General features: G+C 36.0%; 1 pseudogene; it reads right to left on the minus strand.

Annotated features, from left to right (window-relative positions):
• Positions 1 to 25734: 25734 nt before the first annotated feature.
• On the minus strand, positions 25735 to 60416 carry LOC106995042 (MICOS complex subunit MIC26 pseudogene; annotated as a pseudogene).
• Positions 60417 to 61490: the final 1074 nt, after the last annotated feature.

The raw sequence follows: 61490 nt of genomic DNA on the forward strand, positions 1-61490 counted from the left end.
CCATGAGGGGCTACAGAGAAAAGCTGGGGGCCCAATACCAGTCACCCAGAATTAAAGCACACAGCCCAGGGGTGCTGAGCTGAGCCCTGGACCCCCCAAAATCTACCAGAAATGAAGCTAGTCAACTGAATCCACCTTATACCACAATCAAATCCCTAAGAACATTAAAGAAAATAAAAGAAAAAAAATCATTCAAAACAAAAAACAGAATAAACAAGACCTTTGAGAAATATGAGGTTATGTAAAGAGATCAGATCTATGACTCACCGGCATCCCTGAAACACAGGGAGAAAAAGTAAGCAACTTAAAAAACATATTGCAGGATATCATCCATGAAAAATTTTCCAACCTCACTAGAGAGGTAAACATTCAAAATCAGGAAATGCAGAGAATCCCTGCAAAATACTACACAAGGAGACCATCCCCCAAACACATAGTTATCAGATTCTCCAAGGTTGAAATGAAAGAAAGAAACGTAAAAGGCAGCTAAAGAGAAGGGGCAGGACACCTACAAAGGGAACCCTATCAAGATAACGGGGACTTTCAGCAGAAACCCTACAGGCAGAAGAGATTGGAGGTCTATATTCAGCATTCTTAAAGAAAAGAATTTATAATCAAGAATCTCATATCCAGCCAAATTAAGCTTCACAAGTGAAGGAAAAATTAAACCCTTTCAAACAAACAAATGCTAAGAGATGTTGTTACCACCAGAACTGCCTTAAAATAGATCCTGATGGGAGTGCTAAACATGGTAAGAAAAGAACATTATCAGACCATTATCACTACAAAAACACACTGAACTACACAGAACAGTGACACTATAAAGGTACCACACAAACAAGTCTGCATCATAACCACCTAACAACATGATGACAGAACCAAACCTGCACATATCAATACTAACCTTGCAAGTAAACAGGTGAAATGACCCAACTAAAAGGCATAGAGTGACTAGTTGGATAAAGAAGTAGGGCCCAATAGTGTGCTGTCTTCAAGAGACCCATCTTACATGCAATGACACCATAGACTCAAAGTAAAGATATGGATAAAAATCTACCAAGCAAATGTAAAACAGAAAAAAAAAAAGCAGTTGTTGCTATTTAAGTTCAGACAAAACAGACTGTAAACCAACAAAATCGAAAAAGACAAAGAAAGGCATTACATAATGGTAAAGGATTGAATTCAACAAGAGACCTAACTATCCTAAATAATATATGCGGCCAACACAGAAGCACTCAGATTCATAAAGCAAGTTCCTAGAGACCTATGAAGAGACTTAGATAACCACACAATAATAATGGGAGACTTCAACACCCCACTGGTAGTGACAAAGATAATTGTGACCCAAACTCAACACATGGCTAAATTGATATAATAGCAATCTATAGAACATTTCACCCCAAAACAACAGAATATACATTATTCTTATCTGTACTTGGCACATACTCTAAAACTAACCCTATAATTGGCCATAAAACAAACCTCAGCAAGTTTGAAAAATCCAAAATCATACCAACCACACTCTTGGACCACAGTGCAATGAAAATATAAATCAATACTAAGAAAATCACTCAATACCACACAATTGCATGGAAATCAAACAACCTGCTTCTGAATGACTTTTAAATAAATAATGAAATTAAGGCAGAAATCAAGAAACTCTTCGAAACTAATAAGAACTAAGATACAACACACCAGAATCTATGAGACACAGCTAAAGCAGTGTTAAGAGGGAAGTTTATAGCACTATATGTCCAAATCAAAAAGTTGAAAAGATCTTAAGTTAACAACCTAAAATCACAATTAGAAGAACTTGACAAACAAAGCAAATCAATTCCAAAGCTTTCAGAAGAAAAGAAATAACCAAAATAAAAGCCAAACTGAAGGAAAACGAGGTGTGAAAAACATACAAAAATCAATGAATCTAGAGATTGGCTTTTTGAAAAAAAAGAAATAAGACTACTAGCTAGACAAATAAGTAAACAAGAGAATCCAAATAAACACAATCAGAAATGGTAAAGAGGAAAGTACCACCCCACAGAAATACAAAAAACTCTTAGAAATAGCTATGAACACCTCTATGCACACAAGGTAGAAAGTCTTGCAGAAGTGGTTAAATTCCTGGATACACAAAACCACCCAAGACTGAATCAGGAAGAAATTGAATCCCTGAACAGACCAATAATAAGCTCCAAAATGAAAGCAGTAATAAGAAACCTACCAACCAGAAAAAGTCCAGGAGTAGAGAAATTCAGAGCTGAATTTTACCTGATGTATAAAGAAGAGCTGGTACCATTTCTACTGAAACTCTTCCAAAAAATTGAGGAGGGAGGGCTCCTTTCTAATGCATTATATGAGGCCAGCATCATCCTGATACCAAAACCTGGCAAACACACACATGCAAAAAGAAAACTTCAGGCAAATATCCTTGATGAACATAGATGCAAAAATCCTCAACAAAATACTAGCAAATGAAAACCAGCAGCACATCAAAAAGCTAATCAACCATGATCAAGTAGGCTTTATCCCTGGGATGCAAGATTGGTTCAACATATACAAATTAATAAATGAAAATTATTATTTACTACATAAACAGAATGAAAAACAAAAATCATATGATTATCTCAATAGATGCAGAAAAGGCTTTTGATGAAACCCAACATCTCTTCATGTTAACAATCCTCAACAAACTAGGCATTGTAGGAATATACTTCAAAACAATAAAAGCCACTGTGACAAACTCACAGCCAACATCATACTGAATGGGCAAAAGCTGGAAGCATTCCTCTTGAAAACTGGAACAAGACAATGATGCTCTCTGTCATCCCTCCTATTCAACATAGTACTGAAAGTCTCGGCCAGAGCAAGCAGGCAAAAGAAAGAAATAAAAGGCATTCAAATAAGAAGAAAGAAAGTCAAACTATCCCTATTTGCAGATAATTTGATTCTATGTCTAGAAAACCCCATAGTTTCTGCTCAAAAGCTCCTTGCTCTGATACACAACTTCAGCAAAGATTCAGGATACAAAAATTAATGTACAAAAATCAGTAGCATTCTAATATATCAATAACATCTAAGCTGGGAGCCAAATCAATAACAGAATATCATTCACAACATGTATATGTTATATATATATTTTATTTGAATTTCAGGATACATGTTAAGGATGTGCACATTTGTTACATGTGTAAACATGTGCCATGATTATTTACCGCACCTATCAACCTATCACCTACGTATTAAGCCCAGCATGCATTAGCTATTTATCCTGATGCTCTTCCTCCCTTTGCTCCCCACTGACAGCTCCAGTGTGTATTGTTTCCCTCCTTGTGTCCATGTGCTCTCATTGTTCAGCTCCTACTTATAAGTGAGAACATGTGGTGTTTGGTTTTCTGTTCCTGTGTTAGTTTGCCGAGGATAATGGCTTCCAGTTCCATTCGTGTCTCTGCAAAGGACATGATCTCATTACTTTTTATGGCTGCATAGTATTCCATGGTATATATGTACAACTTTTTAAAATCTAGTCTATCACTGATACGCATTTAGATTGATTCCATGTCTTATGTTATATTTTTAAGGAATGAAATATTATTGGATAACAACTTAGATGGTTTAAGTGTTTGGGTTTCAGGTGACTGATTTCAACTTTAGTGTATTTATATAATAACATGTGATATGGTTTGGCTTCGTCCCCACCAAAGTCTCATCTTGAACGGTAATCCCCATGTGTGGAGGGAGGGAGGCGAATGGATCATGGGGACTGTTTCCCCATGCTGTTCTTGTGATAGTGAGTTCCCACAAGATCTGATGGTTTACTCTAAGGGGTTATTTGCTCGCACCCTCTCCTGCCATTTTGTGAAGAAGGTGCCTGCTTCCCCTTTGCCTTCTGCCATGGTTGTAAGTTTCCCACGTCTTCCCCAGCCATGCACAACTGTGAGTCAATTAAACCTCTTTCCTTCATAAATTACCCACTCTTGGGTATTTCTTTATAGCAGTGTGAAAATAGACTAATACACCATATATGGGTTGCAAAGCCCTTGTTGAACTTATTGTCTTGCTGTAGTTTCTTCTGCTGATCATGTATCAATAGGTCTTAATTCTAACCAGAAGCAACCACGAGCCAAATCATCATACATGTAAACACCACACTCTAGGCTCTAGGCGCTGGGACCATTACAAGAGTGAAATATAGAAAATACTATTAATCAAAACCTAAAATGTTTATGACCATTTCCATGTAACTCTTTACAGCTGTTACCCAAAAACTTGTCTTTGAAAGTCCCCTTTAGGAAGTGTCTTAAAGGTTTTCAATGGAAGCTTTGTTTGAAAATCATGGAAATTGGGGGGAGGAGAGAGAACCCAGAAAGTAATTTCAATTTTATACATAAATTCATGTATTGCCATGTACTTTCACTCAAGTATGTGTTAATTTGATAAGGGTAATCGTTGGGACACTTAAGATGTGAACTCATGTAAAGAGAGGAAAATTACAGGACTAAGATATCTGTCCAGTAGAATTTCCCGCACCCTACTCTGTATCTTTCTTTACCCACTAAAATCTATGCTTTTTTTTTTTTTTTTTTTTTTTGAGATGGAGTTTCTCTCTTTGTTTCCCATGCTGGAGTGCAGTGGAGCAATCTCTGCTCACTGCAACCTCCACCTCCTGGGTTCAAGCGGTTCTCCTGTCTCAGCCTCCTGAGTAGCTGGGATTACAGGTGCCCGCCACCACGTCAGGCTAATTTTTGTATTTTTAGTAGAGACGAGGTTTCACCATGTTGGCCAGGCTGGTCGTGACCTCAGGTGATCCTCCCTCCTTGGCCTCCCAAAGTGCTGGGATTACTGGCGTGACCCACCACGTCCGACCCCGTTTAATTTTCTTTATGTTTGGTTCTATGAATCTTTTTCTTGGCACTGAGATTGTTTGGTCCCTACTCATGTCAGTTAAAAAAAAATCATCTGGCTTTAATTGCATTAAGTAGTCAAATTCACCACCACGGTTCCATCTATTTTTCTCTGCACTTGCTATTGCTCATCCTTATGAACATCTCATCACCACTACCTTCCACTCAGCTCACTAGTATCTCTAGGATAACCTACTGCCTATCATTCTTGAGAAGTGCCAACTTGGCCTTAAAAATCTGGCATATTTTGGGAGGCTGAGGGGGGAGAATTTCTTGAAGCCAGAGGTTCAAGATAAGCCTGAGTAACAAAGTTAAACCCTGTCTCTACAAAACAAACAAACAAAAAAAAAATTAAAAAAAATTTGAAAAATTCTCTAGGCATGGTGGTGGGTGACTGCAGTCCCAGCTACTCAGGAGGATGAGGCAGGAGAATTACTTAATCCCCTGAGTTCAAGGCTGCAGTGAGCCATGACTGTTCCACCACATGCAAGCCTAGGTGGCAGGGAAAAAAACCTGTCTCTAAAAAATAAATAAATGAAAATAAATAAATAAAGTTTAAAAATAACCAGGCATATCAGGCAGTATCTACACCTGGGTTTAAAACCAGTCAACTAGGTCCTAAGAAACTTGTTTCTTTTGGCTCTCTACCTCTTATTCTGAAATTCTTCCTGGAGTGCCAATATGATAAACATGAGTCTTTCCTAAGATATGTGCATAAAGTACATTCTTCTTCTTCATAGACTCTCCCCACTCTTCCCCTTCCTCCCACCAAGTAGAGACACACAAGCAATCACATTTTAACAATATACCAATGTGAATTTTAAAAGTAGAGGACATGCAAAATTGTTACAGTTTTAGTATCATATACTTTAAAATCCAAGGAAAGTCTATGCATTCAGAAAATATTTGCAAAGTAATACTTGAAAAAGGCAAGACAAGTCAGCACAGGGAAGCTTTTAGATTTAGGGTTATATTTTACTTTGCAAATGGCAAAGACTCAGCTAGTGGTAGTTGTGCTCCTAAACAGTAATGTTGACTTTGACTAAGTCATTTACTTTCTTCCATAAATTTATCTGATTTTGTTGTCTCCTGTATACTCTGTGGCATGTTCGCATGTCCCATCACACCTTCATTATTACAGCAATGATAATGGAAATTAAGTATGCATCTTTGAACTAAAAAGTGCTAAATAAAAATTGTCATTAAAAAAATCTTGCAAATACCCTCAAGGTCTCAAGAGTAGTAATGAAAATCAAAGATGATGTTTGAATCTTTATACTCAAATGCAATAAAATTCATCAAGAATTACTAAGTTGCATCCTTTGCAGTTCTCTCCATCTTGTTTTTAGATCTCAAGACAAAATCCTTTGCTTAGCTTGTGTGCATATTAATTAGACTTTTTTTCAGATATTGTTCACTTTTGGCACATACAACTAATTAAGAACTAACCCCATTAACAGGCTAACATGAAGGTGATGTTTTTCTAATACATTGTTTTACTTCGGAACATGCATAGGGATATTTTTAGCGGTTTGGTTACACACTAAATAAAATATTCTGTGTCTTTCAAAGGATCCCTGCTAATGCATCTATACTCTTTCCTAGAAGCCCAGAATATAATTCTGATTTTATTTTTCAAAATAATCTTTTTCTCCCTTTATTGGAAAATGTCACTTCATCAATCATTTAGCAATAAACTCCTGCTGTGGCTTGACCTCCCTCTGTAACTTTTGTGACTTTACAATTCATCCTTTAAGTGGAGCTGTCATTTTGGTATGATCCTTGGTTTAATCCTGTTAAGCTCCTGCAAGCATCCCATTTTCTATATGTTGAACACTTCGTTGAAATGTAAGACACTTTTACAATCCATTTTTCATTTCCAACGCTGCTGCTGTAGAGTAAATTCACCATTCACTCTTTCTGAAACTGTGTACTTTCCAAGGAGATTGACATTCCTAAAATTGTATCATCATTTTCCTCATTCATTTTACCTGTCATTTCTTTATCTGTTCTCATTCTACATGGTCCTCGGTGTTTCCTGTAACTTACCTACATTTCTTAGAGATTAATAAAATTCACCCCAGCTTCTAATGGGTGCAAAAGAGAGCCCCCTTTACGTTGAAGATAAACAGGACATCCTATCTGTAAGTCATAGGCCTGGTTTTCATTCTGGCCCCATCATTTAACAGCAATAGGACTTGAGCAAATCACTTCAATTCCCTTTATTAGTTATTAGTACCATCTACTTCAAATAATCATGAATGATTCAATGAATCTGATAAGAAAAATACACGAATAGCCACCATTTGTTTTACTACTAAGTTTATTTGATAAAGGATTATAGAACTAAAATGTATTGAGCACCTAACATGTACCAAGGACTGCACTTGGAATTTTACAATTATTCACAAATGTTGTCATTAAGGTTGCTTCAAAAAAGGAATGTGAATTTGTCTTTGCTCATGTGTTATGTAGATCCATGCTATTATAACTATGATATAGTGCATTCGGTCTTTCAATCTCTATAAATTTCAGTCTCCTCATCTGAAAATGAAGATAATATTACTTAATTTTAGGATTCCTTTGAAGAGTAATGAAGTTATATAAAGATCTTAGTAAAATATATTGCAGATGCTTTAAAGAAAAGTTAGTTATCTGTATTTATTGTAGTCACAGTGGCCATGGTGGTAGAGGTAGCAGGCAGAAATGTTTCAGCTTATGAACAATTTGTGTACTCTAAATGTTTCTAAAATTTTTAATAGTGTATGCATATTGATGTGTATTTCATTTTAATATTTGTGAGGTGGTGTTGTAATTAGATGTTCAGGAAGACCCACGAAACCCATTTAATCTGTAGTAGAGCTGGACTGTTTTATTAATAGGACTATATATTTCTCTCATTCTAATGTGTCATCCCTGTACATTCACAGACCCATTTAAGATTTCAAATATTTTCGGCTGGGCACGGTGGCTCATGCCTGTAATCCCGGGACTTTAGGATGTTGAGGCGGGTGGATCATCTGATGTCAGGAGTTTGAGACCAGCCTGGCCAACATGGTGAAACCCCGTCTCTACTAAAAATACAAAAATTAGCTGGGCATGGTGGCGGGCGCCTGTAATCTCAGATTTTCAGGAGGCTAAGGCAGGAGAATCGCTTGAACCTGGGAGGAGGAGGTTGCAGTGAGCTGAGATCGTGCCACTGCACTCCAGCCTGGGCAACAGGGCGAGACTCTATCTCAAAAAAAAAAAAAAAAAAAAAAAAAAAAGAAGATTTCAAATATTTTCAAGGAAACCATATTGAACTGATTTTGACAGAGAGTCTTAAAGAATAAAAATATTCTGTAATGCTATACCCAAACTGATGACAACATAAAGCTATAACATTAAGCTATAGACCTTATAAATATGCAGTGTTTTTATTGTAATTTGTTGCCACGAGGAAGTAAATGTCAGATTCAACTGGAGATGGCACAGTCCTAGAAACAAAAACTCCACATCAATCCCTGAATTGGTCATCTCTGACTGAAATTGGAAATCAAAGGGAGATGCCCGTCTTGTTTACTCATTTTCAAATATCATTGAAAATATAGTTTTCTTACTTGTCAACTGCAATTACAGTGTCTATTTTAAATATTTTATCTTCTGTTTGGCTGTTTTTATGCTCTCATTACAGTCTTTATTTTAGGGTATTTATTTTTCAATTAAGGTTACCTTCAAGACAAGATGATTGATTTGTTTTTATTGAACCTTCTTAAATATCTTGTTAATTACTAATAACCTCTATAATTTTACATGAATTACCGAAGAGGAAGCTGACTTAAAATTTGTATTTTTGTTTAACTGAAAATTCCAACTGTTGTTCTAGGAAATCTTGGTATTTTGCATCTATAAATGTGATCACAGAAAAGAGAGAGATTTTATTATTTAACTCATTATTTCTCAAAGTGTTCAGCCCATACACTTATAAAATGTGAGATGATTTTAAGTAGTGCGTGAATTTTCCTTAAAATATATATTATCAAATCCAAATAGCATCTCAATCCCATTATGTCACAAATATTTTAGATAATTGCAAAAAATTATTAAAGTGGATTTAGAGAAAATATAACTATATATGTTTACATATATAAATATATACATAATTTTCCAATATAGTGTGGGCTTTGGAAAATTTGCTAAAACAATAAAATTTTGTGAACTATTGGAAAAGTCAAAGATTGTTGGGGAAAGTTGGCTTCAAACTTCCAGTTGAGGATGTGCTGGGCACATTTGTCATGCACCTCTCTGGGAAAATATGTGTGATTGAAAGTCCAGTTGGGCTTAAGGCTAGAAGGAAGTAAAAATATACAATCATTAGAATTTGTATTAGTAGATATCAACATGAGAGAAAAATAAAGAGTAATGTTATTAAGGGGATATTAATATGTAGCAAGCACACAAACTATAACAACAGTAAGTTTCATGGCTAATAAACTCAAGCAAGTTTCTTTGCAACAGGTTTTCTTAGCACCATTATGTTAATCGCAGTGCAAATCACCAAGAAGCAGATCAAATATAAGCTAATTCCTAAGTATGTTTGATCATGAGGCCCTTCCCTTCAAAAATTCCTATTAATATTTCAGAAAAGCGAGAGTGTGAGGCAATACTTGGTGACTGTTAAAGGAATAATGTTTGAGAAAAACACATGCAATTCATTTTTTTGAACTTCTTAATGGCAGAAATTAATTTTTATATGTCTGTATATTTTGTATGCATGAACATAGCAACTGTCAAAAAATAAGGTATGAATGAATTAGTCCAATACTTCATCAGATTTAAGATATTACAAAGGATAGGATGAGAAATCATTTTAATTGTGAATTAAATTGAGTTGTTCAAAAGAGAGACTTTTGATCTTATTTGTAATCTTCACTTTTATTAATTTTTTCTATATTTGCTCTGAATTCAGAAACAAGCGTCTCCGTATAGATGACCTATGAGGTCCTGAAAGTCAAGTCCATTCTCACTTTTTACACTCCCTTTTTCTACTCTTAGTACATTTAGGACACTATACTGTGTGTTTGTCAAACAAAGTTCTCAATGTATTATAGATGCAGGACAGGTGAGGCCCAAAATTGAAGCTTAGCCTGTGAGGGTTATTGGTTTAACTCAAAAAGGAATTAAAGGGTAAGCCAATCGTGCTGGACAGAAATATTTTATTGAATGGTACTGCTCCTTGGGGAGCGGGGCTAACTCATAGGCAGTGTGCCCAGACTGGGCAATGTTGGTGACTGTATTTATACTTACTTTTATCCACTTTCTATTTTATGCAAATTAATGGGAAGGTTAATGCAAATTGAGGGGTGGGTTTCTAGAACTTATTTAAAAAGGGGTGGCAACCTCTGAGTCTTTGCAATGGAAAGGGCTGGTAACTTCTAGGTGGTTGCCATGGCATTTGTAAACTGTCACAGCACTGGTGGGAGTGCCTTATGCCTATGAGCAATGAGGGCAGCTGGGATACCTTTTGTCACTATCTGCTGGTTTCAGCTGATTTCTTCATTTTATCCTGTCGGAACCAGATACTGTTTTAGTCAGTAGGGTTGTGACCAGAAAATAGGCCCTGCCAGTCTCCTGTCTCATTATTATATAATAGAATGAGTGACTGAATAGCCAACTTTAAAGTACCCTGTATAGTTCAGCTTAGACTTTTCTTTGTCCTGAAAAATCATCCCCTGATATTGACTTAAGGGGTATCCTTTATATGTATGTAATTCCATAGCATTCCTACTTACCCATTTATAGAATCAATGAAAAATTACAGCGATTATCAATGTAATTATCTCTTTCTATCGAAATTCTTTTTTTTATTTTTTATTTTTATTATTTTTTTTATTTTTTGAGACAGAGTCTCGCTCTGTCGCCCAGGCTGGAGTGCAGTGGCCGGATCTCAGCTCACTGCAAGCTCCGCCTCCCGGATCTACGCCATTCTCCTGCCTCAGCCTCCCGAGTAGCTGGGACTACAGACGCCCATCACCTTGCCCGGCTAGTTTTTTGTATTTTTTAGTGGAGACAGGGTTTCACCGTGTTAGCCAGGCTGGTCTCGATCTACTGACCTCGTGATCCGCCCGTCTCGGCCTCCCAAAGTGCTGGGATTACAGGCTTGAGCCACCGCACCCGGCCCTATCGAAATGCTTTAAGAGTATACTTGTGCTGAATTCATCCCAGGCACATTATCTGGCTCATAGGAGGTGTCCAGTAAATATCTGATGAATGAAGAATAATTAAAACTTTATTATTAAAAGAAAACCCATTTGACCTAAAGGCCATTGTACTGGGTATAAGACAAGTAAAATGTAATAGTTTAGGAATGTGATTTGGTCCACTTATGCAAACCATAGTATTATGGAAGTTACAAGCAGTGTGAAGTAATTATTGGTGCCTATTAAAAACAGGAACTTAATGGTATTTAGGCAAATATTTGCTGTTCACCAGCTGTGTATGACCTTTCTCTACACATTTCTTCTGTATCATATTATTTGACCTCTCTTTACATGCATTATACAAGCATTACCATTTATTTCTCATTAGAGCTGGAAATGGGTGGTAGAGGCGGCGTAGGAGCTCATTAAAAAAAATAGCCTGAGAGAACTCCCATTCACAATAGCATCAAAGAGAATAAAATACCTAGGAATCCAACTTACAAGGGATGTAAAGGACCTCTTCAAGGAGAACTACAAACCACTGCTTAGTGAAATAAAAGAGGACACAAACAAATGGAAGAATATACCATGCTCATGGATAGGAAGAATCAATATTGTGAAAATGGCCATACTGCCCAAGGTAATTTATAGATTCAATGCCATCCCCATTAAGCTACCAATGACATTCTTCACAGAATCGGAAAAAAAACTGCTTTAAAGTTCATATGGAACAAAAAAAGACCCTGCATTGCCAAGACAATCCTAAGCCAAAAGAACAAAGCTGGAGGCATCATGCTATCTGACTTCAAACTATAATACAAGGCTACAGTAACCAAAACAGCATGGTACTGGTACAGAGATATAGACCAATGGAACAGAACAGAGCCCTCAGAAATAATACCACACATCTAGCCATCTGATCTTTGACAAACCTGATAAAAACAAGAAACGGGGAAAGGATTCCCTATTTAATAAATGGTGCTGGGAAAATTGGCTAGCCATAAGTAGAAAGCTGAAACTGGATCCTTTCCTTACTCCTTATACAAAAATTAATTCAAGATGGATTGGAGACTTAAATGTTAGACCAAAAACCATAAAAATCCTAGAAGAAAACATAGGTAATACCATTCAGGACATAGGCATGGGCAAGGACTTCATGTCTAAAACACCAAAAGCAACGGCAACAAAAGCCAAAATTGACAAACGGGATCTAATTAAACTAAACAGCTTCTGCACAGCAAAAGAAACTACCATCAGAGTGAACAGGCAACCTACAGAATGGGAGAACATTTTTGCAATCTACTCATCTGACAAAGGGCTAATATCCAGAACCTATAAAGAACTCAATCAAATTTACAAGAAAAAAACAAATAACACCATCAAAAAGTGGGCAAAGGATATGAACAGACATTTCTCAAAAGAAGACATTCATACAGCCAACAGACACATGAAAAAATGCTCATCATCACTGGCCATCAGAGAAATGCAAATCAAAACCACAATGAGATACCATCTCACACCAGTTAGAATGGCAATCATTAAAAAATCAGGAAAAAATAGGTGCTGGAGAGGATGTGGAGAAATAGGAACACTTTTACACTGTTGGTGGGACTGTAAACTAGTTCAACCATTGTGGAAAACAGTGTGGCAATTCCTCAAGGATCTAGAACTAGAAATACCATTTGACCCAGCCATTCCATTACTGGGTATATACCCAAAGGATTATAAGTCATGCTGCTATAAAGACACATGCACACGTATGTTTATTGCGGCACTATTCACAATAGCAAAGACTTGGAATCAACCCAAATGTCCATCAGTGACAGACTGGATTAAGAACATGTGGCACATATACACCATGGAATACTATGCAGCCATAAAAAAGGATGAGTTTGTGTCCTTTATAGGGACATGGATGCAGCTGGAAACCATCATTCTCAGCAAACTATCGCAAGAACAGAAAACCAAATACTGCATGTTCTCACTCATAGGTGGGAATTGAACAATGAGATCACTTGGACACAGGAAGGGGAATATCACACACTGGGCCCTATTGTGGGGAGGGGGATGGGGAGGGATAGCATTAAGAGATATACCTAATGTAAATGACGAGTTAATGGGTGCAGCACACCAACATGGCACATGTATACACATGTAACAAACCTGCATGTTGTGCACATGTACCCTAGAACTTAAAGTATAATAATAATAATAAATAGCCTGAGAGAGCACAGGTGACTTTAGAGAGTTCAACAATGTCAATAGAACAAGTGACATAGCAGCATCATAGTAAAGAGAACATCATGTACATGGGATGCGCACCAAGAGCATGAAGCAATCTTCTGGATGAAGCCATCTTCAGCATCTGGATGGATGCTGGAAGCAGCAATATGGAAGGATTTCACATATTTCTACCAGGACCCATGTTTACAGGATAAACAATGTGAGGAAAGCATGAACTGGGGAAAGCTGAGTGAAAATGAACTGGCCTGGTACCCAAAGAAGATCAGGTTCTAGGTAGGATCAACTGGTGAAGTACAGTATTCAGCACATTTTTTTTTCCCCAAATTCCTCAGCAATTTGATGTATGCTAGATATTCTAGTTAGTGAGATGATCTTGCAGTGTTTTCCTCTCTGAGTGACTTCTGACTTTAGTAGTCCAGTTACTTCTTGGTTATGACTCACTCATTTAAACCACCACGTATTCTGATTATACCTATATTATGAAGTGATCTGCCTTTATATCTTTGCAGTAAACACAATGTAAGAACATAAATTCAGGGTGCAAATGTCCACAAATATTAAGTAGCATTATCTATATATACTTGGCTAGTCTAATTTAAAAGTATTTAATGCTTTCACGTACCCTGACATTTTACTGCATTCCTATCAGATATTTTCCTGTATAGGAAATGTAATATATGTTGTTGTATTTCTGTACACCTTCTTGGCAATCTGAAGGAAATGAATTTTCATATAAGTCAAACAATTCGTGGGCCCATTTGGAAAATGAGCAAGGTAAACTTGTGCTTGTGGTCTTATAATGTATGTGAGAAAGAATATTCCAAGACATACACACACACACACACACACACACACACACACATATACATAGAAAAGGACTAGAAAAGGAAACTGGGGAGAAGGGAGACAGAAGTCAGGAGTTAACCTTTGGAGACAGGAGTTAACTGTAAATGTATCACATAATCAAGAAGATGAAACAAACAAAGAAAAAACAAAGGAGACTCTCAGCAGTCATATTATTCTCCTACAACTAACTGAACACAGTTTACACTTCATTGAGAACCTCTAGGAAACTCATCTTCAATGGCTTAACACGTAAAAAAGAAATAGTGAATTTTTTAAGGCTTGAGGATTTTGACTAGTCTTTAGTTAGTTCTCCCGATTTCTCTACTTAATGATATAATAGATTTATTCCTAAACTTGTTCACTTTACCTTAACTTTATTTTCATAACAGCTTATGCTCCTGAAAATTGTTCTCAATGATGGAGAACTTGCAAATGTGAACTGAACTCTCAAGGCTGGGTGGAGAATTATATTTTAATTCATCTGCCATTTTCCCTCCAATAGTATAGCATATGATCAAATAAGATATAAGATTTACTTTAAGCTGAGAATGGCTTTTTTGTTTAGAATTAACTGATGGTAGATGTATGTCCCTTCTGGCGTCAACATGGTAAGTTTTCTCTATTGATCAAGTAGCATTCCAGAGGGAAAGCTGTTTCCAGAGGACAGACGCTACGTTACACAAACTGTCATTTTCTTGCTTTTCTGGAGCCAGGAGTAACTCAGCTGCTAATTAAACTGGGATGAATTAAGGTAAATTGAATCTTCCTGCACATCTGTTCCAGATCTTCAAATAGGACCATGAGGCACAGCAGACACAGCTCATTTGACAAGAGCCTTCTTCTACTTTCTACTACTTTCTTCTACTTTCAAACCAGTCCCAAAGAATCCCAATCCTCAGGTCATGGAATCCTGAGGTAAGAAAGAATGTGAATGAGAGAAAACTAACAACCACCTTGTGCATATCTTGACACTAAGAGTATGCAAAACAATAATTCCATATTCACAGAATGCCTGGAAGGCTTTCAAAGTTGGGTCATTTTAGAAAGTGGACTACATGGCCAGGCGCAGTGGCTCACACCTGTAATCCCAGCACTTTGGGAGACCGAGGCGGTGGATCATGAGGTCAGGAGTTCAAGAGCAACCTGGCCAAGATGGTGAAAATGCAAAAATACTAGAATACTAAAAATACAAACCTAGCCGGGCGCGGTGGCAGCTGCCTGTAATCCCAGCTACTCGGGAGGGTGAGGCAGGAGAATCACTTGAACCCCAGGGTGGAGGGTGCAGTGAACTGAGATCGCGCCACTGCACTCCAGCCTGGGTGACAGAGTGAGACTGTGTCTCCAAAAAGAAAAAAAAAAAAAAGACTACACACATTTATAACACAAAATCATTAGATTAAGATTAAATCAGTTATTCCCTGATGACTCCTTTACACATAGCTTGAAGGATAGTTCGATACTCTTATTTCTGTGGCTACCTAAAATATCCATATAATTTAATCCCATTTCTTTAATTAATCCCCTATTGTTGGAAAATGCTATGGTTTCCATTTTTGTTTCTTTTTCCTGTTGTTACAGGTAAAGCTGTAATTATTTCTCATACATATATAAACACACACACACATATATGTGTTTGTGTGTGTGCATTACACATATATTCACCCACACTTGCAGTTATTTACTTGAACTACATTTCTAGGACTAAAATTTGGGGGATCAAATTTTATTTCCAATTTTCCATTTGTGTATACATCACTAAATTACCAGGAGATATTTTACCTACTTTATCTATTTCCTGATATTTACAAATTCCTTTCTCTCCCTCCCTCAATCTCTCCCTTCCTCTCTTCTTTCCTTTCCTCCCTCCCTCCCACCCTTCTTCCTTCCTTCCTTCCTTCCTTCCTTCCTTCCTTCCTTCCTTCCTTCCTTCCTTCCTTCCTTCCTTCCCTCCCTTCTCTATTTGTCTCTTCATTACATAGTAGACTTTTTTTCAATGGGTTCACAGTAATGAAAACCAAAATATGAAAATGTAATACAATTACACTGACAATCTCTAACTACAAATAAATTAATCAAATCTTGCAGAAAAGTTTACATTGTATATTTTCAGAAAAAAAGTGCTAATTCTTATATTCACATGAAAAATGATTCTGTATGTAGGTTTTTCATCAAAATGAAAGATCTGGATTATGATGTTAAGAAAATTAAATACCTAAGTAATAAGTAATAAGAAATATGAGAAATAAGAATAATCTCTAGGTTGACTGTATCTGTAGCTGTATAAATTAGTTCAAGTATTTATTGATTTTAGTAATCAAGTGCTAATGGCTTTGCTAGGCTCTCGGATGAATACAAGAAAGATATAAAGTTAATCTTTGCATTAAAAAGGTTTGTTTACTTGTTAGTGTCTTCTCTGCACTGGAGGCATAGAGCATTGAAAAGCACCTTATATTCAAGAAACGGGGTTAGTTCTATGTGGTGGAAGCATGAAAACTGCTAGGAGGAGTGAGAAAAAGTATGGGATGTAAATTGTACTAAATAGTGAAAAATCTTGAAATCCAACTTAGAAATCCCCAAAGTAAGTTTCCCAGGACACTAGCAGCCATATTTGTCCCTCGAAAATGTGACCCATGGATATACACGATTAGAAGATTCTGACTTGATATCTTCCCCCTCGAGAAGTTAAAATGTACATTAGTGTCTAAGCAGATCTGAGAAGTCTTTCACTAAGAAATCAAATTACCTTGGTTTATTCCTGCGTTTCCTATACCTATTTAATCAATGGAACTGTTTAGATGTAAAACCTGATGCTATCTCACAGAAAGAGAAAAAACTCTTGTAGACAGTACACAGCCCCAAAAAGCTTTTGACAAAAATATAGTATTTTCCCAATCTCAACCATACAGGTACTGAACAGAGAAGAAAGAGACATATCTACATTTAAAGAGGAGTATAGAGGAAAATGCATCAGAAGTAAAATAAGCTCCTGGAAATATGGGAATTCCCAAAATATTTCAAGAGGCTGATGTAGTTAGTAAGAATCTCTGCCTGTAGAACCAGTAGGGCTGGTGTTGGTATACTTGACTGTCGCCAAGTACTTGGGCACCTCTGTCCATTACCTCAATTTGGGGTAATATTTGGGTCGGACATCTTTCTCCTTTTCAAGCCCATCCCACTCATCACCATCCATGTGTAGAATGCAGGACAGAAAGAAATGGCTAGGACTTTCCACTGCAAAGTGGGAAACAAAAAAGTCAAGGTTAAGGTTGACACTCACCCCTAAAAATTATGAAAATTTCCAAATGTCAAATAAGTTTCAAGAGTAATACTACTTTGAATAGAAATAAATTCCAAAGAATCGGACTTCAACTTGAGTTCAAAAGTTGGAAAAATGATATATAATGCAAAATGAGTTAAATGATCACTTCTTTTAAATATCCAAGATAAATATTTGCCGTTCCTCAAGCTTTAACAAAGCACCAAATAGAATTGATAGGGATGAGAATGATTTTATTTATTGTAGGAGGTCATACTTTCTGTCTGGCACATTCAATCATGAAGATGCCTTGGACATGTATGATGATGAGGATTGTTCTAGGTAGGAAACGAAGGTAAAGTGCATTTCTGTTCATTCTTGCCATTCATCATCACATTTCTTGATCAGTTCATGTGACATCACATAGAAGCATATGAGGAGTCTTTTAAAATGGTTTTATTATTTTCTAGTTTAAAAGTTGAGGATACTACCTTTACCACATCATTCCCCAAATTAGTACATTTAAGGTTCTCATTACATATTATCTTCTAAAATAATAGTAATACTGTTAGCTGGGGATTTTTCTGTTTTTCAGTCACTCTACTAAGCACTTTTTTAAAGGGTTACTTTATATTATTTGACTTGACCCACACAGGAAACTTACAAGTGAAATCAAATTTTATCTCTAAAAGAAGAGAAAACTAAGGCTCAGATGTTGAGTAACTTGTTAAAATCATGGAGCTAGGCAGTAGCAGAGACAGGACCCAAATCACAGTGCAATCTACTTTCATTTCACTTGGAGCTACTTTGACTTAGAAGACCATTTATGATCTGACAGCCTCTCACTGCCCATTCTTTCTCTAATTTAATCTCCTTCATTTCATTGCTAGATCACTCCTCTCCTGCCACCCAGGTCTCTTTACTCTTCACCAAATATGTCAAGTATATTCACTTGTGCCTTAGGGACTCTACATTTGTTGTTTTTCCTGAAATGTCTTCTCCCAAAAAGTCTGTGTGATGTGCTCTTTCTAACTTCCTTCTGCTTATTTGAGTATCTGATCAAATGTCACATTGTCCCCACCTCCCACGTGTCTGCCTCCAAAAGTCTCTCTCCTCTTTCATCTGCTTACTGTCTGCCAATGTACATGTAACCATCTAACATACTTGAGTTCTACTTACTTATTTTCTCACTAAACCTTCCCACCATGAGTCTGTAAATTTTCTGAAGGTAGGTACTTTGTCTATTTTATTGACTACTGTACTCTGAGCACTTACCACAGTATTTGGCAAATAGTACTAAAGAAGTATTTGTTGAGTTAATTAAGAATTATTTTCTCTTGTCTTTATTCTTACATATTTGTTTCATTTCCTATTTTTATATTTTTAAAATTTATTTTTCATCTCTAAAGCTTTATTACTGCAAGCAAATCAATCTCTAAGTATTTTACTAAACAATAATCAGATGCGACAAATTGTATGAGGTCTAAAAGAAAATATGCAAGGACGATAGAATATGGCCAATGCATTTCAATGGTGAGGAAATCACATTGGTCTCTACAAAACAAGGCAAGAAGAGATTGCTGTAGTTTTTTTTCCCCCCTCTTTTAGGCTTATAATTTCAAATATATTGGAATTAAGACAGGAAAATGCAAAAAAAATTATATTAACCAAGTCATTTGAAGACAATGATTTTAAGTATTAATACAATGGAATTGTACTGAAAGAATGTGAGTAGATGAGAAATAAAAATAAATTAATTTCCATGAGTTATGTCTAGAAACAAAAACAAAGGGACACAAAAGCCCAGTGCACATGCATCATATTGACTCAAGACAAGTCAAATAAAAGTAATCTCTAACGTACTTTATGCCTTACATCAGCAGTGACTGGATTTCTTTACACATATAAAAATAGAAAAACATGCTTCTTTGGTATTACAATGTACTGAATATCTAAAATTATTTTTCCTTATTACCATGCATTTCCTCTACTATGCCTTGTCAGGTGCTTCAGGCTGTTCTTTTTATCTTTGGTTGAGTCACTTCTATGTGCTCTAAAAAAATACATTGTACATTTCCATTTCTTCTATTCCTGTTATTACTGACTTTATTTGGGCGTTTGTCATCCATAATCTGGAAAACTGAAAGAAGCTATTCATTATTTTTTCTACCATCCTTTTCTTGACTTCCAGTCTAGCCTCTGGATATTATGAGAAAATATGCTTGTAAAGCTCAGTATCTTCAAGGGTCCCCTGTTACCTATGGAATAAACCCCAAATTTCTAAGCAGAAATTCGCAATGGCGTGGCCTTGACTTCTCACTGTCTTCCACAGATTAAATATTCTGATTATTCTGTTCCAAGCGTCATTTCCAAAACAGGCTTTGCAGCTCGTTCATATGATTTCCTTTTTTGGAACATTATTGTCTACTCTTGATTCTCTATAAATATTACTTATTTTTTTATTTTTAGACCTAACTTGAAAGAGACTTTCTTCTTTTTTTGATTTCTTTCAGAATCAGAAATAACAGCATATATGCCTTTTTTTCTTTGTAGATTTATATTCAGAGACTACAAGTATTTCAGCTTTGTTTTCTTCACAATATTTAGAATTGTGCTTTGCATTCTGTTGGATCTCAATTTGTTTATTTGTCTCCATTATTTTTGCTGTACAACAAACATGCCAAGATTCAGTAGCTTAAACCAGCTCATTTATTATGCTCACAGAATCTGAGGTCAGGAATCCAGGCAGAGCACAGGGTGAGCCCATCTGTGTTTCACAATGTTTGGGTCTTCATCCGGGAAGGCTAAAGGGCTGTGGGTTTCATTCAATCATATGTGGATTCTGGCTGGTGTGACTCAAAGACAAAGACTGCCAGCCAAAGCATCTCCATGTGACTTGACTTTTCCACAGCATGGTGGCTTCAGGGAAGTCAGACTTCTTATTGTAGTTCTGGTCTCCAAGGGGAAGTGTTCAGCAAACATAGAGAAAGTCCCAGTGTCCTTTATGGCCCTTCTCAGAAACCACTGAGCATCACTTCTGCTTCACTCTATGAGTAGAAGCAGTGACAACTCTCCTAGATTCCAGACCAGGGCACATAGCCCCTGCCTATTGTGGAAAATGGGAGGAATATCAAAGAATTTTGGAGCAATGTTTTGAAATTCTACACTTGTATTGTACATATGGCTACTTTTAATGTACAAAAAAACTTCGTGAAATGATCATGGACAAGCTCTTGTATTTCTGATAACAGAAATCAGATTTTTTTTTTCTTGTGTTGATGGCTGCTATTTCTGTAGCGCAGCAGAAATAGAACAGCTTGGACTTGGGAGTAAGACAAGCCTGGGTTCAAATCCTGGTTGTGTAGTTCATCAGTATGTGCCACTGTACAAATTATTCAACACATTTAAGCCTCTGATCATTCAATTATGCCCCAGAGATAACAATATCTCAAATAATTGAGATGAGGATGAAATACAATAATGCACACAAAATAAAATATGTGAAACATAGTTGGCCCTAAATAAACATTAATTTCCTCTGGCCTTTCTCCATCCAAATCAAGCCTGCAGTTATCTTCATATAAACATATCTAGAATATAAATATTCAAATAAGAAGATGGTATTTGAATTCCTTGTGTAGAATAGGTAAGTAATGTATAGGAATGCTAGGCAAAGGTAAGAAAGATGTGACAAAACTTGGTTAGGTGACCTTAGTTTCATGGTCTGGAGTTTAGTGGCTAGAGGAAGGGAGAAGAGATAAACCCAGGGAAGTAGCCATGGGGACAATTTAAATTACGATTTCTATTTTTCTATCATGTTTTTCTTTTGCTATCTTTATCCCAATAGATAGTAATTTCAATTCTGTACAATGGTAATTCTCTAGTCCTTTCTATAAGTAACATGGCAGGGAATCTTCTCAGTGACCATCATGCTGAACAGCTGAGTTTTCTCATTGTCCCCTATTAGATCCTTCACCTCACAACTCTGTGGGAAGAACAGCTGCAGGGTGCACTGAATATTAATCTGAAAGCAGCAGGCTGATCAGGGAAGGAATATACCATCTAGAGACACCCAGGAGGAAAATGACTCCAATTAATGTGACAGCTTATGATTATTTATGTTATTATTTTTGTTATTTATTTCTTTTAAAGGGATTGATTGCTTCATTTGAAACTGGAAGCAAATAAATTTAGCCAGTAAGGGGAGAATTGAATAATGGTTCTGGAAGATGTATTTCAAGTGGTGCTACGAAGATTTTTAATTATTCAGGGTTGGATCTATCATGGAGCACCCAGAGAGACCCTGTTTAACTCCCCACAGGAGGGAGATTGCCTTTTAACAGGATTAGTCAGCATCATCACCAAAGTCACACTGTGTACTCATTATGCTATGTGCATATGATAATTATGCTGCACCTGTATAGGATTCAGAAATATGTATAGACAAATTCTATCTATATATGCATACTGGTGATATATATAAAATATAAAATATATATATGGGTTGATAGAATATATGCTAAGATAATATAAGTGTTAATAGTGCTTAATCTGTGCCAGACTGTATTCATTCATTTTCACACTGCTATAAATAACTTCCCTGAGACTGGGTAATTTATAAAGGAAAGAGGCTTAATTAACCCACAGTTCTATATGGCTGGGGAGGCCTCAGGAAACTTACAATCATGGTGGAAGGCAAAGGGAAAGCAGACACCTTCACAAGGTGACAGGAGAGAGAAGCATGTGAAGGAGAAACTGTCAAACACAAAACCATCAGATCTCATGAGAACTCACTCTCATGAGAAAAGCATGGGGGAAACTGCCCCCATGATCCAATCACCTCCCTCCCTCTACATGTGGGGATTACAGTTCAAGATGAGATTTGGGTGGGGACACAGGGCCAAACCATATCACAGACTTTATATATATTAACACATTTAATTCTTACAGTAACGCTAAGAGTTATATTCTATTGTCATCCCTATTTTTCAAAAGGGAAACTGACACACAGAGATATTAAGTACCTTGCTTATGGTCACACAGATCACAAGTGGCAGAACTGGGATTCAAACACAAGCAGTTTGGTTTAAAGAAAAAGTGTGCATCTCTACATATTTTATATATGCACACACACTTACATACGTATGTGTAGTTGGGTTATTTTATGAATAAATATATAACAATGTAGATAAGAGACACAGATAAAGTTAGATCTAAAAATATAGATGTGGACACTAGGATACATCCCTTCTGCTTCTGTGACCTCAGTGTTCTGCAGTAACTTAAAATAGACACTTGAAATAGATCACTAGACCAGAAGATTTTTAATAATATTTTATTGGTCATAAGACATTTAATATGTCTCATGAGTCAGGAAGTGAACTAGTTCAAGCTTGAAGCTAGGACAAAATAAACAAAACACAGATTTTATAGTCTCTGAAATTGAAATAAATTTCCATCTTTTTACTCTAGTTTCTCCTCCTTTCAGCCTATCAACCATTTAAAAAATATAGAAGACCTTCAGGCGATTCTGTTTAATTTTTCAAGATTTATACCTCCACCAATAAGTTTAGTATTATAACTTGCAGAAAAAATTTTCTAATATGTATACACCCTTGGCATTAAGTCTTCTCATAGGGTTATAAAATGCCATGGTTAGTTATCCACCATGTCTACATAGTCTGCATGAAGGCAACAATGCTAGACAGTCATTAGATCTTAAAATACAAGTGTGGCTATTAGGATACATTCCCTCTGCTTCTATGACCTTAGGGTCATAGAGAGCTTGAGAAGAGAGAGTAAGCATGAAAATGTCCCATTTGATTTATTCAGCTGCTTTAGAGCTTATTTCTTTAAGATTATTAACATTGTACTACAACAAGCATTGTAATTTAAAAAGGATTCCTTAGAACTGTTCCACCTGAAGTGAGAAGAAGCTGAGTATTTGTCCTTCAACTCTTACCTATCACTGACAAGACAGCTATTTCTTGGGAATATCAAACCCTGCAATCCTTGTGTGTCTATCACCAGCCCAGAATGCCAGAGAAAGCCCTCCAGTGCTTGTTTTCGGAAGCCACAGGTAGTATGGGATTGGTAGGTCCTGAGGAGATGTGGGTGAGGTGTTAACAGCATCTGCTACAGATATTCTGCAGCAGACACTTTCCATTCCTGCACAATGCTCAGTCATCACAAAGAGTATTTGAAGTACATATTGGCCCTCCCTTTGGAGAAATGTCGTCTTATTAACATTAACATCTTACATGTGTTTTCCCATGAATTAGCTCATTTCTTAAGAGAATAGAGTTAATGACATGAAGTCTAAATACTTTAAGTGTGTTGCTCAAAAACAAATAACAAATGAAATATTAGAACTCAGATGATCCAAGCCGAGGGTGCCCACATGACGCTTCTCGAGAAACTGAGGAATTTTCTTTAGTTAAGATTGTACCAGGGTCCCATCTTGTTAACCAGCAAGGTAGGGTGGCCTCAATTCAACATCGGTTGAATTCAAGGCTGTTTTCAGAAATTAGTGTTACTTGGTGCAGAACATTCTCAAAAGCAACAACAAAAACTGTCTCAGGAAAGTTTCAAGAAAAGAAGAATGTAATTAACATCTGGTGGAAGTTAATTAAGGATCTCTGGTGTAAACACAATGAGGTGATATGGATATTACATTGGGTTGAGGAGGCAGAGACCTGGTCCTAATGTAGTGTCTGCCATCAACCAGCTGTGTGACATGGATTAAATCACTTGTCCTCAGGAAACCTCAGGTCCTAATTTATAAATAAAGCTCTTCATGCTTAAATTGTATTTTGAGACTCTGAGGAGGGAAGTAACATTACATTTAAGTAGTACATTGCCTTACAAGTTTGGATGGTTATATGCATTTTGAGAGAACCAGGCACTTCGGGGTATTAATACAGAACGCTTTGGGTAGTTAGACTTTTGTATGCTGGTTGAACCTCATAAAATGCCACATGCCTAATCTCTCTTCCTCTCTGTTCTCCCCTTTTTCTTTTTCCTCATCCTGCTCTCTCCTTGGCTTAATGTTCTTGTCTCCTGGTTCCATACCAGTGAAAGAGAACCACAATATTGCCTTCTCACCCACCTTTGGCCATCATAATGGCATTTCTTCATGTAAAATGATTACACATCCAATTAAAGTGAACACCTGGAGGAAATAATAGCTGGACTACTCAGTAATTTTACATTATGCTGAAAAAATAATTTTATTTGAGTCTTTTCTTCAGGTCAGTTTACTTGAAAAGAAATAATGTGTAATGGGTTCAAAGTCAGTCTGGCAATTTGCCTACAAACTATTGTCAGGCAGTAAATTACAGAAGCAGTTGATCATCACACATGCCCATCAGCTCACTAATAGAGAGAAGCCAATGACAATTTAGGGAGAAAATAACCAAAATATATATCACATTTATTCTATTCATAACAAATCATTTTTTAACACTTATTTTTTTCCCTAGTTAAGTTTCAATTTATCTGGGACTCTGTCAGGATGACAGAAACTCATTTAGAATCTATGAAGACAGCTGACAGAAAGTGCATTAAAAATTAGATTTTGAATTCAAAGAATGAAAGCTTTAAATCACTACAGTCAAGTCAGTGGGACAAGATTGATACCAGATGCTATTTTGTTCATATTATTAAGGAAGTATTCCAGCCTTGAAGAGACCTTGTCACTACACAGCTTCTGTCTATGTAAATAAGAATGAAGTGAGTATATCTGTTGTCAATGATAGAAACAGCCATTCAGTGCCTCAAAGCAACAGGCTAGTTCATTTGAGGAGAATGCTGAAAGTTACAAGAACCCTGAAAGGTCACATATGCCCAATTCCCTCATCATGTGTACGGGAGGACTGAAATCCCATAGGAGAAGGTTAGCATGTGTATTATACACACATGAACTCTTTAATTTAAATTGAGTGGTCTGAGTAAGGGCTAAGCCACTCTCTTGATAGGGGTTTTGGGCAAGTCACTGGACAACTCTGGGCATCATTGTAGAGAATATTCATTTACCCTATGTGTGTTTTTAGTCTGTTCAGCAGCTATTCCACCCTCCTTCAGCACCTCACTTTATTCTTTGAGAACTACAGAAATCCTGAATTGCCTGTGCTTTTTATTATTATTATTTTAATTTGGGTTTTAATTATGTACGTAAATAGCAACATGAACAACATGAGAACGAGGAGTTCTAAGGTCTGTACATGATCTCTAGGTGAGAGGATTTCAGATTAGTTTGCTTGTAGGATGGTACCACCCAAAATAACAGAGGTCTGGTCTAGTATTTCCTGAAGAAGAAAGCCAATTTAATACATTCAATACTGACTTCTCTGCCATTTTTCTGTAGAAATACTGATTTACTCTATGGAGTTTCCAATGTTTACCTACAACTGATTAAGATGGGCAAAGCATGGAGTTTTCTACTTAGTTCCAGGTGAATTCTTCACGTTTCCTGGCTTTTGAAAGTTCTCCTTCCACAAATCTTAAACCCCAGTCATATAATCTCTCCCCACTGACCTGGGCCAACACGATAGTTTGTTGTGGATAATACAGGGAGGCAGCTAATCCCACGAAACCAGGCGGATACGCTAGCTTCTTTATTTTTGAACCTCTAGCCAAAAGGAGTTCAATAAGGTCAGCAAAACCACTAACACCAAGTCTCGGAAAAAATCCAGGAGGTGCATTTTGGAGACAGTCATAGCTGTCTAACCCCCATTGAACTAAACTTTGCATCTTGGGCTTACTTTGGGAGTACGTGTCCTGACACCAGCTTGTGTATGGCTCGCAATAAATGTCGGAGCTGAGATGCTTTCTTCAAGCGGGTTCCTCGACTCCTCCACACACTGCGATTCACCCTCGGGAACTGAGTAGAGTGAAAGCTCGTCAATCTTCACGGAATTTTTGGGAGGTGAGTCTTTTTTCGGTGCTGCACAGACTTTGAAGGTGAACAAGCTCAGGCTGGCTGGCCTCACGGACCCCTCTGAATTACGTCTAACGTGTCGCTGGCAACTGTGGCTCCGGAAGGGTCGGTCACCCCAGCCTCGGCCACGCCCACAACAGAGAGGTGGCTACGGAGGCCCGGTAGGGCCTTGATTTCCCTAACAGCAAGCAAGCCGTGGTGCGGGTGACGGCAGTAGGGCAAACTCGGTGCCGCGAAGACTTAGTTCAGTCACTCCTGCCTGTGCTCTTGACGGGACTTTCTTTTTTTTTGTTTTGGTTTTTTTTTGAGACGGAGTCTCGGTCTGTCGCCCAGGCTGGAGTGCAGTGGTCTTGACGGGACTTTCAATTCAGGTATCCTGCCCTCCTCTGGCACACAACGTTAATTGTTTCCACAAGCTAAGTTCACCAGTCTCTCCGTACAGGGAAATGAAGTCCTGAGCGAAGTGACACAAGTATGGAAAAGGTTTAGAACTGATGTATTCTGGTAGTCATCCCCAAAGCGCTATCCATTTGTCCTGGTTACTACACCTCCAAAATTCCAATGTCCGAATTTTGCAATGTTTGTATTCTCTTTCCAGTATCTGATTGTTTACGTTCTCCTTCAGTTCTATGAGCTGCCTACGAACCTTCCACTAACACCCATTTTTAAGTTAATTGCCGTGGTCTCTGTTGCTTGCAATCAAAAACAAATCTGATATATTGTACATGTGAAACTGTAACTAATATATTGTACATGTAAAATGGGAATGATTATACTTCACTCATAAAGGTGGTATCAGGTTTTTTTTTTTTTTTTTTTTTTTTTTTTTTTTTTTTTTTTGAGATGGAGTTTTGCTCTTTTCGCCCAGGCTGGAGTGCAATGGCACCATCTCAACTCACCGCAACCTCCGCCTTCCGGGTTCAAGTGATTATCTTGCCTCAGCCTCCTGAGTAGCGGGGATTACAGGTAGGTGACACCACACCCGGCTAATTTTGTATTTTTACTAGAGATGAGGTTTCTCCATGTTGGTCAGGCTGGTCTCGAACTCCTGACCTTAGGTGATCTTCCCACCTTGGCCTCCCAAGGTGCTGGGATTACAGGCATGAGCCACCTCACCCGGCCCAGTTTTTTAAAATATATAAAATAATGTATATTAAAACTACTGACTTGAAGAATAAAACTTAGGAGGAACCCAGTAAGTATTGTTTGCTTGGTTTTTAAGATCCTTCCTATGTATTCTCATCTATATTCCTGGATTCTGCTGAGATGCTCAATGGATCCATGAGTCACATGCTTAATCTCCTCAAAGAACTCTCCGGGTGAGAGCATACACTCACCTTTTGGTCTTTTTGAGACACTGAGTAATAGTTGTTTAACCACACCCTTGACTTTCTCTTCAGAACACATTTTCCTAAGAATAAATCTAGTTTTAGCTTCTTTTGCAAAATGAATAAGCAGAGAATTTCCCAAATCATGAAATCCTGGTTTTTGTTTGATAGTCCTCCTCAATTTATCTCCCTCCTCTTGCATTTTATTATAAGCAGCAAGAAGAAATCTGACTGTACTTTCAACATGTTGCCTAAAATGTTCAGAAAAACGGCCAAGTTATTTGCTTACAAGTTGTGCTTCCACGTAATTGTAGGACAGAATTCAGCTAGGCTTTCTCTTTCTATATTATAAGGGTCTCTTCTCCTCCAGCTCCCCAGATCGAGTTCCTTATTTTTTTCTGAGCCCTCAACAGCAAAGCCTTTAATGTGCATATTTCTACCAACATTCTGTTGTTGGTAATATACATCTACTTTAAGATAATAGAGACTTTCTCTCCTATTCTCTTAACTTACTCCTGAGCCCTCATCAACAGGGCCTATAATACACGTTTTTCTACCAAGAGTCTGTTTAAAGCAGTATAGGCTTTTCCTTTCTAGTGCCTCAACATTTTTTGAGCCTCTACCTATTACTCAATTCCAAGGCCATGTTCACATTTTTAGGTATTTGTTACAAGATTTTTAAAGACAGTTTTTAGGTATTTAGTTAAATATAACATTTTAGATATTTGTTCCAGGTTTTAGATACGTAGTTTTTAGGTACCAAAATCTGTATGTTTCCCATGACTGTTATAACAAATTATCACAAATTTGGTGGCTTAAAACAATTGTTCTCTCCAAGTTCTAGAGATCTAATATCTGAAATCGATATCACTAAGCTGAAATCAGGGTATCAGTAGAGTTACACTCCCTCCGGAAGCTCTAAATGATAATCTGCTTCTTGCCTCTACCAGCTTCTGGTGGCTGCCAGCCTTTCTTGGCTTGTGGCCATGTACATCTAATCTCTGTCTCTGCAGCTACATTTCCTTCTCCTTCTGTGTCAAACCTCCTTCTCGTGAAGACACATGTGGATTACACTGAAGGCCCACTTGGATTATCCAAGATAATCCCCCCATTCTAAGATCTTTAATGTAATCAAATCCACAACATCCTTTTCTGCCATGTAGGGTGACATTCACAGGTTCCAGATGGTAGGATGTGGATACATTTTGGGGGTCATTATTTAGCTTACCACATGCTTCTTCTCTTTTTCTGGTTTTGCCTTTTCCAACTCTGTACAAAGTTGTCTGTGTAACAGGCCTCAGTGTGACATTCTGGAAACTTTAAAATTTAGCTGACTAAAATAATTTCATGTAGGAGAATATATGACATTGAAATTTAAATTTTGTTCAAGGGGCTTTATTTACTCTTGTTAATAGTAACTTTTTAAATATAGAACCAGATGGTGATTCAACACACACACATACAAATACACACACATCTGCCTGTTAGCATAATGTAAATCTTCCACTTACAATTATAATTTTACAAAAATCAGTTGAGGACATGCATTAATCTATAGTAAATCTGGCAGGAGTTCTTCAATACAAGATTTTATATGAAGATGTAAATGTTTATTTAGTTTGAAATGAACCAAACCAATCTGTACAGAAGAAACAACATAGAATTTTACTATTCCATACAATTGAGCATTATGTTCAAATACTATAAAGGATAAAGAAGTGAATTCCAATATTTTTCCATTTCTTTTCCTTCTAAATAGTTAATGTACATTCTTAACCTATTTTAGCTATTAAATTGTTTTTCTCTGTTATTCCAGGTTTCTCTTCATCTCTTTTGATCCTCAGTCTGTACATCCGAGTCTTTTGTCCCATAGTTTTTAACATGAAGTGTATACATTATTTTGCATTGCTGCTGTAAAAAATCATCACAAATGTAGTGGCTTTAAACAACCCAGATTTGTCACTCTTGCAGCTCTAGAGGTCAGAAATCTAAAATGGGTTAGCAGGGCTGTGCTATTTCTGTGGTCTCAAGAGAGAATTCATTCCCTTGCCTTCTCTACCTTCCATAAGCTTCCTGCATTTGTTAATTTATGGCCCCGACTTTCTTCCAGCAGCATAGTATCTTCCAATCTTTGTCTTTCTTTGCCCAACACATCACTTTTTTCTGACTCTAATCCTCCCCCTGCCCCCGATTACAATGGGCCCATGAGCATAACCCAGGTTAATCTCTCCATCCCAAGATCCTTAAATCAATCACATATGCAAAGTACCTTTTATCATGTGTGGTAAAATATTCATTGGTTCTGAGACTAGGATTAAAACATCTTTGGGGGTGGGATTAAAACATCTATTCGGGCTATCGCATGAAGCTTGCCAAAATTCAAATCCATGTCTTTGTTACTATTTGCAAAAAATCTTCAGTGTTTGCTATCACTAATGGTCAAAACTGCATTGTTTGGTTTGTGCAATGAATAACTTTCAAGTGGAATCTGAGACAAAAATTGGACCTTTCATTTGATAGAAGCATAGGCTCCATGACTCTCATAGGGTAAGATAAGTAAACATTCATCTTAATTGCAATCCATTTCTGACTTCTGTTTTAGTACTGCATGGCCCAGAATGTGTGGGCTATTGATACCCTTTTGGTGAGAGGCAGAGCAAAGAAAAGGAGGGCAATATTTGAAGCAGAGGGACCCCTCTTGCCCTGGTTAAGTTAAGAAGAAATGAACAAGGATCTCAGGGCAAGATCAAGAGAGGTGATTTATCACCTGGCCTTCAACTAGAAAGGAGAAGATAGTCCTTTCTAGTGGAGTAGTGGAATGAACATGACAGAGCTCCCAGGTGTGCAATTCTTTCAGCAAGCTGGTAGTATTAGTCAACTCACTTCACCTCTCTGGGTGAAGAGGTGAGCTCAGCTCATCGACCTCTAAAATCTTAACCAGTAGTAACTCTGAAGGATTAGCCTTGACATTTACTGATGTTGCCTGTCTTGCTTAATATTTTATAGTAATGAAAATATTACTTTGTAAGTACTGGGGAGAAATGTATTTTAACAACTAACAGAATTGCTACTTCTGAGAAAGTGGTAGAGAGGGATTTATCAAAGTCATCTTGCTTATAACAATAAGAAGTGTCAGCAGAGGAAAAAAGCGAATAAAACAGTTAAGTATTTTGTAATCTGAGGCTGAAAGATGCTGCCTGAGTAGTGACGATTTATATTAAGGAAAAATTCTTATCTTCCAAATCCCATCAGACAACATTACATGTTCTGCACAGATTTTTACTGCTTACATGACTATATTTAATGGAAAATACGCAATTATTGGAAAACACTGAGTGACTTGGGGCTTACGGAATGTGTTCTTTGGTGGCAATGAGAAATAAAAAGCAGTGCTTTCAGCTGTGAGGGGAAATTGCTTTAGTATTGCCGAGGTTCTAGAGTGTCATTGCATAGCATTTTAAATAAACATTTATTTGTTTCATTTTATTTATTCCTTCATTTAGTCAATCAGCAAATATTTATTAAGTGGATAGGCCCCACACTACACTGAATGTTAAACAAGATATAATGGACTAGATATAAACCCTATCTTTTGGGAATTTATTGTCTATCTGGAATAAATAGGTATAGCCACAACTAATGAGAAAACAAGGCATAAGGTATTATTTGCCACATGAACCATACAGAAGTATAGATAGATTATCTCTGTGCATAGGACTCAACAGTATTGAGTAAGTTGCATGTAAAGTACTTAAAATAATATCTGCCCCAAACTAGTCTATGTTCTTGGAAATCAGAGTAACAGTTACCTTTGGGAATGGAAGAAGGAATATGATTTTTTAAAAAAGGAGCAACAGGAGATTTCTGAGATTTTGGTAACATTCTGTTTCTTGTTCTGGATGCTAGTTACAGTGCTATGTTTTCTTTGTGAAAATTCAATAAGCTGTATACTGATTTTATTTTTACTTATATATTGTTTTAAAAATCAAAAAAAGTTTTGAAAAGCAGTGCTTCCATCGTGGTATGTTCAAAACAAATATTTGTTATACTCAAATCGCAACTCTTAGCAACTCAAAGTGAAGCAGCGAAGGTTCTTGGCTTCACTCAGGAAGAAATTCAAGAGCAAACTGGTGGTTAAAAAAACAGCTTTATTGAGGTGGGCAGCAGTGTTACAGTTCTGTGAGCTCCTGCAGAGCAAGGTTACTCCATAGGCAGTCATATTTATACCCCCTTTTATGGACATGTTAATTAAGGGGCTGGTTATTCAGAAAAAGCTAGAAAGTAGGCAATAACTTCCAGGTGTTGCCATGGCAATGGCAAACTGTCATGGTGCTGGTGGGCATGTCTTATGAAAAGGTACTTTCAGTTCCTCTTTCCAGTTTCTGCCAGTCTCCAACCTAGTCCCCAATCAAGTCTCACCTACCTCCTGCCTCAAAATGTGGGGAACAATCACTTCTGACTGAGGCAATGGGCAGTGATTTCAGGGAACAGGCCACTTCAACCAGATTCTCAAGATTAGTTGGATTATGTGCATACAAAAATAGGTGTAGAACTTCTAGTTTTAAAAAGTATGCCACATATTCAGGAAAGCATAATGATTCGGGGTGTGGACTGTGAAGTCAGATCTCAGTCTGAATACCAGCCCTATAGTTACCAGAAAAGGGTCCTGCTTCAGACCTCATGAGGGAGAGAGTTCTTGGATTTCATGGAAGAAAGAATTTTGGGGTGAGTCCAGAGTAAAGTGAAAGCAAGTTTATTAAGTAAGTAAAGAAACAAAAGAATGGCAACTCCATAAGCAGAGCAGCCCTGAAGGCTGGTTGGCTATGTTTATGGTTATTTCATCATATGCTAAACAAGAGGTGGATTATTTCATGAGTTTTCTGGGAAAGGGAATGAGGATTTCCCAGAACTAAGGATTTGCCTTCCATTTAGACCATGTAAGGGTAACTTCTGGACGTAGTAGCCATGGCACTTGTAAACTGTCATGGCACTGGTGGGTGTCTTTTGGCATGCTAATGCATTATAAATAGGTATAATACACAATAATTAGTGTGCAGTGAGCATGGCCAGAGGTCACTTTCGTCGCCATCTTGGTTTTGGGGGATTTCTGCAGCCTTCTTTATTGCATCCTGCTTTATCAGAGGAGTCTTTGTGACCTGTATCTTATCCTGTGACTAAGAATGCCTAATGTCTTGGGAATGCAGCCCAGTAGGTCTCAGCCTCATTTTACCCAGCTTCCACTCAAAATAGGAGTCAGTCTGCTTCTAATGCCTCTGACACTATGGTTTAATCTATTTTAATGCAAACTACTCAAACTTTTTGAAGCAGTTTTCTCATCTGTAAAGTGGGGATAAATGTCCCTACTTCACTGGATTATTATGATATCTAAATGAAATAGCCCATACAATGTCTTTGTCATAGAAATAAGAGCATTAGAAAAACTCAAGAAATGTTGTGATGATGATGTAATACAATGACATCTGCCTGAGCTGATAAACGTAAGGTTTATACTGGGTATTGACATATATCAGTTTCTCCTAAGGTGGTTTAATTCATGTAGCCTATAGATCTTATTTTTTTCATGAACTTTAAGACATTAGGTTATTAATTAGTACCAACAGACTTCAGAGGTATTGAAATGAAAAAATATTGTGAGATTGTATATTCATTTTTTTCAATTTTTATTTTATTTCTAATAATCATTAACATTATATTTTGTGTTCTATTTTTATCTTATCTGGTACTATATTTCTGAACTTCATTTTAATTAAATAAAAGTAGTAATAGTAATTACTACAAATTTTCAATTTCCTTTGAAATGTAAAATATTACAGAAAAGCATATGCATATCTTGGTATGAAATTGTACTCAACATTTCAAGGCCAGAGTGTATTATTCATTACAAACTACAACAAAAAGCTAATGGGAAAAACAATTGGAATCCATTGAAGTTGAATTATTAGAACATATTTCACAAGAGAGCATGTACTAGAACTATGGTATGATGATCAGAAATACTGCATCTGCCGTTCTTGATTTGCGTAAAAATCAGCATAAAAGAAACTTCAGTTAATTCATTTGGTCATTCATTCACCCAACACTAGTCAGTGAATATCTGCTCACATTTGTGGCTCAGGCACTAGAGGTAACATGGTATAGATTACAGATACTTTCCCAGACTCCTCCAGCCAATACCTACTCTTTGGAGGCACACTGACCTTCTTGTTATTCCAAGGTCTTCTCACATGTTTGTGCAATTGTCTCTACTTGGAATGCCTTTGCTGTCTTTCCAATTAACCTTTTCCCTGTAGATCTCCCTTCCCTTCTATTCAAATATAACCGGCATACCTGTTTTTCTACACTGAGTATGTATGCTTCTTATCCTGCCTTTGCACAACCCTACCTCTATGTACTCAGATTCATGGTCCAGACTTTTTCCTGCCCCAGTGCTCAGAAGTCTGATTCCAAGTGCTTCCCCCATTTCCCTACTCTTGCTTTATATCATTTGTTTGGGCTAAGACTATGGCACCCAGAAAAAAATCACAAGTTGTGGGATGCAGGAGTCAGTGGAAGAGGAGGCCATTCCTTCCTGTGCTCTACCTATTTTAAGCTTTGTTCCTGGCATGGCTGTGTCCTTCCATGGCCCCTTTCCTGTTACACAGCCTTTCCTCCATGGCTGCAGTTCACATTGTGCTCCAGTAACTCTCTATTTTTTCTTACTTTTTTTGTAATGTCTTTTTTGTTTTTATTATTTTTTAAATTTAATTTTATTTTAAGTTCTGGGATACATGTACAGGATGTGCAGGATGTGCAGATTCATTACGTAGGTAAACGTGTGCTGTGGTGGTTTGCTGCACCTATCAACCCATCACCTAGGTGTTAAATCCCACATGCATTAACTACTTATGCTGATGCTCTCCCTCCCCCCCGTCCCCCAATCAACAGGCCTCAGTGTGTGTGTTGTTCCCCTCCCTGTGTCTATGTATCCTCATGTTCAGCTCCCACTTATAAGTGAGAACATGTGGTATGTGGTTTTCTGTTCCTGTGTTAGTTTGCTAAAGATAATGGCTTTCAGCTCCATCCATGTCCCTGAGAAAGACATGATCTCATTCCTTTTTATGGCTGCACAGTATTCCATGGTGTATATATACCACATTTTCTTTATCCAATCTATCATCAATGGGCATTTGGGTTGATTTCATGTCTTTGTTATTGTGAATAGTTCTGCAAGGAGCATATGCATGCATGCATCTTTGTAATAGAATTATTTATATTTCCTTGGGTATATACTAAGTAATGGAATTGCTGGGTCAAATGGTATTTCTGGTTCTAGGTCTTTGAGGAATTGTCACACTGTCTTCCACAGTGGTCAGACTAATTTACATTCCTGCCAACAATGTAAAAGCATTCCTATTTCTCCCCAACCTCACCAGCATCTGTTGTTTCCTGACTTTTAAATAATTGCCATTCAGCCTGGTGTGAGATGGTATCTCGTTGTGGTTTTGATTTGTATTTCTCTAATGATCAGTGATGTTGAGCTTTCTTAAGTATGTTTTTTGGGCGCATAAATGTCTTCTTGCTCTTTTTGTGTTAGGGATGATAATGCATTACTACTGTTGCTAGTCTTTGGGTGCCTCAGTATCCCTTAACTCTGTTCACGTACATGTGTGTATTCCCCCTATATGTTGTTTCTTGGGCTGGATCTTCTTTCCTGCTGAAGGTCTTACTCATACATTATGTATAGTGTGTAACTTTGCTAAAATTTTTAATCAGATTATAATAATCTTTTTAAACAAACAGAGTTTTCTTTACAAGGATCTTCTGATTGTTAAGCATTTCTACTCTTTTCTGAAAAGAACAGTGCCTGCATGTAGTGGGATTAAATAAATGTTATACCTATGTATATGTTTTTTTCAACAAATTTTATGTAACAGTTGAGGAGTTTAAAGTCTACCAGATAATATATAATACTATAGGATGAATAGTAAGTACTTTATAGGATATTCAGTACAATACAATACTTAATACTATAAGTATTAAGAGGAAACCAGAGTTATTATGAGACTTATTAGAAGTGTTGGAATTGGATTTTGAAAAAAAAATTTTAGGTAATATTGATGACTTTGAAAGAGGTTGAGGTTGATTGCTTTGGTTCCCTACTTTTAGAGAAACAAACAATAATCTGATATGTTCCACCAAAACGATTTTAGCAGAAAGGAAGTCTGAAATTATTTTAATAGAGAAATGGTACAGGGCTGATTCATCCATTTTGGAAGTTAATGTCAGAGGTATAACTTTCATTTTATTATTTGTATAGTTTGAAAAATAAGCCCTAAATAAAATGCTCTTAACTATCATCACATCTGCAAAGTTTATTTTGTCATGTAAGGTAATGTATTCACAGGTTTGTGGGATTAGGACTTGGACATCATGGGGAACTTGTTATTCTGTTCATCACAGAATTTCTTATGTACGGTGTTTTCTAATGAAAATATTATTTTCATTAGAATTATTTGATCTCTCAACTACAAATACCAGAAATACATTAAGAATTTTCTAATATGTCACACGTCAAATTTTGGAACTCCCCATATGGAAATTTAATGGAGCTGATATTCATCCAACGTTTACCAAGTGCCAGAATGGGCCTGAGAAAAATACACAACAAAATAAAACAACAAAGTGGGAGGTAGAATTTATTTCAGTTGTCTTGTTTTTTCTTTTTTTTGAGACGGACTTTCTCTCTGTCGCCCAGGCTGGAGTGCAGTGGCACAATCTTGGCTCACTGCAAGCTCCGCCTCCCAGGTTCAAGGCATTCTCCTGTCTCAGCCTCTCAAGTAGCTGGGACTACAGGCACCTGCCACCACACCTGGCTAATTTTTTGTATTTTAGTAGAGACAGGGTTTCACCGTGTTAGCCAGGATGGTCTTGGTCTCCTGACCTCGTGATCCACCTGCCTAAGCCTCCCAAAGTGCTGGGATTACAGGTGTGAGCCACTGCGCCCAGCCAATTGTCTTGTTTTATAGGTGAGAAAGTTAGAAAGTAAATGTCAAATGAGTTGCTCATGTTCACATCCATAGTAAGTGATATGACAGGAATTTGAGACTAAATTTGGTTTTAGAGTTAGTGATGTTTTAAGGGTACCACATAATTTTAACTTCTACTATTTTATAGTAATGGAATATATATGGTCAGCAGGTATCAAATAATATCTAAGTTAGGGAATACCTGTTTTATTATATAGATTTAATATGTTTAAGTTCAATATCAGTTTAAATTATAATACAAATTAGTAATATTAGTCAAAAGTTTACAAGTCAAATTGACATGCATTATGCAAGTGCATTTTAGGGATTTTAACATTTACAAGACAAACATTGATCTACCCAGATCAATGTCTACTTACTATTTTGAGGCTTTGCTAGAAGAATCTAAAAATTAAAGATTGCAATCTCCTTTTCTGCAGACACTAAATATTACCAAAAATAAATTATTGCAAACATATCCAAGATTGCTAAGTGGTTTTAGAACCCTTGCTTCTTGATAAGAATTTTTAAATTGGCATTTTTCAGCCTCTGCTTAATACAGACATGTTTTTGCTCTAAATATAGTAAACATCTATTGCACTATATGCAAAGGACTGAGAAGCATTTCAAAGATAGTGCACAAAATATCACATTATTTTCTGAGTATAGTGTTTAAAAAATCTATCTTGCAATCACTATTTACCATGATCAGTCAATATGTAGTCTTTGAGAAAAGAACATTAGCTTGTTGAACCATAATTCAAAATAAGTCACAATTTAATCGTATTTTAAAAACACTCTGGTTAATTGTAATTAATGTTTGACAGTTTGAAAGACATCTGTTATATTAACATAATGGTTTTATTGCACATGAAATGCTGCACATTAAAAACTCAGTGGAGTTGAATGAGTATTTTGCAAGGAAAAGAAGAAAATCCTTGATAAAAACATGTAGTTTCTGTCTATTGTTTGCTAAACAAATAGGGCCTTTTTTCTCTTAACATGATAATTAATGAAATATATCTGTTTCTTTAGAAGGGAAATACACTTCCTGCTGTTTTGGTACAAATTGATCATTCTAAAGACAGTTTGGTCTTATGTTTTACAGTTTGAAAGTCATTGCTATACTTTGTAATTTCATGAATTTAGTTATTGCCAGCTGTGATTGTTAGAGGTCACTTAGACTCTTGGATTATTCCATACTATTTCAACAATATTCTAAATCAAACAAATAAATGAATGAAGCAAAATTCCCATACCAGATTTCAGAGATGATGCTAAACATCCTATAGAAAGCCTCTTCCCCTCATCCAATCTAAGATGTCAATAGTGCCATGGATGACAAACCCTTTCTTAAATCTATAATAAAAATCAAGAAGAAGATTTTGAAACATCAATATATTGATACAGTAAGGAGTAACTCTGACATAAGAAATGTGTGGAGGCAAACTTTATAAATGCAAACAAATCTACATTATTCTCCTGTCAGTTTAATCTATAGATTTGTGTTTATAAAAAGTTGCTTTCAAATGTAGGTTTGTGACTCACCTTCCAAAGCAAAAAACCTAGGAGTGAGTAATCTGGCTAAGAATTTATTTCACTAGGTGTTAATGTTTCTCCCTATTTTAAAAAAAATTGGGAACCTGAAATAAAGACACTAATTCGGTGTATTAAAAATGATAAAAATAGAAGAATAATTTTAAATTGGGACAATGTTAATACACAAAGGTGAACACTTACTAGAATTGGGCTGAATATTTTATTTAGGAAATTTAAAGAGGAACTCTTGGTAAGATGCAAGACTTTTGGGGTCCATAAATTTAATATTACCTATAGTTGATCCTACATTATTCAAGTGTTAATTAGCACAGTGCCTGAAATGTAAAAGTCACAAATATGCATGTGCTGAATTATTCAGTTTGCTGTAGACAGTGAGCAAAAAGCGGTTTGAAAATTCTTTGTAAAACTACAAGCCACTATGTAGAGGCATGGCCCAAATATTTCACTTCTATGCTCATGCTTCCACCTTTCCCAGAAATTTCTTTCTCTACCTTCTGTGCTTGGCTGCCTCCTACACATACCCATGTGTGCATGGGCACACATGGCACAAAACAGTCTGATAGGTAAACAAAAAATCAAACTCTTAACTAGACATAAGACATAGCTAACAGTTACTACATACTAGATACTGTTCTGGTGCTCAACATATTTTGGTTTGTTTATTTTTACAATAATCCTATGCTAAAAGTGCTTTCACCCTATAGTGTAATATTCTCCATCTTTTAAACAGTGTCCATAAAACATTCCTCTAATATCCCCCAGAGTTGATAACTATGGGATGGTTCTACTTGCTTGGAATACTCCTTTGTAAATATTATTTGTTGAATTTTAGTTCCTTCAAGGATCAGCCCAAAAGCTGTGTTTTATAGAAAAAATATTTCCCTATTCTCCCAGTTCTGGGAGCTCTTCTCTTTACTCTTAAATAAATTTTATGAGAAAGATACTCAATGTACCAGTTAACTTTATTTGTATAAAAATCCACTCCCAAAGTTAATTGCTTAAAATGGCAACCATATATTAGCTTTTGCTTTTGTAGTTTGGCAATTTGAGCTGGGCTTAGCTAGTTGGTCTTTTGGTCTTGGCTGGATTTACTCATGCATCTGTGGCTCTGCTTTAGAGACTTGGCTGGCCCTTGGCTGCAGTGATGGGGAAAACTGGCCGTATGCCTCTTGTCATTCAGCAGGGTAGGCCAATTTATAGTGACTAGACAAGTTTCCAAGAGTGAGCTGATGCACTGACTCTGAACCGGCAAAATGTTACCTATGTTGCATTCTACTTGTCAAAACAAGTCACGGGCAAAATGTTACCTATGTTGTATTCTACTTGTCAAAACAAGTCACGTGGACAGCACGGATTCAAGGTGGGGAATAAAGCCTACCTCTTGGTGGGAGGAGCCACAGAGTCACATTACGAAGGGTTCTGTATACGGATAGGGGAATAATTGTAGCCATAGTTGCAACCAGTCTATTCAGTTCACCAACATGTTGGATAATCTCCTTCAAGTTAAGCACATCATTTTGTACAGAGGGTCTGGAATATATTAAAGGTTAAATATAAGTTTTATGTCAGTGAATGGTGATTTTTAATTGCATACTTTTCCTTTATTCTTGGTTAAAATGATTTTAAAAGGAATCCAAATCACAGCTAATTTCTTGGTCTGACTGTAATCACTTTGGGTCTTAAATCAAGACTAGCCTGTTTCTAATAGTTAACAGTGTGATTTCTCATTCTCACAAGGAGTATAATTTAGAGGTGAGCATCCACCAATGCATGATACACTTGGAATTATTTTTTTTCAGTTTACGTTTTTGTGGAGAAGTAGACAGCACTATACATCAAAGTTAGAAGCACCTACTTTTGGTCAGTGACATTTCTAGTAACTAATCTAAAGGATGTTTTGTCTTAAAATTACCAAAGACGTGTTTAAAATGATGTTCTTAGTATTGTTGTATACTTCCCTTTAGTTTCATGCTAAAGTGTATACTTCTCTTACATATAAGTGAGATCATACAGTATTTATCTTTGTGTGTTTGGCTTATTGCACTCAATATAATGTTCTGTATATTGTAGCAAATAATGAGATTTCCTTATTTTTTAAGACTGAACTGTCTGTGAACATATATATAGATCTCACTTTACTCATTCATCTGTCAATGGACACTTAAGTTGATTCCCTATCGTGGCTATTGTGAATAATGCTGCAATAAACATAGGATTGCAGACATCATGCTTGAGAAAATGATTTCATATCCTTTGGATATATACTCAGTAGTGGCATTGCTGGATCATATGCTCGATCCATTTTTAATTTTTTTAAAAAAGCCCTGTAATGGCCATACCAAGTTACACTCCCACCAACAGTGTAAAAGGATTCCTTTCTCTCTACATACTCACCAACACTTACATTTTGACATTTTCATAATAGCCATTCTAACAAGAGTGATGTGTTATCTCATTGTCATTTTGATTTACATGTCCTGATGATTAGTGATGTTGAGCACTTTTTCTTATACGTTTTGGTCATATGTATGTCTTCTTTTGAGAAACATCTGTTCAGATCCTTTGCTTATTTTTAAATAAGGTTATGTGTTTTTGTGTTTTTGAGTTCTATGAATTCCTTATATATTTTAGATATTAACTCCTTATTAAATGTATGTTTTACAAATATTTTCTCCCAATTTGTAGCTTGCCTTTTCATTCTGATTATTTCCTTTGCTGTGTATACATTTTTAGTTTGATATAGTCCCAATTGTTTGTTTGCTTTTGTTACCTGTTTTTGGTGTCATATCCAAAAAAATCATTGCCAAGATTTATGTGAAAGGATCTTTCTCTTAAGTTTTTCTATGTTTTCTCTTATGTTAGCTTCTAAGGAGTTTTATGGTTTCAGGTCTTACATTTAAGTCCTTGATCTATTTTGAGTTGCTTTTTATGTATAGTGTGATGTAAAAATCCAATATAATTCTTCTGCATGTTGAGACCCTGTTTTCTCAACGTCATTTATTGAAAAGGTTGTGTTTTCCTTATTATGTATTCTTGGTGCCCTTGTGAAAGACTTATCAAATATGCATGGATTTATTTCTGGGCTCTCTGTTCTGCTGGTCTTTGTGTCTGTTTGTATGCCAATACATACTATTTCGATCACTATAACTTTATAATATAGTTTGAAATAAAAAAGTATGATGCCTCCAGCTTTGTTAATCTTGTTCAAGATTACTTTGACTACCTGTGGTCTTTTGTGGTACCATATGAATTTTATACTGTGTGATATTAGGTGATTTTATATATATATATATACAGTTTTTTGTCCATGTTTCCTGGCTTATAACACCCATTGCCTTTGTTACAATATTTTGTTATAATGTTTGGGTGCTTTAAGCCTTAGGAGCAGACCTCAGGAAATAGAATCTCTCTCTCTCTCTCTCTGTCTCTCTGACCTTATCCTTCCCTCCTTTCACCTGCCTAAGGTAAGACTCTAATCTGATTTTGAGGCATAAGACCCTTATTCCAGAAAATGTCCTGCTCATACTTTGGAAAAGGAAATGCTAAACAGAGAGACCAAGAAGAATCTGTACAGACAGGCCTTGCTGGGTTTAGATCGTACCCTTTTTGTCCAATCACATTTTGACATGGTTGTCCATGCTTCAATCATGGTCAAGCAATGACATCTCCATAAAAGACCCAAAGGACATGGTTCAGAGAGTTGTGGACAGCTAAACACGTGAATATTCCTGGAAACTGGCATGCTTAGGGAGGGCATGGAAACTTTGTGCCCCTTCCTCCATACCTCGCCCTACCCATCTCTTCATTTGTATCCTTTGTAATAAACTGGTTAATGTAAGTAAGTGTTTCCCTGAGTTCTAGAAGCCACTCCAGCAAATTAATCATACACAAAAAGGGGGTTATGGAAGCCTCAACTTGAAGCCAGTCTGTCAGAAGTTCCAGAGGCCCAGACTTGACGACTGGTGTCAGGATGGTGCAGTGCAGCAATTATGGGGAGTCCTGGGAACTTAGCTCTGAACCTGTGGCGTCTGACATTATCTCTAGGCAGATAGTGTCATAATTGAATTGTGCTGGTATCCACCGCACAATTGATTGCTTACTTGCTAGTGAGGAGAAATCCTCATATATTTTGGGATCACAGAAGTTTTCTGTGTTGATTGTTGTTATGTTGGTAGGAGAGCAGAGGAAAAATATGGTTTGAAAGTTTTTCCAGAACAGATTGTTTTTTTCTATTTCTGTGAAAAATACCATCAGAACTTTGACAGAGATTGCATTGCATCTGTAGATCGCTTTGGTAAGTGTGGACATTTAACAAAATTAATTTTAATCCATAAATACTGCATGTCTTTCAATTTATTTATTTATTTTTCAGTTTATTTCATCAATGTTTTATAGTTTTTATTTTGCAAGTCTTTCACCTCCTTGGCTAAATGTATTCCTTAAGTATTTTGTTACTTTTGATGTTATTGTAAATGTAATTGTTTTCTTGATTTCCTTTTAAATAGTGCACTGTTGATGTTAAAAACAATGCTACTCATTTTTGTATTTTGATTTTATATCCTGCAACTTTACTGAATTTATTTCAACAGTTTTTAAAATAGAGTCTTTAGAGTTTTCTACGTATATAATCATGATGTCTGCAAACACAGACTTTTTGGTCTTCCTTTATTATTTGGGTGTCTATTATTATTAGTTTTTTTAACCCAATATTTCTGGCTGGGACTTCCAGTAGTATATTAAATAAAAGTCACAAGAGTGGGCATCCTTGCCTTCTACTGAATCTTAGAAAGAAAGCTTTTACTTTACTTCATTGATTGTGGTGCCAGATATAGACTTTTCACTAAATGGCCTTTTGTGTGTGTGTGTGTGTTGAGATAAGTTCTTTTTATACCTATTTAGTTGAAAACTTTTTATCATGAATGGATGTTGATTTTTGTTAAGCATTTCTCCCCATATCATTGAGGTTATAATATGGCTTTCATCTTTTATTTTATTAATGTGATGTATCATGTTGATTGATTAGTGTATGTTTAACTGCATTGCAGGGATAAATACTACTTGCTTAAAGTGCTTTCAACACTTCGAATACTTCATCTGATTCGCATCTAACCTTCAAGTTCTCTACTGAAATAGTCTATGCTAGTCTAATGATATTCCCTTGTATAAAACTAGTCACTTTTCTGTTGCTGCTTTCAAAATTCTTTTTGTGTTTATTTTTTGACAGTTTAATAATAAGGTGTCTCAATGTGGGTCTCTTTGGATTCATCTTATTTGTTGTCTTTTGGGCTTCCTGGATCTGTTTGTTTATTTCCATCTCCAGATTTGGGAAGTGTTTTTTACCATTAACTCTTTATTAAGCTTTCTGCTTCTTTTACTTTCTCTTGTCCTTATAGAACTCTCATAATGTGTATATTAGTCTATTTATAGTGTCCCATAAGTCCTTTAAGTTGTATTTATTCTTTATTTTTCTCCACTCTTTGTTCTTCATTTTTATTTCCTTTTTGCTTCTCTGATTGGGTGATTTTTAGTTCACTCATCCTCTCTTCTGAGTGTGCTGCTAAACTCCTCTACTGCATTTTTAATTAAGTTATCATAGTCTTCAGCTCTGCTTTCTGCTTGGTACTTTAAATAAGTTTTTTCTATCTCTTTGTTGAAATTCTCAGTTTGTTTATTCATTGCTCTTATGACTTTAGTGAGCACCTTTATGACAGTTATTTTGATTCTTTGTTGGATAGATTACATATCTCCATTTTATTAGGATTGGTTTCTGGAGATTTATCTTGTTTTTTTTTTGTTTGGAGTATATTTTCCCATTTTTTTAGTTTCCTTAATTCTATCTTTGGTTTCTACACATTAGATAAAATATCTGTCTTTGCCCCTCCTTACAGACTGCCTTGTACAGAAGATGAACCTCGCCAATCAGCCCAGACAGAGATTCTGTTTGCCTTCTTCCAAGTGCTTGCCTTCTTTGGTGCTTGTCCAAACCACTGCCTTTGTTTTTAGTAGCTCCCAGTAAACAAGAGTATGCCAAGTTCCATCAGTGCACCAACACAGGTGAGACAGAGCCAGTTTCTTGAGTAGCAGACAGAAAAGTTGAGGTGCTAGATGCATGGCCCAATTCCTTCTTTCATCAGCGAGAAGCTAGGAGTTGAAGTTTATCATCTGTTTGTAGTGAGCATGGAGAAGAATTGTGGCAAATACCTGCATTCTCCTTCAGATCATATGCAATTTCAAACCACTGCTTTGCTCTCTGTCCCCCACAAACCTAACAAATGCTGGGCCCTATCAGTTCTCAGAGACAGGCAAGTTAGAGGTCAGTCCTTGGATAGCAGCTAGAAAAGTTGGGGCGAATGATGTGCAGCTCAGTTCCTTATAGTGAGAAGCTGCATCCTTGGTTTTATCAATGGAATGAGCTGAAGGGAGGAGCCAAGGGAAATGCTCACATGCCTGTTCAATCTCTAGGCCACAGGAAGTATCCACATACCCATTCAATTTCAAGGAAACTGGTGATTTCTTGTCCTGTCAGTTCCTAGAGACAGGCAAGTTAGAAGCCAGATCCTCTGGAAGCAGCTAGAAAAGTCAGAACATTGGATGTGCGGTCTAACCTCTTCCAGGGAGAAGCTGAGAGTTCAGCTTTATTGCCTGCTTGCTCAGTGATGAGCTAGGAGGAAAAGGCAAGGAAAGTTCTATGCAGTTGTTTAAAGCCACCTCTTGTTTCTTTGTGGTCCATGGAGACTAGTAAATGCTGAACCTCATTCAGAGATAGGTGAGTGGGCTTGGAGCCAGTCCCTGAAGTTGTAGTGCTAGATGTGTAGTCTCAACACACTCTTTGCTCCTCAGGGAGAAGCTTGGAGTTAGGGATTCCCTCCCAGTTGTATGGTGCTGTGCTGAGAATGAGATTTATGACAAAAGTGTGTGTCTTACCCATTTTCTACCCATGTCAATGTGGAGTAGTTTTCTCATTTACCAAGTGTGCAGGAGACTCTCAACTAGTTTATGGATTTCTCTTAGAGGTATTGATCCATGTGTAGCTGTTTATTCAGTGTATCCGTAGCTAGAGGGAGAGTCCAGAGCCTACTCTTCTGTCATGTTGCTGATATCACCCAGGTTAATGTTTCAAACCATGATAATTACTTTCCTGGGGAACAATGGTGGTGTTTGGATTCCTAAGTGTTTGTTTTCTCAATGTTCCTCACATTGAAATTCTTCTGATTAATTTTAGTGTTAGTCTGTTACTTCTTTCTTTTCCTGTTCCTTTAAATTTCTTAATATCTTTTAGTGTGCCTAACTCAGGTGTAGGAAAACAGCATGTTGCATGGTGAGAGTAATGCCACCTTGAAGCAAAACTGCCGTGATGACCACTGTCTGACCCTCCCATAGGTGTTCTGCAGGAAGGTCTTTAAACAGTGCCTGTAGCATAGATAACACCTCATAAAGATGCTTCTCTAACCTACCCAAATGTTCATGATCCTTTGACAAGAAAGTCTGAAGACATGAGCAGCTTCACCTGGCTTATCCTAAAAGCTTGCTACTTAAAGGCTATTTTCTGGATGGTGAATATAGAGGATCCACTGTCTCACAGTCACCCAAGGCATCATTTCTGTTCGTTAGTCCCTATTCCTTTATTTCTTTCTGAAAAACTGGATTTGTCAGCCTCTTTCATTGGCCTCTCATCTCCCCCAGCCTTTGGGAATAGGTTTGCATATATACGAGCTCAACCCAGAACACTCTGGTAACTGATATTTTTAATTTGATACTAAAAGTATTTTGTAAACCAAGATATCAAATAGCAACCATTATCACAATTGTGGCAAGACAGGAATACATGGATTCTGAGTGAATATCCAAGAGACTCCCTTTTAGCAAAGAGTAATTGACCTCAGTGCGTGCCCTCTGCAACATACAGTTTAGAAATCCTGAGCTCTTTTTGCTTTTTTTTTTCCTGATACTCAGTTGTGCACAAAGAATATTGAACATGTTTCTAAGCCAGAAGATTTTCAGCTAGAGAATTTTTAACAGAAATAACATAAATGTTGCAACTCACAGAGCATTTAGGAGTCTCAACATTTGTAACTTTGAAGAGTAGAGGGGAAAGAAAATGAAAGAACTTGAAATTTTAACATTTTCAAAGCTGTTCCCTTCATAAAGTAAATTTTTTCTTGTCTTAATATGGTGAAAAATTGATCTTCCTAGTCATCTTCCATGCCTGGCTTAGATTTTCTGCAAAGTAGTATTTCCCTGGCCAAATGGACCATTTGCTTATTTGTAAAAAGTGTTGTGGTGAGAAAGTTAAAAGATACTTTCTCATTCTTATCTATATGAAAAGAAAATAGATTGTTCCCTTAAAGACCTTTTCCAGATTTTCTATATTGTACAATGCACTTACTATTTATTGAGCCCTTGATAAATGCGCATCATTGTGAGAAATATTTTTCTTGCATTAACTCGTTTTGGATTTTTAAATGATCCTTTGGGAAGGAGAATATAATAATACTGATTTTATAAGTGAAGGTACTGAGGCTCAGAGAATTTATGATGTAGAGGTGACAGTGAGACAGAATGAGATAATTAAATGTCCAGATAAGTGATTTTTGACCAATATTGATTTTCATGGGGGCACTTTGGAGTCTTGATATTTATAATTGTAAAGAGCAGATAGGGTCCAAAAAATTACTATGAACTGGCCTGAGTTATTTTAAATCATAGATATAGGGGAGGGACTTACTACCAAAGTGACCTTCATATTGCTACAATACTTTCTTGGAAACACAATTCTAGTATTATAGACAGGATGGTTTGCTCTGGATGTGAGACCCTTGGGAAGGAAGAGTGTCAGTCCCCTTGATCTATCTGAGAGTATCTCTGTTATGCTGATAACTCATCTATTAAATACTTGGCTTAGTCTAGAATACTGTATACCCTCCAGTTCAACCCATTGTAGGGTGGAGCAAAGATGCCCCTTGAAAAGGGAGGGACAATTTGGAGTTTTACATCTTGTGAAGTGGTACATTGGATTTAATCCAGAGTCATTTATATCAGCCTACTCTAAATAGAGGCTTTAGGGAGAAATCTGGCTAGGAGTGGAATTGAGAGCTGCATCAGTTTTTACATTTTCTTTAATAGGCAACTTAAAATAAGAAGAAAAGCATTGTGAAGTTTTGGATGGAATGAAAATTATGGAGATTGGTATGTGCAAAGTAAATGTGACACTAAGTTTAGAGTGAGATCCTAAAAGAGAACAGCTTACATCTTTGGCACCAAATCAGAAAATATTAATACTGGAGGTGGTGATCTTTTTTCCTGACAGGTAGAACAACATTGGTGGAAAGAAGAGCAGTGCAAAGAGTAAAGAGAATAATTGATGAGAAAACTATTCCACCCCATTTCCTGACAAAGCAAGCCCACTTCTTCACAAATAACAGGTAGAGCCAGCATAACTTAAAAAGACCAGTGACGTCAAATCCATGACTATTCAAGCTACAGAATAGTAGAAATAAAGAAAAGGCCCCTAAGATATCAAGGGAGACATTGTCACCAGGGGATGCCGAGGAGAATTGACACTGTCAAGGAAAAATAAAATTCATTCAATTAAGCCAAACTCACTTGAGCACTTTGGTACTGAACATTGTGATAGGCTAAGAAAACAAGGATTGCAGGATGTAATAATTACCCTCAAGGCAAATTCAGTTTGATAAAAATAAGGTTCTAGGAGCTGCACATAAAAGCCCCAGAGTTACACAGCTTACTCATTCTCATTCTCTTTTACTCACTCTCACTTGATTACACTTTCCAAGCAACAGGTGCCATTACATAGTAGCTTTCATATTTTTAAGATGTAATTTACAGAAAAGATTGCACACTTTTTTCAACCTGCATGTCAGATTTTGTGGGGCTGTAGAGCCTCCTGCTGAGAAGAGATGTAAGTCATGAATGAACTCTGTGGGAAACAGCATTATGGAACAGAGATTTGGGTATAAAATGACAGCAGGGATGCATATATACCACATACTCACCTCTTCTTTCTGTTAGATCTTTTGTTTTGCACAAGCCTGTCTTTGGAATACTGAATATAAAAATGACTTGTGAACTTCCATGTACTATAAACATAATGATTAATCATACTTTATTATTTCTACAATCCACTTTTATGTGGGAAGCAGTGAGTGAGTCTTGATGCTCTGTGCTAAAACTTTAAGGCCAAATATCTTCTTTATTTGGTACTTGTAGGAGTAAGCAATAAAAAATGTTACACACACCTCAATTCCTCTGAAAATCTTTCATAATAGGGCCTTATTTGTACCTTTGTTATACTACTTAATAAGTCATAATACATTTAGGAGTAGTTCTCAGACTATTCCAAAATGAGATGAGTTCCTTAGGGAAGAAGTTGTGTCATTGACTCTGGATGTCACTTTTATACACAATACATTTTCAAAAGATAAATGAACAAAGAAATTATTACAAGGGAAATAGAAAAGAAGAGAAGATAAATGGAAGGGAGGAAGGAAGGAGATTTCTTTTAGAAAAATTGGAGACAAAGAATAAACAACTCATACTTTCTATGCTTATGAAACCACGTGTTTTGTAGCATTAGTGTCACCTTTCTACTACTGGTAGGAGATGAGGTCTGGGGTGAAAGGGGCAGAAATGGATTTAAAACAATGTGCTACGGGTAATGTTGCATACACTAATATTACATGCTTCACTGCTTATCTGATTATTCACTTTTTACACCTGTCCTCAGGGACCACATAGATGAGACATTTGATGTCATGGTTTTGTGTGATCATCATTGTTTATTTGGAGGCAATGTTTGTCTTCTCTTTAGTTAAGTTGATAGGCCATGCTGGCAAGCACGGCGTTTTAAGCAGAACCTTCAATAGAGTAAGTGTGGATTGAATATTGATAACAGATAAGCATTCAACCTAGGCTCATGTGGAGAGGAAGAGAATGTGGAATTATGGTAATTAAAGGCCCAAAATGTTGGTGATATTTTCTAATGCAGGGATTGGCAAAGTTTCATTGTAAAGGACCAGTAATAAATATGGTGAGCTTTGAAAGTCATACTCTGTTATCACTACTCAACTCTGCCATTATAGTATAAAAGCAGCCATAGATAATACATAAACAAACAATCATGGTTGTGTTCCCATAACACTTTATTTACAAAAACAGGTGGCCAGCCCACAGGCCATAATAGACAGTAATATAATATCCATGTGCTGCTAGAATTATAGTACCGCATCACTGTTCATCATCCAGCCTTTTAAAAAATTCTTCTGATATCTCACTACCATCTGGGTCAAGCTTTTCTAAATAAAGGTGTGTGTGTGTGCAATGTGAAATTGTCATTTTTTGTTATATGTCTGGACTGTGACCACACATTAATTTAGATCTAATCTTGGAAAGCACAATGGAGAACACAACTGTTTTCATGTGAGATCCTCTCCAGTATTTGAAGACAGCTGCCATATTCTGTTATTTTAAATAGTCTTTAAAGTTTAGAACACTTTTATATCTACAAATATCATTGTAAATGTAATACAGAGACAGTCTACATATTCCATATTCTGTTTCTTCTATTATAACATATTATATTAGAATAGTACACTTGTCACAATTAATGAACCAATATTGATACATTATCATTAACTTAATTTCATACATTATTCAGATTTACTGATTTTTCCCTAAATGTCTCTTTTTTTCTTCCAGGATCCCATCCAGGATACCAAATTCCATTTAGTAATCATGTTATATCAGACTCCTTTCCTGTGACAGTTTCTCAGGCGTTCTTTATTTATAATGACCTTGAGAGTTTTGAGAATTACTGGTCAGTTATCTTGTAGACTGTCCTTCAATTCAGATTTGTCTGAAGCTTTTCTCATAATTCAACTGGAGTTTTGGGTTTTCAAATGAAGATTATAGAAGTAAAAGACCATTCTCATCACATCATATCAAGGGCACATACTTTCAACATGACTTACCACAGTTGATGTTAATATTAATCACCTGTAGATGTTGTGTTTGTCAGGTGTCTCCATTGGAAAGTTATTCTTTTTTTCTCCTATTCCACACTGTATTCTTTGGAAGGCAGTTGTTATATGTAATTAACACTTGAGTGAGGAGATATGCTCTGCTTCTTTAAAGGTGAAGTGTCTTCACAAACTGCAATTCTTCTGCATTGGAGGTTTGTCTGTCTCCCATTTACTATCTATTTATTTAATCATTTATATCAGTTTAGACTTATAGACATTTATATTATATTTTGGATTATAATTCATAACTACTTTATGATGTTGCTCAAATTGTTCCAGCTTTGGTCACTGTGAGTTCTTTCAGTTTGCTCTTGTGTCCCTTTCACATACCTCAGTGACTGTGTGTGTGTGTGTGTATTTATCACTTCCTTACCTTCTGGATCTATAAGATGTTCCAAGTTCATCTTGTATATGTCTTATCCCAGTCATAAAATTAGACATTTCTCAGAGAAATCCTCATTCTTTTTATTGGATAATGATATTAAAAACCAAGTTCTGAGTATTGGATGTGCTCATTGCTACTGAGATATCACAGCTTCCAGGACCTCTCAGTTAACAAAGCAAGGAGGTATGTGTGTATGCTAACCCAGGCACACACACATACCTGCAAGTATTTCTGTGCCTATAATAAGCTAAACATGAGTTTATACTGAGGTCTCCAATTCAGATCCATTACTACATAAAACGCTCTTTTCATCTTCCATTACTTATCTGCAATATCCCTTTCCGACAGTGAAAACATTTGCTTCTACCTCTGCCATCCATGTACTTAATTGTTCAATTCCAGTATACATGACACAGTGGTTTTAGAACCATTAACTTGTACACTTATGGGGAGCAACTTTATCAACTAGAATATAGTACTTATGTACTGTTCCTTTTGCCTCTAGTCCTACAGACTTTATTCACATTTAAAGTTACTTGTATCAGCAACTTATTCCACCTATCCCACCACCCACTTCAGTGAGGTTGTTTCATAAATCTGTAATGAATTGTTTTTTGTCACATTCTACATTGGATCTTGGGATTCTCCAGCCTCTTAATTTTTTTTTTAAAATTTGCATAGGTTAAGTATATTCATTTTTGAAAATGTGAATATATTAAGTATATTCATCATTATAGTCATCATTACAGTGGCTTACAGAATGGTTCACCACCCTGAGCATGTTCAGTGTTCTATTTATTTAGCCCTGTCCTTTTCCCCACCCACTGTGTTCCTGGCAAGCACTGATCTCTTCATGTTCTCTGTAGTTTTGCATTTTCCAGAATGTCGTATAACTGCAATAGTATAGTATATAGCTTTTTCAGACTGACTTATTTTGATTAGCAATATGTATTTAAGATTCATCCATGTCATTTCAGGGCTTTTTAGTTCATTTTTTTAAAATCTCTGAATAATATTCTGTTGTATGAATGCTCCACAGTTTATTTACCGATTCTTTCTTGGCAGAACGTCTTAGTTGCTTCCATTTTTATGATTACAAATAAAGCTGCTGTAAACATTTATGTGCCAGTTTCTGTGTGGACATAAATTTTGAAATTAGTTGGGTAAATGCCTAGCAGTATGACTGCTGAATTATATAATAAGATTTTGTACAGTTTTGTAAAAATCTGCCAAGCTATCTTCCAAAGTGGCTGTACCATTTCTCATTCCTGTCAGCAATGGATGAGAGTTCCCATTCTTTCACATCCTCACCAGTAATTGCTATTGTTAAGGTTTTGGATTTTAGCCATTCTAACAGGTGGAGAGTGGTATCACATTTTTTAAAAAATTAATTCCCTAATGACAAGTGATTTTCAATGTCTTTTCATATGCTTTCATTTGCCACTTGTATATCTTCTTTGGTGGTGTCTTAAATCCTTTATCTATATTTTAGTTATTTTTATCATGAGTTTTTAGAATTCTTTGTCTACTTTGGATACAAATTCTTCATTAGACATGTCTTTTGCAGATATTTTCTCCCTGCCTATGGCTTGTATTTAGTTTCCTTAATAGAATCTTTTGCAGATAGTTTTTAAATCATAATGTTAATAATGTTCTATTTATGGGTTTTTCTATTATATAGTGTATTATGGATATTGTATTTTAATCTTCCCCCACTGAACCCAAGGTGATGTATATTTTCTCCTATGCTTTCTTTTTAAAGTGTTAGAGCTTTTCATTTTAAACTTAGATGTTGTGATTCATTGAAATGAGTTTTTGTGCAAGGTTTAATGTCTGGCTCTAGGTTTGTTAATATTATTTTGTATATCATTATTATTTAATAGGGTGTTCAGTGTTTCTGGATTATTTCTTGTAAAGACTATCCTTTCTTCTTTGAATTGCCTTTACTCTTTCATCAAAGATACATTGACCATATTTTGTGAGTCTATTTCTTGTCTCTCTTTTATGTTCCATACTTCTATATGTTGTTTTTTCTTTAGTTCATAGCATACCGTATTATTTACTCTACCTTTTTAATAAGTCTTGAAATTGGGTAGTGTAAATCTCCCAGCTCTGTTTTTCTTCAGTATTGTGTTGGACATTCTAGGTCTTTCCTCTTTCCATATAAACTTTATAACTAGTTTTTCAATATCTACAAAAGAGTGTGCTGGGGTTTTATTGAGATTGCTTTGACCCTTTAGAGCATGTTGGGAAAAATTGACATCTTAACAAGATTGATTCCTCCAGTTCATGAATCTAGAATATCTATTTATTTCAGTCAAAGTATTTATTAATTTAGATATTTTTATATTCTTCTCAATATTTTTATAGTTTTCCCCATATGTATCTTATATGTATTTTCTTAGATTTGTACCTAGATATGCCATATTTTTGTGCTGTTGTAAATGATAATTTTAAAATTCAAATTGCAATTGTTCATTACTGGTATATAGAAAACAACTGACTTTTGTACACTGACCATATATCCTATCTCCTTCTATACTTGCTCATTGGTTACAGAAGTTTTGTTGTCTTGATTTTTGAAGGATACTCTAGATAAATAATGATATCATCTGCGAAGAAAACTTTATTCTTACTTTCTAGTCTGTATACTTTTGTTTTCTTTCTTATTTTATTGTACCAGCTAGTAATTCAGTGCACTGTTAAATAAGAATAGTGGCAGGAAACATCTTGCCTTCTTTTCTATCTAAGCAAGAAAGCATCTGGTTTCTTGCCAATACGTGTAATGTTTGCGGCAGAGTTTTTGTAGGTGTTCTTATCAAGTTGAAGAAGTTTCCCTGTGTCGTTGGTTTGCTAAGAGTCTTCCTCATGAATTAATACTGGATTTTGTCAAATTTTCTGCTTCAGATAATATAATCATGTACTTTTTTCATTAGCCTGTTGCATTGGTTACATTTATTAATCTTTGAATGTTAAAGCAAACTTGGATGCTTGGACTACCTCCCAACTGGTTATGGCATCTTTATTCTTTTTATCCACTGTTAGATCAATTGGCAAATATTTTATTGATAATTTTTGTATCTGTATTCATGAGAGGTATTAGTATTTAATTTACTTGTTATGTCTTTATCTCGTTTTGTTATTAGGGAAATGCTCACTTTAAAACATTTTCTTTTCTTGTTCTAATTGGCAAATACAAATTATGTATTTATGGTGTACAACATGATGTTTTGAAATAGGTATATGTTGTAAAATGGTTACATCAAGCTAATTAACAAAACCATCATTTCGCAAATTTATTTTTGCAGTGAAAACACAAAATCTACTCTCTTAGTAATTTTCAAGTATATAATCAGTTGTTATTAATTATCGTCATCATGTTGTACAATAGATCTCTTGAACTTATTATTCCTGTCTAACCAAAATTCTTTATCTTTTGAGTAACATCTCACTAATTTGCCTCCACTCCCTCCCTAGTACTTGGTAACCATTGTTCTACTTTGCTTCTGTGAGTTAGACTTTTTTTGATTTCATACATAAGCAAGATCGTGGTATTTGTCTTGCAGTGCCTGGCTTATTTCACTCAGCACAATGTCCTCCAAGTTCATCCGTGATGTCATAAATGACAGGATTTCCTTCATTTTAAGGCTGAATAGTATTCCATTGTGTATAAATTTCATATTTTCCTTATTCGTTCATCCACTGATGGACACTTAAGTTGATTCCATATCTTGGCTACTGTGAATAATGGTGCAATAAACATGAGAGTGCAAATATTTCTTTGACATTCTGATTTCATTTCACTTGGCTATGTACCCAGTAGTAGGGTTGCTGGGTCATACAACAGACATGTTTTTAATTTTTTGAGGAAACTTCATGCTGTTTCCCATAATTGTTATACTAATTTACATTCCCACAGTGTGCAAGGATTCTCTTTTCTCCACATCCTCGCCAACACTTACTGATATTTTCGAATGTGTCAGAAAGTGTTCCCTCTAATTTTATTTTCTGGAAGTGATTGAGGAGAGTTAGTACCACATTTTTGCTTGTTTCCTATAATTCACCATGCAAACCAGTTGGGTCTGGTAATTTATTTTTAAGATTATTAATAATTGATTTTGATTGTCTTTCTCTTGTATGTGTTTTCATAGTTTGTGTCATTCAAGGATTTGGTTCATTTCACTAATTTATTAAATTTGTGGGCATAGAATTGCTTGTAGTGTTTTTGTATTTTCATTTTAATGCTCATTGGATCAGTAGAAAAAATCATTTTTAAACTTTCTGATATTTTATGTCTGATAATTTGTGTTATCTCTGTTTTATTCTTGGTTAGAGGTTTATCCAATTTCATTGATCAACCAGCTTTTGGTTCAGCAAATGTTTTCTGTTGTTTACAATTTCATTAATTTCTGCTCTAATTTTTATTATTTTTCTTCTGCTTGCTTTATGCTTAACTTGCTCTAATTTTACTAGTTTCTTAAGGTGGAAGCTTCAGTTATTGATTTAAATTATTTTTCATTTTCTAATATATACATTTCATGCTATCAATTTCTCTCTAAGCATTGCCTTTTCTGTGTCCCATACATTTTGATACATTATGTTTCTATTTGTATTTACTTCAGAAGATTTTTAAATTTCTCTTAACACTTCTTTTTGACCATTGTTATTTAGAAGTGTGTTAGTTAATTTCCAAATACCTTTGGGGATATTCCAGCTATATTTCTGTTATTGAATTATAATTCAATTCCATTGTAGACTGAGAAAAGATAGTACATGATTTCTATAATTTTGTATTTGCTAAGATATGATTTGTGCCTAAAATGTGGTCTACCTTAGTGAATGTTCCATGCAAGCTGAGAAGAATGTGTGTTCCGCTGTTGTTCAAAGACATATTCTATAAGAATCAATTAGATCAAGTTGGTGAATAGTGCTTTTCAGGTGAAATATACTTTTATTGATTTTTTTCTGACTGATTTATCTAACACTTGCTGACAATGGGTGTTGCAATCTCCAACTATCACAGGTTCGTCCATTTTTTCTTTTAGTTTTATCTGTTTGTGCCACACATATTTTGATGTTCTGTTGGTAGGTGCAGACACATTTACGATTATTTTGTAATTTTGTAGAATCGATCACTTCACCATTATATAGGGCCCCTTTTTATTCCTGATAATCATCCTTCTTTTGAGGTCTGCTGTGTCTGAAATTAATAGTTACTCAGCTTTCTTTTGATTAGTATTAATGTGGCTCATCTTTCTTGATTTATATACTTTGAACTTATCAGAGTTTTTCCATTTAGAGTGAGTTTCTTTTAGTGAGTTTCCTTTTTTTAAAAAAAAAAATCTAATCTCTGTCTTTTAATTGGTTCATTTAGATAATTAACATTTAAAAGGATTATTGACATATCTGGATAAATATCAAATATGTTGTAACTATTTTCTTTCCATTACATTGTTAAAATTTTTACTTTTCCTGCCTTCTCTTGTTTTAACAGCATTTTATTTGATTTTGTTATATCTCCTTTATTGATACTATTCTTCACAAAAATGATGGTTGCCTTGGAGTTTATATTATGCATTTTCAACAAGTTTCTAACCTGTATCATTTTCCTTCTGCCTGAAGGAAGTCTTTTAACATTTCTGGCAAGTCTGGTCTCTGACAAAGAACTCCTTAATTTTTTTTTTTTTTTTTTTTTCTGAGTAAGTCTTCATTCCTTCTTTACTTTTGAAGCACAATTTTCCTGGATGTAGAATTCTAGATTTGTGTTTTTATTTTCTTTCAACATTTTATTTCACTCTACTGTCTTTTTGAGTGCATGATTTCTGGCAAGAGGTCTTCTGTAGTTCTTATCTTTGTTCTTCTTATAGGTAACTTGTCTCCCCCACCCCCACCAACTGACTTATTTCAAGATTATCTCTCTGTGTTTGGTTTTGTGGATTTAAATATGACATCCCCAAATATAGGCTTTCTTTTGTTGGGGGAGAGGGTATTAGGCTATTTGGTGCTTTCTTAGCTTTTTAGGTCTGTGGTTTAGTGTCATTAATTTTGAAGAGTTCTTGTCCATTATTCAAATATTTCTTCCACTCCATTTTTGCTTTCCTCACCTTCAAGTATTCCAATTATGCCTATATTACAGCTTCTGAAATTGTCCTGTAGTTCTTGGATACTGTTGTACTTTTTATCCATTTTTCTCTTTGCATTTCTGTTTAGGATATTTCCATTAACCAATGTTTAAACTTGCTAATTTTTTCTTTGGCCATTTTTAATTACTGATGAGCTCATCAAAGGCACTCTTGAGTTTTGTTGTAGTGTGCTTGATTTCCAGCATTTCCTTTTGATTCTTTATTTGAGTTTTTCCTCTCGCGTGTTTATACTATCCATTTGTTCTTGCAACTTACCTATTTTTCCTATTAAAGCCTTTAATATATAAATCAAAGTTATTTAAATTCCTTGCCTGATAATTCCAACATCTATGCCTTATCTGAGTTTTGTTCTGATGTTTATTTTGTTTCTTCAGATTGTGTTTTTTGGTGTGTTTTATAATTTTTTATGTTTAAAGCTGGATATGTTATATTGGGTAACATGGAACTGGAGAACATAGGCCTCAAGTGTTATGATTTTGCGAATCTGGCTAGGAGTTGGGCTTTGTTTACTGTTTGCTGGTGCTGTACAGTTCAGAGGCTTTAACTTCCTTTAGTATCATTGTTTTTGTCTCTCTTCTTGACTTTGAACTTCCTCAAATACTCTTCCGAGGGTCTGTTTCTTGCAGCTCCTTTAACTGTTATCCACTGTTGATATGGTGGTAAGGTTTGGAGCAGGGAATTTCTATATAATCTTTTAATTAAACTTAAGTCTTTTAGTGGGTCTGTTTTTCTTACATACGACTTTCAAGATGTTTCTTCATATATAGCCCCCTCTACTCTCTTCAGGTAATACGGAGAGACTCTATGTGGCTGCATGGCGAGGAATTCCCTTTTCCCATGTCTCTAGGACAGGCTCTGATAAATTATTTTTGCCTAGAGAGTTATAAATAAAAATTTTGGCATAGTCACAATTATTCTTTATTCCTCCCCCTGCCAGGGCCATGTGAGGATCTTTCTTATATCTTTACCAAGAGCACTTGGTAATGTTCCCGAACGTAAAGCCCATGAATATGTGGGGCCCTCCCCAAACTAGTCCACTGTCAACTTCTAGCAGTTGATCAGAATTGCCCTTTAAATGTTTCTACTTCTTTATGGCTTCAGCAGCTTCTGCTACAGGTAAGCAGATCCTGGCTTGATTCTCTGTATTTGCCCATCTCTCCAGGTTTCAAATTGGTTTGTCCTGCTAACTCTATTCACAATAGCCCCCAAAAGATGATTGTTTTTCAATTTGCCCAGCATTTTCTTGTTGTTAAGGATGGGACTGATGACACCCAAGCTCTTCCAGCTCAAACTGGAAGCCCGTCATACGCTTTTGAGGGTTTGTTTCTCCTTTGTCTGGTTAAATGCCAGTTCTTTCAAATATTTTTTATAGTTTATGATTTTCAGATCCTTTGAAAACATTTGAAGGGTTGCCGAGAACAAAATTACTCTCTTAATTTGGGATGAACCCAACTGGCATATACTATTCCAGATGTAGTCTAAGTAATATAGAGAATGATCATCTCATTTATTAATGACCTGAAATAGCGTTTTTAGAAGGCTTAGTATTTTGTCTTCATTTTCCTCAGTGTTTACTATGGTAGTGGAAATATCATGGACACTTAATAGATTCTGTTTCTGGATGATTTTATGAAACATTCTGTTTTTAAGGAATTCTTGTAAGTGTGTAGAAAAATAATGAGCTATGTTATCAGGTTTTTTATGTATGTGTGGTGTTAAAGTAGATTAAGTAATTCTTATACATTTTGTGAAGAAATTAAAGTTTTATTCAACAATTTACAGAGCATTTTACACTATACAGTTTTTAAAATTATATCAACTTTCTAGTCTATAGAAGGAGGCTTCTGTAAATTTCAATGCAAACACATCTTCAACCTACCTTTTGGGATTGTTGAAGGATTCAATTTAATTTTTGAAAATATCTGGTAGAATGATTTGTAAATAGTAAGAGAAAATAAAATTATAGCTTGTCTCATCCTCATTTTATTGGTGAGAATCTGTAGTGCTGAAAAACTACTCCTATTCCCAAAGTCATGCCATTAGTAGATAGATGACTAAACCTTTTATTGGATTCTGGTCTTTTCCCCCCTCTCTATCAGATACTTTACAAAACACTACTATTATTTTGGGATATTTTTACTCTTCTTCTTCTGATTGAAAAACTACAGAATAAACAACAGTTCCAAGATTCTGATTGTGTTTGATGTATGCATGAATCCCTTTCACAACAAAATTTTCAAGAAATGTAAGCTGGACCAGGTTTTCTAAAATCCAGGTGGAGCGAGTCCTTCCACATTCCCAAGAGCCTGGCTGTACTCGCAGCAGGAAAGGACGTTGTTTGAGCCCCAGCCACACAGCAGCATGACCCTTAATTAAATGATGCAGCAACATATGGGAATTAGCAAAGAGATTAAGAAACTAATAGAGCAGAACGCAGTAATGCTGATGTAAATGGAGGGGAACTCCGTGTTGGCAAATTTAAAAAAAGAGAGAGAGAGGATAACCTATGACAAGGTATCGAATCATAGAAAAAGGATTCTAAGCATTGAATCGCAAACAGGACCCTAAGGTCATTTAGCCCTAATCAGATTCTACGTTCCAGCTACTGAGGGCTTTTAATGGCAAGGTTGCCCAAATGCTTTTTGAAAACTCAAGTGAATGGAAAGACACAACCTTAAGAGGCAGCTTATTGCCTTATATCATTCATTTTCTCAGTCTCCCAAGTTCTTATTACTCTGTTCAACAGATACCTATTGAAGCTCATCATGTGCCCCTCCTGTCCTAAGCATAAAATTTATGGGAAATAAGACAGACATCATTCCTGACCTCATGAAGAACATGTTCATGCCTGTAAAAAAGAATTTCTTATATGAAGCCATGATGTGTCTCTAATTGTTCCTCATCATTTATTTCCTTTTAATTCTATAAGACAGTATACTTTCTTACCATGTGACATTGTGTCAAATAATCGAAGATGGCTATTGTGTTCTAGAATATCTTCTACCTTCTTGGCTAAATATTCCCATTTTCTTGAATGTCAGGTTATATATTTTTGGATTTATAACAAAGGTATTAAGTTATCCAGATAATTTCAGAAGGAGTAAAAGGGAAAGGACCTATCTTTATTGTATTTCTGCCATGTGCCAGACCCATGGATTGTCACGTACATCCAAAATGTGTGGCCCAAGAGTGTATAGACCTTGTTCACTGCTGTATCCCAATGCCTCAAGTGGCATCAGGAATATACCATGAACTGGGAAAATATATGAAGAATGAAAATACCCGATTTTTATATCCCTTTAAAATGAGGAAATTTGTCAGGTATACGAGAAGTATTATTCCAGCGTACGTTGACAGACCCTACATAGAACCTAGTATGAGCAAAGTACTGCTACTATGGCCCTCACTAACACTACTGATATCAAGAATTATTATTTAAAGGTCATAAAGATGGGAAGTGACATAACTCGATCTAGGTGTTCAAACGATGTCTTCAGACATGTATTTTCTTTCTATCTTGTAGCATAGCTTGATTTCTACTGACTTACTGTTTTATTTTCTAAAAGCGACATCTTCTCGAAGTACCAAAGGGGACCACTAACAGCTCTAGGCTTACTATACATACCTGTTATGAGTCACAGTTTTAGCACAATGCATAACTTTGAACAATGCTTTGAACAGATGGACTCATGAAAAATGTTGCAGACTAAGTTCTACTTTAAAAAATTTTTTTGTTGGAAAGAAGACAAATTTCATGGAACATGTAAGCCATTTAGTTATAGCAGAATTGTGGAATAATCAAAATATTCCAAAGAAGCGAAATCCTACTTTGTAATGTTTGGAGAAAAATGATAAAACAGGGCTGCTCCCTAACTGGATTTACCTTTGCATGGAAAATCAAGAAACCAATGTCCGTATTTCCTTGAGAGATGAATGAAGGCTGGAAGGCAGTGAGCACTGGTACAAATGACAAGGCCAAAGGATTAACAGTATGATCTTGAATTAGAGTAGTACAAAAGATCATTATTATTCCAGGGAAGGTATTAGGGAGTGAAACATTACCAATGTAGTTGGTTTCACCTAATTTTCATGTTGTATTACATATGCAATAACAGAGATATAACAACAATAGCTAACAATTATTGAACACTTTATGTCAAGCACTGCTTTTTAAAATTTTTTAGTATATACCTTTATAATCCTTACAAAAGCCATGTGGACTGGCAAACTACATTTCCATATTTTGGATATAAATAAGATACACTGGTAGATTAAGAAATGTACCTAAGGTCAAGGTTGCACAGCAAATATATAACGAAGCCAAGGTTTATAATCTGACAATCTGACTTTAGAATCCACACAGTTAAGCATTAAAATATGCAGCTTGAAAATGCAATTCCAAGATAGAGTTAATTTAGCAAAAGCTTTGATTAATTACATTGCAATAGTGCTTCTAAGAGTAGTTGGATTTCCAAGGATAAATAGAAGATAAGGGAATGGACACTTTAGACATGTGCAAAGGCATGGCATATTTGGGGAATTATAGTTTGGTATTCACTTTTAATGGGTGAGGAGAAAAGGATGGAAGGATATGTTGGAAAGAACAAGATGGTCACTTTACATAATTTCTTTTATGCCATGTTAAT

Source organism: Macaca mulatta, chromosome 20 (genome assembly GCF_049350105.2).
Source record: "Macaca mulatta isolate MMU2019108-1 chromosome 20, T2T-MMU8v2.0, whole genome shotgun sequence".
Lineage (NCBI taxonomy): Eukaryota > Metazoa > Chordata > Mammalia > Primates > Cercopithecidae > Macaca > Macaca mulatta.